Source organism: Lactuca serriola, chromosome 2 (genome assembly GCF_051521515.1).
Source record: "Lactuca serriola cultivar US96UC23 chromosome 2, Lser_US96UC23_V15, whole genome shotgun sequence".
Classification (NCBI taxonomy): domain Eukaryota; kingdom Viridiplantae; phylum Streptophyta; class Magnoliopsida; order Asterales; family Asteraceae; genus Lactuca; species Lactuca serriola.
Window position 1 is genome coordinate 208601658 of NC_136409.1, and position 72089 is coordinate 208673746.

The following is a 72089-nucleotide window of genomic DNA, read 5'->3' on the forward strand; positions in this document are numbered from 1 at the left end:
TATCTAATTAAATTAAACAATTAATTTAATCCTAATCCATATCCCTTATAGATTTCGAAAATATGGGGATAGGATAATTTCCTTATTTATCTCAATTATCCAATAAGGCAACTATTATCCAAAACAAAGAAACCCTAATCTTTATAGCATATTTTGAAATTTTCAAGGGAGGAGGCTAGGGTTTTCAAAACCCTAACCCTAATTTCGATTAGGGTTCTTTGGAGGCTAGGGTTTTCAAAAACCCTTTGATCCACAACCCTAAAAATCGAAAAAAAATGGCCTTTAGGGTTTAATAGCTATAAACCCTAATTTGCAATTCAATAATTATAACAATTCAATTTAAAACAAACAATGGCTCTGATACCACTGATGAGTTTTAGGTAAAACAAATAAACTAGAAAACAATTCCTAAGTTCACATGCAACCTACTTTGGATCTATGTTTTATCTATTGAACATACAACTTTGAATTGCAAAACAAGAACCCTAGAGGAGAGAGAATATAATCGAAATTTACAACCTAGGGTTTAGTAATTACATACCTTTCAATTGTTATAGTAAACAATTGATAATTCCCTTGATCTTGATCTTGATCTTCTTGGAAGCTTAGCACCACAAGTGTAATGCCTCTAATGGAATCACACCCAAACTAGCAAGAAGGAAAGTAGAGGAGAGAGGGGAGAGGGAGTATGCAAAATTTCGGCCCTTAGGGTTTCTTCAAAAGAAAAGAGTGACCAAAACATGAACCAGGAGGCTCCTTATATAGCTGAGGGATCTAGGGTTTAGGGGAAACCCTAGTTATCCTTTGCTTAGGGCCTAAGCAAACCCAAGGGCCTTATCCAAGCCCCTATGGACGAAATTATTAGGGTTTACCCTAAAGATTTCATCCACCCTTATCCAAAGGGTTTCTAGAGCCTTCCACTCAACTATTAGATAATTGCAAACTAGTCCCGGCACCTTATAATCAATTCTTTTAACCCCAAAATTAATTCTAATTAATTTCTGGCTAACAATTAATTAAACAAAATGATTTCTTATTAATATATTAATCTTTTAACATATTAATAAATTCATTTATATTAATTTATTAATCTTATAATAAATTAATATCTCTCCTTTCATAATTTCCTTGTCTGATTGCTAGGTTTGAGGGCAACCCAAAAGGACTGTGCTGCTATCAATTCAAGTACATACCAATTATAGTTATGGGCTTAGACACCTAATCCAACAGATAGTTGATGTGTGATGAAATAAAATGATAAGAGGCCTCAATGTTGTTGTTGTTCCAGTCATCTAGTGGAGTATAGATGACGACCACGGACCTTTCTAGACAGTCTAGTCAAACGCTGGCAGGCTCGCAACCTGTAGGTGTTTGTGAACGATATGTTCACCGGTGTACTCCATCTCCCTCATGGTTGCCTTACTGACATATATGGCTGAGGAATCCCCTTAGCATTAGTGTCCATCCCGATGATGATCCTTAGGCTTGGTCCCTTATGATAAGTGTTTAGGGACGTAAAGTGAGGATAACGAGAACGGGTAATCATGGTTATTGTTGGTTGATGAAATTAATAAATTTATTATTGGTTGATGAAAGTAATAAATTTATTATTATTTATGGGTTGAAAACCCTATATGCTCACCAGGCTCCCAAGTCTGTCTCACTCAGCTTTTTATATTACAGGTAGTGGAACAGGAGCATAGTTGGATGATGACGAGGGATTTTTGGATTATAGGCCAGTAGATGTAAATAAATGTTGTAAGCAATGGCAAATCTAGAACAAAAAGCTACATGATTCCTCATATAGAAATAGATAGGTCTTTTATATTTTTTTATTACTAGAAGGTAGGTCCTAATATAAGTTTCTATATAATTTCTTTAAAATATTAAAACTAAGGTAGGTCCTAGGACCCACCTGAAGTATATGTGGCTACGCCACTGGTTGTAAGGCCTATATATTGTGGGTTGAAAACCCTATGTGCTCACCAGGATCTCAAGCCTGACCCACTCAGCTTTATGTATTACAGGTAACGGAACAAGATCATAGTTGGATGATGACGAAGGATTCTGGATTATAGGCCAGTAGATGTAAATAATTGTTGTAAGGCCTATATCATATTGTTTATGCTTTTGGTCTGTATTGAAACATGACATCCCGATGTTTTGTAATATAATGAAAATACATTTCTTTAAGAAATGCTTTGATAAATTTTTATCATATTTTGTTTTGGGGACAAATTCCGCAACACCTTTTGAAAGATTACTCTGATTTTATTTTAAAAGCATAAACGAAATCGCTCTTTTCTGGACGTGAAAAATGGGGATGTCACAGTTTAAATCTGATCAACCTACGCCCAACGTACGTATGGGTACGCCCAGCATACGCATGGGGACTCCCCGCTCAGCGCCTCATATATGTATGACGTGCGTACACCTTGTACGCCTAGCGTACGCCTCCGCCTCTAAATCCCAACATTTCATAAGTATAACTTGAATAAAAGCAACATAATACCTAACAAATCTCGGGCGTTACATTAATGGTGATGGGTGGTGGTCGGTGGTGATGATGGTAGGTGGTGGTGCTCTTGGTGGGTGGTGGGTAGGGGTGGTTGTAGCGGGTGGTGGTGATGGATGGTGTTGTTTGGGGTTTGAGTGGTGTTGGTTAGTGAGTTTTTTAATTTGTTTTTTTTAATTATTTTTTCATTTATATTAATATTATTTGATGATTTTAATTTAAAAAATTGTGTGGTCCAAATTTTTTCTCAAATATTCTCTCTATAAGAAATGTTATCGATACAACGCTCCCCCCCCCCCCACACACACACACATATATATATATATATATATATATATATATATATATTATTGTCTATATTATATATATATATATATATATATATATATATATATATATATATATATATATACTAATTTACAACTACCAGATGAACAGTTTGCATCTGATTGGTTGTTTTTTTTTTTTTTAAAAAAATTCATTTATTTTATGTCTACTTTTTGTTATTTATCCATTTATCCAATTATTTATTTCTATAGTGGATTACAAGTGTGCCCTGTGCCATCTACGTGTTCTTCTCTTCCACCACCCGTTCCTGCTCCCGACACGATGTCCTCCACCATTTTTATTCCCTAATCACATTATTCCACTGTATCTTCTCTAAACTGCTTTGTGTCCTGCATCTCTTCCACCTTCTCGATCTTCAGCGTCTGCTTCCTTACTACATCATCTTCTACCGCCTTCCAGTTTCTTTCACACGCCAAACGCTCCTCCAAACCACCGCCTTTAGCGATTCATATTCTTTGCTTTCGACTAATACTTTAATCATGGTTGTGCTTCTCTTCCCTTTACCTGCTCTGGCTTTGCTGCACCTTAAGGATCGTCCATTATGTGGTTGCTAACATCGAAGAAGAAACCACTGAGTGTGCGGAAAGATCGATTCCTTCGCTTCTCTTCGCACACATCATAGCTTAGGGCTCGCAACCAGGCCCATGGTCGTTGCTCAAAACGCCATCGAACAGATAGGTCTATCTCTCTGTTTCATTAGGTTGACAATTTTGGTTTCTATATTTGAGTAATTTGATTTGATAGTATGTGAAGTATCGTGATTGATGATTGCTTCTTCTACGACTCCTACAGTTTGCGTCTTCCAATTTTATTTCATGCCCTAATCGTTGCTTTGCAGGTATCTCCTTCGGTGAAGCCAAAGCCTCTGGTAAAAGCCCTAACTTTCTATATTTGTGTCATATCATGATTCCTTCTTCAATTTTTATTTGTCTGTGTGTGTGTGTGTGTTTTGGTTACTGATGGGTTTTGGTCATAAGACATCCTATGTGCTCATACAAACCCTAATGCTTGGATCTAGGTTTCTCTATTGTACATGCTTTGTATCCAGAAAGACAATACCTATTGAATTTCTTAAGTCCATGTTTCTAATACATAGTGCTTTGATAATCAAGGCTTCTTGAACTTATACACCTTTGCCTTCGATAGTTCATATGTGTGTCTAAACAATTAACAAACCTCACAATTCAAATTATGGAAAGGGATACCGTAACCATAATCGAATTCGAGAATGCAATTTTACAATCATTATCTTCTTAAAATCTTTCTTAGTGAAAGCATTTCCTCACAATCATTTTCATGAAGGAGGAAATCTTATGACACTTAGATTTAAGCGGTGTATGTGTTCTTATCCATGTGAATTTGTTAAAACTAAAGTTTACGACAAATTCAAACTCATATGGACCGAGCTTTCTTAATCTTGATTTCTTGCCTTATGGTAGCACAACTGCCCACCATGTCTTCCAAGTAGTTAAGCAGCTCACCTTTTCTTATCAATGTACCTTTCATTGATTAAGGTGCTTTGCCTTTTATGCGTTCAAAATGAGAACTCATAGAACTCTCATGCATAATTAACTCGATTGGATTGGCACGGAAACAAAATAATGTCAACACGATAGGTTGTGAACCTCAACTCGTGTGCTAGTGATGATCGATAAGGTTTATTTTATTTGTTCTTGAAATCTTTCAAGATCATTAAGACTCCCACTGACTCCTTGACATATAAGATTCTCTTGTCAATAACCATTTCTTGACAAACAAATATTCACGAGTTAGTGTAGCTTTTATCAAAACTCTTCATAAATTGGTCCTAGTTGGTCTTTGTCTTATCTAAGACATCACAACTTTCCACATTTAATGAAAGTTACAAACCTTCTTAATACCTTTCACTCAATGTCACAATCTTAACTTTAAGACTTGTTATTGGAACGAAGTATGATTGACTTATTGATTTAACCATTTCTTCAATTCTTGATTCCTCTTCTTAGACATTCAATTGTACTAAGACTCACTTAGAGGATCAATTGAGATATGGTTCTTAATCATTAAGACCTATCATAAAGCATAAAAGGTACTCTCCCATCTTCTTAGAATGGAGAAACTTTTATCTTTCTACCTACTTGATTCTTCTTATTCGTTCTGCTATTGATCTAAACCCTTTAATCAATTCAAAATTACACTTAATCTTGTAAGTATAATCATATTTACTAAACCTTTAGTAAATCGTGACGAATATCATTGTTACTCTTATGGTGGACTTGATCAACATGCAACATTGTGTGCTCGATCTCTTAGCCCTTCACTTGACACTTTGTCAATGAATTAGTCTAATTTCCAAATACGAAATTTCTCATTCATCGTGCATCCAAGTTGCGTGATTCCAAATTTCTGTCCAATTGAAACTTTGGGCGATGAGAAACTCTCCCTATTTGGTAAATTCTCGACTTTCCATAAATAACATAATAAGAACCAAATCCATTATTGCTAATAATAGAACCATTTTAACATCAATTTTTTTTCATACACGCCATTGTAAGGATAAATAAATAAAATTTAAAATCAAAATTTATTTTATTGCGAAAAAATTTTGTCCTTACAATGCAACTCATTTGAAAACTTATGCTAATACATCTTTCTTAGCAATCTAATTCTAACTCTAAGTAGTAGCTCAAGAATCTAATCTTCGAGAAATGCGATCGAAATCCATTCCTTTACGGTTAGATTTTGCTCACTTCTTCCCTTAAGCTCCCTTTCTTTTCTTCGATCCTACAAAACATCAATTGTAATCTTATTACATTATGTATTAAGAATCTAGAATAGAAGCTTAAAAGAGTTAGTAAATGGATTTTACCTATATTAGAGCCATACGTTTCGACTCTCCCATCTCTTAGATCTCTTAGGTAAATGGGGCAGCTTCGTCTCCAATGCCCCTTCTCTTGGCAATAAAAGCAAATCGAATCTTTTGGAACAGGACATGGAACTGCTTCAGACATCGCCTTTCTCTTATGATCAAACTTTTCGATCATAGCATGTCTTTCATTGCCATTGTCTATATCCATAGAGGTCTTGAAGGCAGATTCACCAATCAACTTTGCTTTTCTATTGCGCCAAATCATTGCAGATTCAGCAGCAATAAGCATATAGGTGAGATCTATAAGGGTCACGTCGTAGTTCATCATATAGTACTCTCTTACGAACTCACTATATGAGTTGGGAAGTGACTGAAGAACCCAATCAACAGCCATTTCCTCACAGACAACGGATCCCAACATTCTTAACTTATCAATGTGTGACTTCATCCCTAGGACGTGTGCACACACGGACTTTCCTTCTTTATGTTTACTTGCCAAAAGGGCTTGAGTGATCTTGAACTTTTCAAGTCATTGAACTTGTGGGTTAGGGAGAATAATTAGAGGAGGAGGAGGAAGTGAAGCATGATCTCTTGTTCCTCGATCGAATCGTGGAATATCATCTTCATGTGGAATGCTTGTTCCACGGGATTTGAGAAGACCATAGTTGTCGAACTTTGACATCTACAAAACGGGAGAAAAATGAATTCAAGTTAGTTGATAGATTGAGTCCTTGGTAGATCACCCAAATGAAATTCCAAGGCTAGGACCCAGCACAATACGCTACAACCTAGAAAAGGGATGCCGTAATCTAGTTGCAGAATATTTGAAGGTAAGTGAATGACGATTCACTAATTTCCACCATGAAAAACGAAAAAGAAATTTAAGTTTTAAATCTATGAAAACTCCTAGATCCTTTGAGATACATTGAACTTTCAATGGCATGTTTATATCTCGATATGCCCCTCTTGTTTGTGACTGGGATGCCGAGGATCACAAAGCGGGTGTGAATAACCATGCAAACTACATGGTGCCCTCACATGTTACAGTCACCTATTCGATGTGTCGGTAAACCACACACGCTCCACCGAACTATGACAAACATTGAGTCACCCTTTGCTACCTTTGCTTAGACCCATTTAGTGTGCCGGTTAACCACACACGCTCCACTAATGTCTTCGCAAGGGCACAAAGTGTAATTTCATGGAATTGCATCAATTCACTTTTGCCTAAGTAACTAAGATTGGGAATTTTATGAAAACATTTAGTTACTTTTATATTTTATTATACTTATAATGGAAGGTTTTGTCCTATCCTACCCGTTCGGCTAACGACCCTCCACTAGTCAAGAGTGTGGTGGGTAAGAGTGGATACCCATTCAATCACCATTTTATAGGCAATTTCCTTAAACACCCCTTATAGACCAACTTCGTGAATGAGGCCTACTAACGGTAAGACTGACTTTTACTCATACATATATATAATGTTAGACTTTTAATGTTATATATAGTATAGGGTGTATTTTATACTTTTAAAATACTAGGTGGTCTAATTTAACAATTATACTTTTAATTCAATTAAATTGTTAACCTAAACTTTTATGGATTTATTAAACCTCTTTTAATTATATACCTTAATTAATTAATAAAACCATAAGGGTGTGATTTGAACCTTTTCAAAACTATACTAGAGTTTTAGAATTTAACATTCCTAGTTAAACTTTTAATCAACTTTTAAATTCCAAAACTTGAGGGCAAGTTTTGAAACATTTCAACACATTAGGGTTTAGAATTTAAATGTGCATTAAACTATTTAATCAAAATTTAAATTCCAAAACTTGAGGGCAAGTTTCGAAACCTTTTTCAAAACATTAGGGTTTCAACTATTTAAATTTCAAAACAACAAAACTTTTGGGGTTCAAATTTAAACTATAAAACCTAAAGGGCCAAATATGAAACTTTTCACAATAACAAGGATCAAATAACAAATAATTCAAATTAACATTTAATCACATAATTATCCATATTTGATGATTTCTTGCAAAATAATTTATCAATTTACTTAAAATAATTAATCAATTATCTTATAAGGAAACAATTATCTTATTAATTGATAAATATCTTCAATTAGATTAAAAATATAGTCAAATATATCATATAATCGGATTAATATTAATCTAACATGATAAGGTAATTATCCCAATTCAAAAACAGCAAGAAATCCCGAGATAAGCACTGTCTGACGCACCGACTCGCCGAGTCACCCTCTGGAACTCGCCGAGTAGGGCTGACTCGCCGAGTCCAAGAGTGACTCGCCGAGTCAGGTCGAACAGTGAGGCCAAAACACGATTTTCAGTTACATCAAGCATCAATACAATAGAAACCAACCAGGGCTCTGATACCACTGATGGGTTTTGGTCATAAGACATCCTATGTGCTCATACAAACCCTAATGCTTGGATCTAGGTTTCTCTATTGTACATGCTTTGAATCCAAGACTATAAACCCTAATTCTAGCATATGGAAATCCAAATTCACATGTAATTAGGTTTAAGAACATACCTTGATTTTTATATAGCAATAACAATCCAATTCCTCCTTGAATTGACCTTGGAAGGCTTAGAGTCACAAGTGTCACTCCTCTAATGGCTTACAAACACCATAAGCAAGTGGAGAAGGTATAAAGAGAGAGGAGAGAGGTAAGAATTCGTCCTTAGGACTTCTTGGGAAGGGTTAGACGAATTCCTAAGCCCTAGGGGGTTTATATAGGTGTAAAGATTAAGGTTTTAGTCCTTATCCTTATCTAGTTGCTTGTCCACCAAGCAACCATAAGATAAGTCCTAGAAACCCTTATCCTAGTCGAATTCTAAGGGATTTACACCTCAAATTCGTTCACCATATATATAAGATAATCCTTACCTTATTTTGTAACTATCACATAATTACAATTCAGCCCCTCTAGTTTAATTAATTACACTTGATCACAAAATTAAATCTTAATTAATTATTGACCAATATTAATTAAACAAATATGATTTCTCCTTTAATATATTATTCTTATAACATATTAATAAATCATAATAACCTCTCTCTCTTTATTCATTTCTCCATTCAAGTTGCTTTGGTGAAGGCAACCCAAAAGGACCATGCACCATCGGGTCAAGTACATACCAAAATAGTTATGGACTTAGACACTAATCCAACAGTTACGTCGCACCATATAAAAAAACGTTGGATTGAGCTTTATTGTGGGTTTCTTATTCCTACTCCATTTTCTTCTTTCTGCCTTTGTTAGTTTCAGCTAAAGGAAATTGGTAATTCCTTCTCAATCCTTTATATTTGAATTCGTAAGAACATGATCTTCCATCACTATGCTTTCATTCTTTATTTCTAATTTTCTATCAACACTACTTCTTTAGTAAAGAAGAATGTATATAGGTGGGCTGAATTGGTTACTTTTGTTCAGATTCAATGGATATTGAATGCAGTAAGTTGGGGGATTCTTTTTCCGGTTGGAGTAATCATCGCTAGATACCTCAGAACATTCCCGATATGGTTTCTCTTTACCAAAAATACCCTTTTTTACATGACTATGAATTGATTATTAGTCTCTTTTTCTCTATTATGATGTTTTGATACCGTCTTTGAATGAGATTTTTTTTTATCTTGATGGTGTTGACACTAAGTCTTTACAATGTGAAATTTATGGTTCTAGGTTAATGGTTTCAAGATGATGATAATCCTAAGAACATCGATGACTAAGGAAGAGGTCAGTGTCCTTGCTATTGTATACAACACTTTCTATACTTGAACATAACTTTAGCAATCATTCTTGTGAACTTAGGTGACTCAATATATCTAATTTTTGAGCATTCAGTAACATATGGAACCCCATTAAGACCTTTCAAACAACCATCAACAAATATTCTAGCATAACTGCATACATTTTATTTAAATTTTAAATTTCTTGAAGACTTCAGAAGCAATGGGTACAGTGGAGTTGACGGGGTTGATGATTATGTTAACCAATGCCTGATAACAACACCATGTTCAAGATTGTTATATGTGTTGAAACATAACAAAAAAGTATGTATTTCTAGAATGAATCTATGAATTGCAAAGTTGAGCTAGATGAGTACTCACATGGGGACAATATTAATATTTAATATCCATATCTTTTTGGGTATAAATCCATAAATATTTTTTTAACAGAGAGGAAATAATGGCATATACCATTACAACAAAATAAATTAGTTAGAAGAATTGAAGATGAATTGGATCTTACAATACTGTATGACACTCTTTTTATTACTATTGTACTCAAGGGTGTTGGATTTTGCTTTCTACATATGGATTTGCAATGATACTGTGACATTGAATCATATTTACCTTCTTGAAGAATTAAAGATGCCCGAAAGCCTCTTTGGTGTTTTCTTTGAGGTACATATTATCTCCTCTTTGTTTATTACAAATTCGAACATCACTTTCATGCTTCAACAAAGCTCTTAACTGAATTTTCAGGAGATCAACCATGCTGCTACAGGTGGGCTATGGGCAAAACTTGTAAGCAACAGAGGTAAGTGCATACAACAGTGCATTTATGTTTTTTTTTCACAAAATAAAGTGTAACACCCCAAATTTCTAATGTTCAATGAAGGGCCAAAAGTGTAAATTTAGGAAAGGGACTCGACGAGTAGGTCCGCTTACTCGCCGAGTCGGAGCGGGATTCTGTCGCGGTTTAAGTGGCCAACTCGCCGAGTCGGTGGCTTGGACTCGACGAGTTGGTGCTGAAGAGAGAAAACCCTAATCCCGGGGGTTGTGCCCTATATAAAGCACATTATAACCCACCCTCAGCCTCTTTGCCACCCTTTTGAGATCCAGAAACCCTAAATCGTGAGTGAGAGCCCTTGGAAGCAATTTTGATCCTTGATAAGTGATTTTGGGTGGAAAGGGGCTTGAAGATCAAGAGGTTTGCTGCAAGGAGGGGTGTAGATCCAGGATCTACTTCAGTTGGAGCTTATATTGGAGGTAATAATATGTTGCTTGGACTCTTTTGCATTTAGATCTACTATCATGTGAGATTTGGGGCATTTTTGGTATGATTAAGAGCTATTTCGAGTTAGAGGCTTAGATCTGAGGTTGCTACTTCAGATCTAGGCTTGTGATGGTCCATAATGTCATAAAGCTTCTGTCTAAGAGTTATTGGTGAAGCCCCTTTGTCATAAACCCAATCCCTAGAGTGTTTTGGGCTTATATCTCCTTGGTTTCACGTAACGTTTGCAACTTTATGTGAGGGTTAGGTTGTAGAAGAGTGGATCTATGGATTGAAGTCCCTGCATGACTCGAAAAGCCTCTGTATGGATTGAGAACTGAAGGGACCTGGCGAGTCACATGGGTGTACTCGACGAGTTGTATGAACATGTACATGGACTCGACGAATTGGAAGAACAACTCGACGAGTCTGTTGAAGATTGCCTTAGACTCGGCGAGTCTGCTCTTGGACTCGGCGAGTCTGATCGCAGAACCCAACCTCTTTTGGTTAAAGCTTTAGATTAGTGAGTCGGTTGGCGACTCGGTGAGTTGGACAGGATGGAATTCTGAGATCGTTCAACTCGACGAGTCTTGGGGCGACTCGGCGAGTTGAGTTGTGTTATGCGAGTTTTCTGGGAATGGGAACTCGGCGAGTCGACGGGTTGACTCGGCGAGTAGAATCAACCTGGAAGGTTGCCTTTGACTGAGGACTTTGACTTTGACCAAGAGTTGACAGGTTTGACTTCCAAGGGTATTTTGGTAATTTTGGTATTTATGGAATTGGTTCTTTAGTAGTGTTCTGTGGTGAAGTTCATGCCAGTGGTCGAAGCAACTTGGTCTTATCTCTTCAGTCGACAATTGCAGGTGAGTTATCCTCACTATATCGACAGGGTCTACGGCACCAAGGCCGACCCTTTATCGGATGGAAATCCGGGTATTGTTTGCTATGTTATTGCTTTGCTAGATCTGCATCCTGGTATTTAGGATGGTGTTATGTTAGTGACCTGGTTAAGGTCGGTACCCGATATTTAGGGTAATGTTATGTTAGTGACCTGGATAAGGTCGGTACTTGGTATTTAGGCATTTCAGGGTAATGTTATGTTAGTGACCTAGTTAAGGTCGGTACCCGATATTTAAGGTAATGCTATGTTATTGACTTGGATAAGGCTGGTACCCGCTATATAGGGTAATGTTATGCTAGTAACCGGTTAGGTCGGAATCCTGGTTAGGATGTTGATATGCTATGTGATATGTTAGATTGTTTGTCTAGTTAAGGATTTGTTATGTGATTAATTGTTTTATGTGCACATGGTTGATTGACGGGGGTTGGGTTGAGGCGGGTCCTGCTTTGTGTTGTAGGCCAACATACCCAAGGCGGACCGGATAATCCGAAGGCCCAACGAGCGGTCCGGATAGGCTGAAGGCCCCAAGAGGGCGGACCAGACGTGTCGAGGCTCGGAGAGTGGACCAGGCCGAATGAAGGCCCGGTACGGGCGGACCATTCATACTGTAGACTCGATGTACATGGCTAGACTCGGAGGGTGGACCAGGTGGACTGAAGGCCCGGTGCGGGCGGACCAGTCACATAGTAGACCCGATGTGCATGGTTGTCCATGTATTTGTTGGGTTATGTGCATTCTAACACTTCCTAAGTGTACATGCAACCCTAAATACCTTGGATCTATGTTTTCTCTATTATACATGCAAATAAGAACATCCAAGGTATTATCCTAATCTAGCATACAAAAACTATGAATGTAACAAGATAGAATACATACCTCTTGATGTAGCTTGATGTCTTCAAGCTTTAAGAGCTTAGCCCCAATAGTGTGGAAGCCTCAAGTGGAATCACAAATCACCAAGACACCTTGGAATACTTTAGAGAATATGATTACTTGGTTCTCTCTAGTGAAATTGGCTAGCCCTTCTTTAGTGTATCCACACTAGTGCCTATTTCACCAACCAAAGACATCTTTATATAGTATGGAGGATTAGGGTTAAACCCTAATACCCATGACCTTTCATTTCCTAGGATCCATGGGTTAAACACTCCATGGACTATCCATGAAAGCTTAGCCCAACCTAAATGAACTTGGCCCATTCCATATATATAAGAGTCCATATTTAATTAGTTCCTTTTGATCACTTAATTAATTATAAATTAATTCTTTATCAATACTAATTAAATAATATGATTCCATATTAATATATTAGAACTTATAATATATTAATATTAATCATAAACATACTATTCTCAAAAGATTATCCATATAAATTGTGTCGGTGAAGTGCAACCTAAATGGACCATGCCGGGTCGGGTCAAGTACATACCAAATATAGTTATGGACTTAGACATTAATCCAACAGTCTCCCACTTGGATAAGTCTAAAACTATTATTGCGTATGACTTCAAACCTAACTGGCAATCGTAGCTCTTAAAGTTGCTGTCGAACTCTGATCTTGTCAACGAACTTGTCCATTAGATAAGGGATCATATATTCCTCCATTCTAGATATCATATGGACTGAGACATGGATTATAATCATTCTCTCTGTCCATTTGTTGTTTCCCGATTTCCGATTTATGACGACTGACTAATTGAACAAATCAAATCAGTCCTGGCCCGGCCGAGCACTTCCATTTGTCATCTTCAAATCATCGAGGGGCCCACAGATATCGCTTTTATCCCGAAGGTAAAAGGAATGGATAAACTTCGACTCATATGGCTTGTTCTACTACTTGTTGAATCATACACAAAGGCACGTTTTATAGCACCGAGTTACCAAATGCGTTTTCGTGCAATCAATGTACAACCAGCTCATAGTAACAACTCATATCTCTAGGTTTGAAGAATATAATATATTATTGTCTCATGATCACTCGTGATAAAATCCATGAAGTGATTCCAATGAGCGCGGGTTGAATCCAATACTCAGAACTTATGAGCACTCATGAGTGTTGTAGCCCTTTGTCCAACACCTTAGACCTCTACAAGCCAACCCATGACAGTCTTAATTCATATCTACTTCCAACATATGACCGACTGTGGATGGTTTAAATAACTTAGTCATTCCGGAAGAATAACCTAGTTTATTCGGGAAGTCAAAACATGCAAAGTGAAACACAATAATAATTGAATCCAATATGGTATCAAATCTTTGAACATAAATAAAACACCATTTATTTATCACCATATGATTACACATTATTCATTGTATACTGTTTCAGCTATCAACTTTATTCTTGAATTTAAAACAATAGTTGTCCCATGCTCCAAGCATGTACACTATGTTTTCTTAAACACTAGTCATGCCACACACCAAGTATGCATACTATGTTTGTCTATGATCCTTACTTTGTGAACTAGATCAATTGAACATAACTTCAATGATTCTCTTTTCACACTCCCAAATCCTTACCGCAAATGCAAGAATTCCAAATTCATGCCATTTACTGAAATCTGTTAGATTCTAAACTTATATGCATTGATCCTCTCGTAATGATTATGCACAAAGTCATAAAGACTTGGCAACAATCATTACAGAGTATTCCAAAGGAGATCAACTCCTTGGAAATATCCTTCTTGCATTAAGTTTCCTTAATCTTACACAGATTGAAAATTCTAACTTTGAAACATTTCCAGATTCCATTTTGACTATCACTTCTGAACAAGAGTTGCCTCCTTACAGATTATGTCAATATGGTCCTTCCAGAATTATCACTATACTTCCAATTGTCCTTGAGTAACCAATCTTTGGTAAACCTTAGATTGTCCTCGACAATTGTTTAATCCTTTTAGTCATATCCAGTTCTAAACCTTTTCCCTTCTTAATGCCCCAGGCATTTGGAAAATTTTAGAACGGATGAATATAGCACATGTAATCGATCCTATATCCGAAGCATATGGGACACGATTCATGATGTCTTACATAAAGACTAAACCAGTCTTTTGCTAAAATATTTCCATTTCAATTTGCCAGGTTCTCATAATTCAGATTATGAAAAGGGATGCCGTAATCATAATCGAATTTTAGAACGCAAATAATGGACCCATATACAGAATTTCCTTATGTTGAGCCATTCCAACATGAAATTCATATATATCCTTGACTAAATGATTAAAACCTCACGATCTAAGCTTATAGATTTGAGATGAAGCATAATTTTCTCTCCCTTAATTATAGCAAAACAACTTTTTCCCAATTGAAACTTTTGTTTTCTATAATTAACATTGCTGACTTGCAATACTTATCATAATTATCATGCTCCCACTAACATGATGATTATTAGCATAACACTTATGCTCCCACTAGCTTTGACATGTACTCAGAAATCAGCTGGACAGTCTGAAATTTAGATTCATACACCCTTTCCGTAGATAGCTCACCTGTGAGTCTAAGCAATTTCAAGAACCATGAAAAGGGATACCGTAATCATGGTCTCAATTGCTTAGGCATTTGCCATTTCTCACAAGTCCATGTTAGTGTGCCGGTTAACCACACGCGCTCCACTAACGACTTTTGAAAATGCAAATAACACAATTGATATCTTCGTAAAATCTACTTAGTGAAAGCGTTTCCTCACCATCATTTTCATGAATCGGAGAGAAACCTTATGACACTTAGATTTATATGGTGTATGAGTTCCTACCCATATGAATTTGTCAAACCATAATCACAAGACAAAGATAATGACAAATCCAAAACCATATGGATTGAACTCAATCTTAACTTCTTGCCACCTGGCAGCTCAAGGGCCTGCCATTGCTTCCAAGTTGTTATGCAACAAACTGAGAACTCTAAGAACTCATATGCAAAGCCAACTTTAACTGGAATGGGCACAGATATGTCAACACGATAGGTTATAAACCTCAAGTCGTGTGCTAGTGAAGAACTTCAGGTTTTATTCTTGATTATTTCTTGAGACTTTCAAGACCTTTAAGACTCCCACTGTCCTCTTGACATATAAGACTCCCTTGTCAAACATCCAAGAGATAGTGCGGATTCTAATCAAGAAAAACACTTTACCCAATTGGCCTAAGTTGGTCTTTGTTTTATCCAAAACATCACAACTTACCAATTTCAAATGTACAAGAGTAGAAAACTTTTACTCTTACATTTGACAAGTGTTTTAAACCTTCTTGAAGACATGTCACTCAAATGACAATCTTGGAGTATGACTCTAAGACTTGTATTGGAACGAAGTATGACTCATCTTCTTGATTTAACCATTTCAACAATTCAAGTTCCTCTTCTTAGTCATAAGAATGCACTAAGATTTCCTTAGAGAACTAATTTTGATATGGTTTCTTAATCATTAAGATGATCACAAAACTGATACTAAAGTACTCTCCCATCTTTTCAGATATGAGAAACTTTTATCCTTCTGCCTAATTTGATTCTTCTTATTCGCCCTGCCATACATTGGAACCTTTTCCAATGTCTCAGAGTTACACTTAAGCTTGTAAGTATAATCATATTTACTGAGCTTTAGTAAACTATGACGAATAGTCTTATCAATCTTTTGTGGTGGACTTAATCAGTGCACAAGAATGTGTACTCGATCCCTTAGTCCTTTACTTGACTCACACATCCATGTGGCCGAGTAATTAGTCTTAATTTTCCAAAACTTGAAAGTTCTCATTCATCATGCTATACAACTTGCATGATTCCAAGTTCCGGTCCAATTGAAACTTGGGTGATGAGAATCTTTCCTTATTTGGTAAATCTAGACATTACCACAAATGAAAGAATCAATTTCATATTTCCACTCTTGCTTTTAATGGAATCATATAAGCAACAATTTTTCCTCAAAAGCCATTGTAAGGATATTTTAAAATAAATAAAATCAAAAAAAATTTCTTTTATTTTAAAACTTTGCGGAAAAACTTATCCTTACAATCCATATGAAAACTTGTTGTTATCTATTCCTAAGCAATATCTCATAACTCCTAAGAAGTTGCTCAAGAATCCGATCTTCAAACTATGCGATAGAAATCCATCTAAGCCATCAGATTCAGCATATTCTTTCTTTAAGTTTCTTCACTTTTCTTTGATTCTTAAAACATCACCATGTGACCCAGTCACATCATGTATCAGGAATCTCAGAATAGAAACTTAACAGAGTTAGATAGTGGTCTTTACCTGAAGTAGAGTCAAACTTATTGACTTTAACATCCTTAGGTAAATTTGGCAGCTTCGCAACCAATGCCCCTTCCCTTGGCAATATAAACATATGGACCCTTTGATAATGGTACACGAGACTATCACAGACTTAGCTTTTCTCTTTACCATTTGGTCAACCAAGTTGACTATGGCCGATCCCTTTCCATTGGGAAGAGAATGCTTTACTGGATATCCAATGTCATCATTGTCAATGTCCATAAAGTTTTAGGAAGTTGATCTTAGCAAATAGATAAGATCGTTAAGGGTCTTGTCATAGTCTGTTTCATAGGTGTCCCAAAGGAACTCACTATGTGACTTAGAAAGTGATTGAACCACCAACTTTCTCAAGACTTTGACACCCAACTCTCCCGGCTTGTCAATATGTGACTACATCTCCAAGATGTGCTCACACCTAGACCTTGCCTTGCCAATAGGGCTTGAGTGACCTTAAACTTTTCAAGAACTTGTGGGTTGGGGAGAATAATTGGAGGAGGTGAAAGAAGTATGATTTCCAAAGGACATCATCTTCATTTAGGAAACCTTGTTTCACTAGATTTGGGAAGATCATAGGTGTCTATTACAGACATCTTTTGGGAGATATTCAAGATAGTTGATTTAAAGTCCTTAATATGACACCCAATATGAAATATTAAGGCTAGGACCCAACAAACTATTTTATAACTTAGAAGAGGTATGCCGTAATCCAAGCTATAAAATATTTGAAGGTAGGTGAATGACGATTCACCAATTTCCACCAAGATAAACGAAATGAATTATTAGGTTTTAATTGGTTTTGAAACTCCTAGATCTTTGAGATTCATTGAACTTTTCAAAGGCATGTTTCAATCTCGAGTGTGCCCTTCAGGTTTTGTGACTGGGATGCCGAGGATCACAAAACAAGGTGTGAAGTAACCATGCAAATTACTTGGTACCCTTAAGTGTTTACCCCTCAATCGATGTGCCGGTTAACCACACACGCTCCACCGATACTATGATAAACATTAAGTTACCCTTTGCCTACCTTGTTAAATACGAGTTAGTGTGCCGGTTAACCACACACGCTCCACTAACCGACTTAAACAAAGTGCAAAGTGTAATTTCATGGATTAGCACCTTATTCACATTTTTCTAAGTAACTAAGATTGGGTATTATTAAGAGTTTAGTTACTTAGTATTTATCATTAATACTTTTAATGAAGGGTTAATTATAGTCTTGTCAAACCCGTTCGGCTAACGACCCTCCACCGGTCAAGCAAGCGGTGGGTGAGAGTGGACACCCATTAAGTTGCCATTTTATAGGCAACAACCTTATACCCACCTTATAGACCGGCTTCGTGAATGAGGCGTACTAGCGGTAAGACTGACTTTACTCTTACATATATATATATATATATATATATATATATATATATATATATATATATTATTAACTTATAATATTATAAAGTATAAGGGTTGAATTTTAACTTTTAAAATTCTAAGGGCTAACTTGGAATTAAAGTATTCATAAGAGAAAACTTTACAAATTCCAAAACTTGAGGGCAAGTTTTGAAACTATTCAAAACTAATTAATTCCATAACTTATGTGTTTAAAGTAGTTTTAATCCAAAAACTCTTCAAGTTCCATAACTTGAGGACAAGTTATGGAAGACTTTAAACTAATAAAAGAATTAACTTTTTCTTTATTTTATAACTTATGGAATTAATTAAGGTTACACTTTTTTTTTAATTTTATTTTATTTTATTAAATGAAGAGACTCTTGGTCCTCCATAACTTGAGGACAAGTTATGGAGTCATAAAACCATTTAATTAGAACTAGACTCTTCATTTTTGTAACCTTTGCCAATTTTTATGAGTTTTATGATTCTTAAATGTGACTTTTCATATAACTTGAGGACAAGTTACAAAAACACATTTTAGAATCAATTCTTAGATTAATTTGGATTAAAACCAACTATCACATAATTTTATTCATTAATCTAAATTCACTCATAAAACAAGGTAACACAAAAAACTTTTGGTGATCAATAACTTATTCTTAAGTTATGGAATCCTTTAAAACATTAACACCAAATTTTGTAACTCCAAAAAAAAACTTTGAATCAATTTTTTTTTAAAACCTTTTCATATCCATAACTTATGGAGGTTTCAAAAAATAAAACTCTTTAGATCAAACTTTTAAAACTAATAAAATAATCATATTATTTTATCTTTTATTAAATTTGACCTAATTCAACTCATAAAGCAAATTATTCAAATTTTACAAATAATTAGTTTTTCACAAGAACAAGTAATTATCTTAAAATTTGACAAACTTCATGTTTTTTTTTTCAACTTTGAAAATAAAATATTTGCATCAATATAACAGAAAACAACCCGTGGCTCTGATACCACTGTTGGGTTATGTGCATTCTAACACTTCCTAAGTGTACATGCAACCCTAAATACCTTGGATCTATGTTTTCTCTATTATACATGCAAATAAGAACATCCAAGGTATTATCCTAATCTAGCATACAAAAACTATGAATGTAACAAGATAGAATACATACCTCTTGATGTAGCTTGATGTCTTCAAGCTTTAAGAGCTTAGCCCCAATAGTGTGGAAGCCTCAAGTGGAATCACAAATCACCAAGACACCTTGGAATACTTTAGAGAATATGATTATTTGGTTCTCTCTAGTGAAATTGGCTAGCCCTTCTTTAGTGTATCCACACTAGTGCCTATTTCACCAACCAAAGACATCTTTATATAGTATGGAGGATTAGGGTTAAACCCTAATACCCATGACCTTTCATTTCCTAGGATCCATGGGTTAAACACTCCATGGACTATCCATGAAAGCTTAGCCCAACCTAAATGAACTTGGCCCATTCCATATATATAAGAGTCCATATTTAATTAGTTCCTTTTGATCACTTAATTAATTATAAATTAATTCTTGATCAATACTAATTAAATAATATGATTCCATATTAATATATTAGAACTTATAATATATTAATATTAATCATAAATATACTATTCTCAAAAGATTATCCATATAAATTGTGTCGGTGAAGTGCAACCCAAATGGACCATGCCGGGTCGGGTCAAGTACATACCAAATATAGTTATGGACTTAGACATTAATCCAACAGTATTGTGATATGATATGAGTATGGTTATATGTGGTTGGTATTTTGGGGGTAACTGACTAAGCTTTCGGGCTTACAGTTCAGTGTTTTGTTTCAGGTACTTCAGGAGATTGTGGCAACGCGAAGGCGTGATCGTACCGCTCCTCATGATTTATGATTTATGTGATATGGTTCTTGGGGAAATGCTCTGATGTTTAAACTGTTTTGAAAACAAATGTATGAACTTAATGGTTTTTGAATGAATTAAAATGTTTAATTTGGCTCGAATCTTATGGTCGTTACATAAAGATTGAGAGTGAGTGAGTGAGTGTATTAAGTTGCATTTCAGATGTTTGACTAATCGTCATTACACTTTCTTTAAATCACGTCAGGTTTTGAATCAGGGGGACAACATTATCCTTCCATCATTGCCCCTTGGTCAATAATTGGAGATGAGTTAATACTAAAAGTTTCAACAAATTTTTCCTCATGCTTCAAGCAAAATCCCATTGCACTTCGAATGGAAGTGGTTTGTGATGATCATGTGACAAATATTTGTCCAGATGGTGGCGTTGGTATATATAACCCTGATCATTGGGGAATTCATCTAATGAAATTTGAGATTTTGAAAGTTTTAAAGATTCTGCCCTATTTTTTATTTGTTTCATTTGCAGGTTCCAAAGATTTTGAAGAGGTGGGACATGGTTATGGGCATGAGGATTGTTGTGATTAGAATAGATGCTTCTACATCTAAGTGGTGGTAGATATTATTCAAATAGAAATTAGGTTACTGTAATGTAACTCAATAAAAAAAATTTGTTTTGTTCATTTCTTCTATAACCCCGCAAAGTGGAGATTCTTCCCTAGTTTGTATATAATTTAATTTGTTTATTGAAATGAAAAAACTAATTGCTATTGTTAATTTTTCAACACTATTCAACCGAAGGGTTACATAAGTTTTTTGGGAAAATATATAGAAAAATCTCGTTATTTTTTGAAACTTTTTGATAAAGTTATAAAAAAAAAATTTAATAGAAAAATCATGATTATTTAATGTTAATATTTTGTCCAAGTTAATGAAGAAATGTCTTTATTTTTATTTTAATAAGAAATGACATATTATTGTGTAAAATTAAATAATCAAGACTATTTTATTAAAAAAGTTTAGAACTTCATCACAAAATTTCCAAAAGTAACGAGATCTTTCTACATATTAATTTCCCTATTTTTTTTCTTTTTCTTTTTTTTTTTGGGTCAAACATCACTATATTGTATACAGATTGAACTCACGACACGTTTGAAGAAGAACTTAACAAGCTGTCACATGTTTGGTTTAGTGGTTCTCATTGCCGTTGTGTACTTACGCGACTACATGCCTCCGTGATAAAAAGATATTGTTGATGGTGTCTTCATGATTTGATAGACTTTAGAACATTGCATGTGCATATTATGCGTAGAATTTGCCTACCAGATAAATAAAGTCGATTTTCAATTGCAATTATTCTTCTATTAAAAAAAGTCATGGTATATAGTAACATAATTTTAAGAATATTCCTTCAATTCCTATATAAATTACTTATATCATATATATTAAGAAAACAAACATCTTGTGCATGTAACTTGAGTCTTTGTTTACAAAAATCATGCAAAACAGTTTCCTATTGAGTACCCCGTATGGCCATTTTACAAAAAATTTGTGTTCTCTTAATTGGCATTATATATTTATATTATATGTGAATTTTACAAATTTATTATCGTTTGTTTTTTCTACTATGCGGGTTTGGGCTTTTTAATATTGATTGCAACTTGCAAACATATCTCTCTCTCTCTCTCTCTCTCTCTCTCTCTCTCTCTCTCTCTCTCTCTCTCTATGTTCTATGATTTTTTTATTAGAAAATACAAATAAAAATTAATTAATTTGATAGCTCTATGCCTCAATCTGAAAAATACTATATTTTTATCAAATCTTATCTGTTTAGAATAATATAATATTTTCTTTAAATTTAGAAGAAATACAAATACAAATTTATGTATTTGTGATTATAAGATTGATTATATATCATGCATATATTTTAATTTTGTACTCCTAATAAAAAGCTTTAAGTTAGTGGTAATTACTAGTTGCTTTATGTTTGTTTGTTTTTTATATAGCTATTTTTATTAGTTTATACTCAGAACACATTAATATTTAGTTTCTCTCTAATTTTTATATTAATAGGATCCCACGTGTTTTTTGGACCATTCGTTGTTCCTTTCATTAATGATGCAAGTTGTGAATCAAGGATGATTATTTTATCCACCAATTTAATTCGTATGGACAGTTTTTCTTTACTTTTTATTTTATTATTTTATATGGATATAGATATAATTTACAATGATGATTTACATATATTATACAAAAAGAAAGTAATTTAAATGCGGGTGTTTATATGTCAAAAGTTTAGATGCATAAACCTTAAACGCGTGACTTAAATAGTGGACAATCTGATATCATGTAAATATGCAGTGGGTGTTGTGTGACGTTAAACCATATAAATATAACTATGGTGAAATCGTGAGTGGATAATATCTAGTTTGGTGATGTATTAATTAATTTAATTCACTTAGGGTGGAGGGAGTAATTCTCTCTCAATCCCTTCCACTAGACAAAACAATGAAGCCATTTTGTAATATTTCTCGCACATAGTCAAAGTCTACTTCAATATGTTTGTCATCTCATGAAAGAGTGAGTTTTAGCAATGTATATAGCTGCAAGATTGTCACACTTTAAGGGTACACGAGTAATATTCATGACGTGCAACTCTTCAAATACTCGACTTAACCAAGCAAGTTCTGCACAAACTCTTCGTATGGATCTGTATTCAGTTTATCTGCTGAAGAAAGTCACACAATGAGTTGTTTTATAGACTTCCAAGAGATAATAGTTCTTCCACATAAGATAAAAAAATCTACTGACTGATCTTCTAGTGATTGGACATGTTGTCCAATGACTGTCACAAAAGGCTTCCAATTTGAAATTTTTATCATTGTTAAAGAATAATCCTTGAGAAGATGTACCTTTAAGATATTGAAGAACATGTAAGGCCGCTTCACTGTGATCTTGACATGGTCTTTGATTGAATTGACGTAAATGTTGCACAGTAGAAGATAAGTCTTGCCTTGTATGGAGTATAAAATTTAATTTCCCAATTAACCGTCTATATGTTGTTGGATGAGTTAAAGGAATTCACATGTCTCGTAAAAGTGAAACTTTAGCAGGTAAAGGGGTTGAAGTTGAAGGTGACTAATCCATGGAATGCAAGGCAAGAAGTTTGTAACATCCCAAAATTCAAAACCAAAAATTTCATTTTTAATTTATTAATTATAAAATCATTTAATTGTCTGAAAACATCCATAGTATCAACTCATATCAAAACCAATGTATCAATAGTCAAAACATGTCATGATAAAACAACATCAAAGTATAACTCACAAAGATCTCATGTACGAAAAATGTAGTGTGATGCGTTGCGATCATGTCGGCTCCTTTCCCTTCGAAGAGGAAGTACCTGAAACCAAAAATGAAAACTATAAGCAAAAAGCTTAGTGAGTTCCCTCATCATACCACATATCATACAATAACATACTGTCTAGCATATCCGGGTGCTGACCTACCCCTTCGGTCTCTTTCAACCGGTAACTGCCTAGCATATCAGGGTGTTGGCCTACCCCTTCGGTCTCTTTCAACTGGTAACTACCTAGCATATTTGGGTGCTGGCCTACCCCTTTGGTCTCTTTCAACCGGTAACGGGGATTATTTCACCCCTATTACTAACACATATCATCCTAATACATAAACACATAAGTCACATACTGCTTAGCATATATGGGTGCTAGCCTACCCCTTCGGTCCTTTCAACCGGTAACAAGGTCTATTCCACCCCTTCTACCACTATCACATAATAACATAACATACTAGCACATAAATCATAACATATAGTGTCATACCAGACAATTATCACAAAGACAATCATTTATACTATAATCAACTACTAGTGGGCCAACATTGGTGCCTTCGACCCACTTCTACCGGAAGGTAACTCACCTCAAATGTTGTAAATTAGTTGAACGGTCATTGGCTCTGAAATCAACCCCACTCAAAATCCTACACATAAAATATTTCCTTTAATTACCCTTTCATACTCATGACCCCTTAAGGGCCAATTTTGGCCAAATTCAAAGTTAACATTCTGGTCAAAGTCAACATTCTAGTCAAAGTCAACATTCCGAGTTAACTCAACTCGCCGAGTTGGCTGTTCAACTCGCCGAGTTCCATAAATCATAAAACCCTAAAATCGCGATCCAACTCGTCGAGTTCTTTCATGAACTCATCGAGTTCGTCCCTATCAATAGAATCAGGACTTCTCCAATCAACCCGCCGAGTCCATCCTTGAACTCGTCGAGTTCTTCCTTTTGCAGAATCGGGATACTTCTACCCAACTCGTAAAGTTCCTCTATGAACTCGTCGAGTTATTCAGTCTGTTAAGCTTTCTTAATGTATTAAGCCATTATTCTTCGAATCTAAGTCCCATATTTTATATCTGGGTCGAATACACATCTAGGAGGGTAAAGTTTCCGACTTTACCCATTAGACCTATCCTAAAAGAAATGAGCTCTAACCCTAACTCAAAATGGCTTAGATCCGAATCCAAAAGCCTTCAAAACTTCAAGATAAGCCAAAGGGCCATTGATCTAGACTCTAGGGACAATTTGGTCACGTAAAGTTCCTATCTTTACTTGCATGCATGGTATAGTTGGTTCAAAAGGCCAAAAAGATGGTCTACATGTTGCATGGGACCTCCATGGCCATAAAGTTGGCACCTTTATGCCATGAAGTACCCTAAAGACCCTAGATCTGAAGAGTTTTCCCACATTGGACGTTCAAGTCCCAAAAACCAACATACTTGGATCAAAACATGGAGAGAACATCCTAAAACTAGATCTAAACATACTATAGACAAGATAGGAGCTTTATACCTTAAATGAACCAAAAATAAATCTCAACTTCTGGATCTACTCTCCTCCTACATGTCCTTGCTCCTTCTTCAAGTATCTTCTTCTTCAAAATCACAAAGAATGCACAAAAATGGCTCAAAACTCTCAAAAGTGAATTACGGTTTTGTGGCTAGGGTTTGGGACAATGGAGGCCGTAAATAAGGCCAACTTATGGGGGTTAAGGTGTTTAAATAGGGTGTCAAACCCTAAAAATTAGGGTTTCATTCTGCCAGTCCTACTCGTCGAATTGAGGGTTCTCAACTCGTCAAGTAGACTTCTTAACCCGCGTCCCAATCCATCTCTACTCGACAAGTTTGGGCCTCCAACTCATCGAGTTTCTATACAAAAATGAATAAATTATGAACTAAATACATACCATGAATCGGGCGTTACAAATCTCCCCCACTTATTTTAGATTTCGTCCTCGAAGTCTGCTGCATATGGAAATAGCTCTGGGTAGTGCTCCCTCATCTCATCCTCTGGCTCCCATGTCCATTCCGAGCCCTTGCGGTGCTACCACTACACCTTCACCAAATTTACCCTCTTGTTCCTCAGATCCTTCGTCTTCCTATCGAGAGTGGATACTGGTCTCTCAATGTATTCAAGGCTATCACCCACCTAAATATTCTCTAAAGGCACCACTGCGGAGTCATCTACTAAGCACTTCCATAGCGGGGAGACATGAAAGGTGTTATGGATCTGACTAAGCTTGGCTGGCAGATCCAGTCGATATGCAACTCGGCCCACACGGGCCAATACCCTGAATAGACCAATGTATCTGGGGCCCAACTTACCCCGCTTCCTGAACCAGATGACACATTTCCAAGGTGACACCTTCAGGGGGAACCTATCTCCTACCTGAAACTCCATTTCTAATCGACGTCTGTCGGCATAGCTTTTCTGCCGACTCTAGGCCGTCTGGAGTATAGTATGGACCTGTTGCATCTTCTTTGTCGTCTTGAGTACCACTTTGGTACTCCCCATGACCCTCTGTCCAACCTCACTCCAGCATATCGGGGTTCTGCACTTCCTCCCATAAAGCATCTCGAAGGGAAGACGGTCGATTTTGGCTTGGTAGCTATTATTGTAGGAAAACTCTGCCAAGGGAAGGTAGGTATCCCAGCTACCACCGAAGTCTAAAACGCACGCCCGCAACATATCCTCCAAGGTCTGGATGGTCCGCTCGCTCTGACCATCCGTCTGCGGGTGAAAATATGTGCTGAAGTGCAGACGAGTACCCAACTTATAATGAAATTTCTTCTAGAATGTGGAAGTGAACCGTACATCACGGTCAAAAATCATGGAAACCGACACCCCTTGTTGAGCTACTACCTCCCTGATGTAGATGTAAGACAGCTTCTCGGCCGAAATGCTCTCCTGAATCAGAATGAAATGGGCACTCTTGGTCAACCGGTCCACGATGACCCAAATCGAATCTACTCCCCGTGCGGTCTTGGGAAGCTTCGTGATGAAATCCATAGTAATATCCTCCCATTCCCACACAGGGATATCCAACGGCTGCATCTTGTAGTGAGGTCTCTGGTGTTCGACCTTGACCTTCCTGCAGGTCAAGCACTTTTCAGCACACCAGGCTACATCCCACTTCATGCAGGGCCACCAGTAATCAGGACGAAGATCTCTGTACATCTTCGCCGCCCTAGGATGGATGAAAAAACTGGATTTGTGCGCCTTCTTCATCAGGATTTGGCGCACACCGCCCTCTTATGGAACCCACACTCTGCGATGGAGAGTCAACAGCCCGCGGCTATCATAGTCGAAGGAGGAAATCTGACCCACAATACGCTCACTCTTCCGGTGTTCCTCCTCCATAGCCTCCTATTGGGCCTCCCGAATTTGCTCCAAAAGCGGAGTCACTACTGTCATCCTCAAGCAAATGTCTCTGATCGAGGCTGCAAATGCTTTGCGGCTAAGTGCATCGGCCACAACGTTGTCCTTCCTTGGATGGTAGAGGATCTCACAATCGTAATCCTTCACCACATATAACCATCGTCACTGTCTCATGTTCAGATTTGGCTGGTCCATCAGATACCTCAGGCTCTTGTGGTATGTGTAAATGGTACAATGGACCCCATAGAGTTACTGTTGCCAAATCTTGAGGGAAAAAACAACTACCCCCCAACTCCAAGTCGTGCGTTGAGTAATTTGCCTTGTGAGGCTTCAAATGCCTCGAGGCGTAGGTGATGACGTGCCCTCTCTGCATCAACACTATGCCTAAACCCAAGATGGATGCATCACAATACGCTACAAAATCCTCAACGCCCTCTAGCAGGGCTAAGATCGGTGCCTCGCACAACCTCTACCTCAAAGTCTCGAACGTTGCCTACTACTCAGGTCCCCAGCGAAAGACAATAGCCTTCTTCGTCATCCGGGTCAGGGGTACCACTATCTTGGAGAAATCCCAAATGAATCTCTGATAATAGCCTGCTAGCCCGAGGAAGCTCCGAATCTCATATGGAGACTTCGGAACCTCCATCCTCATCATGGTCTCCACCTTGGCCGGGTCGACCAGAATACCGTTCTGGTTGACAAGGTTCCTCAAGAACTGCACCTCGCGCAACCGGAACTCTCACTTGGAAAACTTAGCTTACAATCTCTCCCTCCTTAGGGTATCCAACACCTCTCGCAAGTGCTCCTCATGATGCTCTTGCGTCTTGGAATAAACCAAGATATCATCAATGAAAACTATTACGGACCGATCCAGCATCGGTCTGCATACGCGATTCATGAGATCCATGAACGCGGCAGGAGCATTGGTGAGCCCAAATGGCATCACCACAAAATCATAGTGGCCATATCGAATCTGAAACGCTGTCTTCTGCACATCCTTGTCTCTAAATCTCATCTGATGGTAGCCTGATTGCAAATCAATCTTGGAAAAACAAAATGCCCCCTGAAGTTGGTCGAAGATATCATCAATTCTTGGGAGTGGGTAACGGTTCTTCACCTTTACCTTGTTCAACTCTCGGTAGTCTATACACATCCGATGTGACCCATCCTTCTTCTTCACAAACAGAATCGTTGTCCCCCAAGGCGAACTACTCTGCCTGATAAATCCCTTGTCTAACAGCTCCTACAGCTATGTAGACAACTCCTACATCTTGAGAGGATCCAACCAATATGGTGCCTTGGCTATCAGAGCCGCACCCGGAACTAGGTTAATCCTGAACTCCGCCTGTCTCTCCGGAGGCACTCCATGAAACTCCTACGAGAACACATCCGAATACTCCCATACAACTGGCACATCGATCACAGTCGCCTTACCCCCTTCCCGGGTATCCATAATATAGGTGAAATAACTTGTGCAACCATGTTGAAGGTAGCACCTAACTCTCACTTCTGAACACAAGGTCGACCCACGTTGCGGTCTCTCTCCCTGAATCACCAACTCTACCCCACTCCGGGTCCTGACACGAACCAAATGCTGCTCACTGTCGATCACCGCCCCATTAGGGCTCAACCATTCCATGTCTATGATGACCTTGTTCCCACTCAAAGGAATGGGAACCAAATCCATGAGGTAGCGCTTGTCATACATCCTCAAGTTGTCTGGCGTGTAAGGAATGATTTCGAGGACAAAATCTAGTTTAAGTGGGGGAGAGTTGTAATATCTAGTTTATTAATAAATAAATAGATAAAGATTAATAAATGAATAGTAGCTCAAAACTCCATGATATTTATCGGAGTGTTGATTTCGGGGAGTCAAATGTCATGATTTGGAGTTTCGGGGGTTAAAGTGTAATTTTGGAATTTATTTTGAAAATAATTTTAGAAGCCAGTGGGTGTTTTGTATCATTCAGACTTATATTGATTAAATTCTTGGGGGCAGGGGCTAAAGAGTAACTTCTAGACTTAGGTTGAAAAGATTTTGAAGGGGAGGGGCTAGAAGTGTCAAAACTGCATGAAGATTGGATGGGCACAAGATTAACCGGTGCCATCATTTTTCCTCCCGTTGGATCATATAAACCCTAAACCTAGCAAGGACTTCATCGCCATCTTCAAGAGCTTTCTCAGCCGCCGCTTTCGTCGCCAATCCCGTCCGCCGCCTGCTGCCTCGCCATTGTAGCGCCACGACCGCAACCTGCTCTCGGAGATGTTGTGTACAACCAGAAGATTGTCGAGTTTGATGGAAGGAAGCCAAGAATGACGAAGCTCATGCTGTGAATGATGGGAAGGCCCTCGGTAAGGTTAACTGTGACTTATCTCTCCACTCATTCGTTCTTTTCGGCGATTTGACGCCGTGTGTGACGACTGTGGGTACCGACGGCCCTTGCACCGCCATTTTTGCTGGTTCCAACGACCACAACCTCCAAGTCGGTGGTTGGGAGCCTTGGTCTTGTGTTGTTTATGTGCATGGGTTGCTGCCATGAGTTGAATGCGTAAATATGGGTGTTATTTAGCTAGAAACCCACCGCCACCACCTCATGGTGGTGGTTGCCATCGTTTTCTACCGCCACCAGCCACCGAGAAGGGTGGTTGTGTGTGTGTTTCTTTGTGTATGTGAGCGTGTATTTAATGGGTGCGAAGTGGTGTATAGAATTTTGGCCGGAAGCATCATCACCACCATTGAAAATGGTGGTTGTCGCCGCCTGCCGTCATGAGCCGCCGCTGACCACCACTGCCCGAGGTGGCAGTGGGTGGTGCCCGACCTAGTAGAACCCTAATGGACCTAAAAGTTTAATGTTGGACTTGGTTGGCATGTGTTTGGGTTAGAAACCCTAATTAGGGTTAAGAAAAACCCTAATTTTAGGTTTTTTGGTTTGGAACTATTGGGACCCGCATTATGGGCCATTGGAATTGAAATTTGAATTATGCCCAATTACACTGTGTGATTAACCTAGTATATTGATGGGCTTAATGGATTAATTCCTTAATGGGTTAAGTGTTTCTAATTAACCGTAATTGTCATTTCATGTGAAAACCCTAATTATGTTGGGTTTTGAGTTGGGCCTAGATGTCTAGACTCTTGATGGGCCAACTATTAACAAGTATAATGACTAGAATACTTGGATTGGGCTTTAGGAAAAGGCCCATTGAACAGGTTTGGGCGTAATTGGGAAAATTGGGCCATAGATGGGCCATAACTGGGCCTTGATGATTATGAGCTATTGGACCATTGGATTGCCAAGTGTTCGGACCAGAATAAATGGTTGGGCCTCAAGGTAAGACCATGTCAGGGGTTTGGACCCAATTTGGAAAATTGGGCCATAGTTGGGCCTTGGTTGATTATTTGACTTTTGGGCTTTTGGAGTATGAGTTTGGGCCTTAATCTTGGACCAAGCTAGGTTAGAGGTAAAATGGTCCTTTTACCCTAAGTGGGGATTTTAGAGTTATGTATTAGAAGCCCAAATAGTTAATTGGGTTTTGTTTTGATGTTGACAGCTTGGAGATCTGTCAGGCAGTAGCCTGGGATTTATTCGCGGGACTTCAGCAGTACGAGGTGAGTTTCCTTCTGTAGGACGGGTCTAAAGCACCAAGGTCGGCCCATATATGTGATATGTTAGCAGCTGAGTGTGGGCGGGGCCCATATCTCACTATTGTCAGAGTATAGATATCAGTCAGATTGTTGGATTGCTATACTTGTTGTCTGTGTGATACTTGTATGTGTTGTTTATGTATGTGAGTGTGGGTAGGGCCCGTATCTCATTATTATTCGAGTGTGGGTGGGGGGCAAATCTCATAGTATTATTTGAGTATAGATATGTGACTGCTTGTTGGGAATAGATATACTTGTTGTCTGTGTGATACTTGTATGCATGTTAGTAGAGGAGTGTGGACGAGGCTCGAATCTCGTAGATAGCGGAGCGTGGGTGGGTCCCAAATCTCCTATACAACGGAGTATGGGCGGGGCCCGAATCTCCTAGACAACAGAGTGTGGGCGGGGCCCAAATCTCCGAGATAGCGGAGTGTTGGCGAGGCCCGAATCTCCCTGAGAGTGGGCGGGGTTCATATCTCCTAGTTGCATGTTATGTTTATGATATGTGGTAGTTTGGGGAGACTCACTAAGCTTCGTGCTTATAGTTTTCAGATTTGGTTTTAGGTACTTTGGTTTTCAAAAGAGGAGCTTGGAATGATTGTAGTGTACACACCATTTGCTCAGCCTGGGATGTTTATACTCTGATATTTTGACAGATGTTATGATACACGACTTATGATTTTCATATGATGAATGATACTTATGGTTTTATTAATGACTTTAAAATGAAATTTTTGGTCTGTATTTTTGGGATGTCTCAAGTTGGTATCAAAGCCTTGGTTTGAGGGAATCGGGCACACTCTCGGGTGTGTCTGAAATAAAATTGAGGACTTGGTATGAAAATTTTCAAAATGAAATCATTTTTATAAAAAGAATTTAGAAAAGACAAAAGAACTTTGAAAAGACAAAAGAACTTTGAAAAGAGAAAAGGGTGTGGTGCATTCAATCAGCTGAGCTCAAGTAAGTACTCACAAATTACCCATATAAGTTTATATTATGATATGTATATCAACTTGATGAGAACTGCATGCTAGATTAGGACTAAGGATTTAGGAAGGATGCCTTATGTGCCTATTATATGTGTATCAGCTTTATGAATTTCATGCTAGTACAGATTAGTCAGTATGATGGCCTGATTAGTATATGCTTGATTATGTTTACTTAACGCTCGAATGCTGCTTGCTTTGTGCTTTTAGGAGTTTTAGTTTTCTTTTACTAATTAGTAAACGAATATGTTAAGTTACATATTGCAAGGACTAAATAATTTCAGAAGGTTAGGTCTAACTCTATTTCACAGCTCTTGTTTGAGTCCAACCGTTGTAAGGTAGGATCTCTCATTTGAAGAATTATCTAGTCTGAGTGATATGTAATGGTATTTGCGAGCTAGTTAGGTGGAGATAGCAGAGACTTCTTATGCAGTTGATGGCAGAGAGTGGAATAGTGATTACCCTAGGGCAAGCCTAGGATGAGAGTAGTGCGTGAAGCATTAGTAGTAGAAGGGACTTGGTGAAGTCAAGGCAGATCTTGAGGAAAGTACGGATAGATGTGGAAGGTAGTATGGGCTCGTACTACTGAAAGTAGAGGATCTGTACTCGAATCAAGGAAGGCTGAGATGAATCCAGGGAACTTGTGGCGTGTGAGATCCCTCGGGTTATGATGAGTATTCTGATGATTGTTATGGTATATTTACGAGTATGGTGACGCTAAGTGGTAGACCAGATGGCAGGTCTGGTGTCGACGAGGGATCAGGCTCAAGCTTATGAGTCGGGCAGCTAGACGACAAGATTAGGGAGTTCATCTCCTCTAAGAGTATCCACAGTATCACCTATCAGATTCCTGTGATCTTCGGTATGATCAAGGAGGGAATTTTAGAGATTTGTGATGAGAGGTTGAGTGTATTCTTCACTGAGATATTAGTCATGATAGGGGCGCGTACGTTGATGTATCGAGAATTCAGAGCTTGGGAAGCTCCAAATTATCATGGGGGTTAGGGACCCCATTGCTAGCAGCAGATGGTTGGCAGATATCGCCAACGCTTTTCGTTCCAGCTGTTGTCTCGAAAGGATACAAGATCCGACTTACTTTCTGTCTCCTGAAGGATAGAGCACGCGATTGATAGGAAGAGGTTGGTAGTAAGTTGAGTAATGAAGCGGTTGATGCTATGTCATGGGATGTTTTTTCGACCAGATTTCGGGCGGAGTTGCCCCGACAAGTGAGGTGCAAAAGTTGGCGCAAGAGTTGTTGGATCTCCAACAGACGACTGAGACTATGGCTGGGATCACTACCAAGTCGCGGGAGAGAGCTTACTTGGTACCCCAGTATGCAACAGATGAGGAAACGAAAAAGGTAAGGTATCAGGACATATTCAAAATGATAGTAGGGAGATCGTGAGTATCTCTGGGTGTGAGACCCTCAATGATATGACTTCCACATCACGAGAACGAGATATTTGAAGTTTTTGAGCATTCTAACACTCCTATGGTGTACATGCAACCCTAGATGCCTTGGATCTATGTTTTCTCTATTATACATGCAAATTTTCAATTTTCCAAGGCATCATCCTAACTAGCATACTATGGAGTATATACACTACAAAAATCTAGTTAGGTGACTTACCTTTGTTGTAGCTTTGAAACCTTAAGCCTTTAAGAGCCTAGCACCCCAAGTGTGATGCCTCAAATGCTTCACACAACACCACCAACAATGGAGGACTTGAGAAGAGATTGTCTTGCACACAAAAAATCGGCTAGCCCTCTTGTATCTCACTTAAGTGCCGATTTGGTAGCCATGAGGTTTCTTATATAGTGTGACACAACTAGGGTTACACCATGCAAACCCTAATGTGCATGACTTCCCACATTCCTTAGGCTCCATGGGTTTTAGCCTCCATGGAGTATCCATGGGTCACCACATGGGTTTAGCCCAACATAAAGAACTATGGATCGTAAGCCCACTTTATAAGAATGAATGATTTACACTATCAATCCCCGTATATTTAATTAGTCTCTTTTGATCACAAGATTAATTCCAAACTAATTTTTTATCAATACTAATTAAATAATATGATTTCATATGAATATATTAGAAATTATAATATATTAATAAATCATAAATAACCTCTTCTCAATTGTCCATCATTCAAATTGTTCTGGTGTCATGCAACCCAAATGGACCATGCTACTCTCGGGTCAAGTGCATACAAATTATAGTTATGGGCTTAGACACTAAATCCAACAGTCTCTCACTTGGATAAGTCTAATAACTATAACTACAAGTACGACTTAAAACACCAACTAGAAATCGTAGCTCTTAAAAGCCTCTGTCGAACTGAGACACTCCATTTTAGATAAGTGATCATATAATCCTTTGTTCTTAAGATATTAGCCGGAAAAATACATGGAACAACGTCATACTTATTGTCCAACAGTTTGTTTCCCGAATTCCGATTTGTTTTAACATAGAACTTAATTGAACACATCAATTTAGTTCTGACCAGGCTCGGCACATAAGTCAAAACAAAATCATCGAGGGGCCCAAGATATTGCTTTTAGTCCTCCAAGGACTAAAAGGAACATATAAACTTCGACTCATATGCTTGTACTAACTACTCATCAAATTGTACACAACAACACGTTTTATAGCATCAAGTTACTGAAGTGGTTTCGTATTATCAATGCACAACCAACTCATAGTCAACAACTCATATCTCTTGGTTTGAAGACTTATATGATATTATCATCTCACGATCACTCGATATAAATTCCATGAAGTGATATAAGTGAGCGTGGGTTTAACCCAATACTCAGACCTTATGAGCACTCATGAATGTTGCAGCAAACTTTGCTATGTCTAATACAATTCAGACAAATCTACAAGCCAAATTCATGATAGTCTTGATTCAATACCTACTTCCAATGTATGATCAACTATGGATAGTTTGAATAATATAATTATTCTGGAAGTCAAAACATGCAAAATGAAACAATAGTAAATGATTGACACAAGATAGTACCATACTAATAAATAAAAAACACCTTTTATTTAAACATCAAATGTCAATTACATTTCAACTATTACAAGTTTCGAAATCTATCTAATCCTTAAAACTAATATCGTCCTTCAGCCCGATGCGCCTCGTATGCTGTAAGCACTTAAACCTACTCAGTCCCTTCGTGATGGGATCTGTTGGGTTCTCCTCTCACGATATCCTCTTTTCTATGAGGAGTCCTTCTTCTGTTCGATGTCTTATGAAGTGATATTTTCCGTCGATGTGCCTGGATCTTCCTTGATCCCTTGGTTCCTTGGCTAAGGCAACTGCACTCTCGCTGTCACAGAAAATCTCCATAGACTCCTTTATATCTGGTACAACTCCAACGTCTCCAATGAAGTTCTTCATCCATATATCCTCCTTCCCCGCCTCGCTTGCTTCTATGTACTCTGATTTACACGTTGAATCAACTAATTTATCCTGCTTGGAACTTTTCCAAGTTATTGCTCCTCCATTCAGGGTAAAGACCCAACCCGACTGAGAGCGGAAATTATCTCTGTCGATCTGAAAGTTGGCGTCTCTCTACCCCACCACTCTCAAATAATCACTCCCACCGAGTGTAAGGACCTAGTCCTTAGTCCTCCGCAGGTACTTGAGAATGTTCTTTACTGCAGTCTAGTGAGCCTTGCTAGGATTCTATTGATATCTGCTGACCATGCTTAAAGCAAAGGCTACATCAGGGCGAGTACAAGTCATAGCATACATGATAGATCCAACCGCGGAAGCATATGGTATTCGACTCATCTCAGTTATCTCAACCTTTGTACTCGGACTATGAGCCTTGCTCAGTTTGACATTGCTCTGGATCGGTATGTCACCTTTCTTGGAATCCTACATGCTGAATCTTTTCAACACCTTATCCAAGTTGGTACTTTGACTAAGTCTGGTTAGTCTCTTACTCCTGTCTCTCAATATCCTTATCCCCAGAATATAGGCAGCTTCTCCAAGGTCCTTCATAGCGAAACACTTCCCAAGACAGGACTTAACCTTCTGCAAGGTTGGGATGTCATTTCCGATGAGTAGTATGTTATCCACATACAATACTAAAAAACTAATTATGCTCCCACTAGCCTTGACATATACACAGGACTCATCCTCGCTCCTCGAAAAGCCAAACTCTATGACTTTCTCATCGAAACAAAGATTCCATTTGTGAGATGCTTGTTTCAATCCATAAATGGATTTCTCAAGCTTACACACTTTATTAGGGTACTCTGCATTGACAAAACCCTTTGGCTGACTCATGTAAACATCCTCAACCAATTTTCCATTAAGGAAAGTGGTTTTGACATCTATTTGCCATATTTCATAATCATGAAATGCAGCTATGGCTAGCATAACCCTAATAGACTTAATCTTCGCTATTGGTGAGAAAGTCTCATCATAATCAACTCCCGGAGTTTGAGTAAAGCCCTTCGCAACCAGCCACGCCTTATAAGTGTGTACTTTCTCATCCATGTCGTTCTTCTTCTTGAAGATCCATTTGCACCCGACTGTCTTACGACTCGGTACATTGTCAACCAAGTTCAAAACTTGATTGTCATACACGGACTGAATCTCGTTGTCCATCGCCTCTTTCCATTTAGCAGACTCGAGGCCTGCCATGGCTTCCTTGTAGTTGGTAGGTTCATCCAAATTTATTAGTGTGCTATCACTGATAAATGTATCACCCTCAGACGTTATATGAAAACCATATAACATAGGTGGAACACTAACTATACCAGAACGCCTCAGAGGTAAAGACTTGTCAATCGACTGAACAGGAGTTTCCTCCTCAGGTTGATCGCTAGTGTTTGAGGTTCCTTCATCGCTTGACTCTTGAAGTTCTTCAAGGTCAATTTGCCTCCCATTGTCTCCTTCGCCTATGAGCTCTCTATCACAAAAGACTCCTCTCCTCGCAATAAAGACAACATTGTCACTAAGTCTATGAAAGAGATAACCAAAGGATTTATGTGGGTAGCCGATGAAAATACACCGCTCACTACGAGGTTCGAGCTTGTCACGAGTCTCACGCCTCATGAAAGCCTCGCAACCCTAAACCTTGAGGTGGTCTAACGAGGGAGCTTTCCATGTCCACATCTCGTGAGGTGTTTTGGCACCCTTTTTAGTTGGGACTAGATTAAGGATATGGGAGGCAGTCTCTAAGGCATACCCCCAGAATGAGATAGGTAACAAAGCTCGAATCATCATTGAATGAACCATGTCCAACAAGGTTCGATTGTGCCTCTCAGCCACACTATTAAGTTGTGGTGTTCTAAGAGGCGTCAATTGTGAAACAATCCCACATTCCTTAAGATAGTCAAGGAACTCGATACTAAGATACTCACCACCCCGATCGGATCACAACATATTTATCTTCCTGACCATCTGATTCTCCACTTCTTGCTTAAACTTTTTGAATTTCTCAAAGGTTTCTGACTTATGCTTGATTAAGTAGACATAGCCATATCTGTTGTAATCATTAGTAAAAGCCACATAGAAGCGGTTAGCATCCCTTATGGCAATTATAAATGGCCCACACATATCAGTGTTTATGAGATCCAACAAACCTTCACCCCTTTCACAAGTACCAGTGAAGGGTGATTTAGTCATCTTTCTAAGTAAACAAGATTCGCAAGTGTCATTCGAATTTAAGTCGAATGACTCCAAAATTCCAGCCTTTTGGAGTTAGCCTATGCGCTTCTTGTTGACATGTCCAAGTCGACAGTGCCATAAGCATTCTTTATCCAATTCATTGGAAGAATCGATATGCAACACATTATTTCCTAAGTTGTCTACAACATTCATAGTTTCATACACACCATTACAAGGTAATGCTTTAAAAATAAAAAACACCATTATAATAAGCATTTATAGCACCAATTTCATTATCAAATGTAAAAGTATAACCTTGTTTGTACAAACCATGAAAGGAAATAATATTTCTCGCCATATCAGATGAGTAGCAACAATTATTCAAATCTATTTCTAACCCACTACTAAGCAATAAAGAGTAAACTACAATCTTGGTGACATGTGAAACCTTCCTATTCCCCATGATTAAGTTTATCTTCTTGTGCTCCACATCCTTATTTCCTTTTAGGCCCTACACATCAGAACAAATGTGAAATCCACAACCTGTTTCAAGAACCCAAGAGTTAGAATGTGATGAGTTTTTAGATTGAATAGTATAAATACCTGCATTGGGTGGGTTTAACCTTCCCATCCTTGATATCCTGCAAGTATCTAGGGCAACTTCACTTCTAGTTCCCTTTTTCATGATAGTAGAAACACTCTGCTTCCTTAGGATTGGAAGAAGGAGCAACAGAACCAGCCTTGGTCCCAATTGAAGAGGATCCATCAAGAGACTTTCCCTTGCGGCTCTTTGAGGGAGCCTTCCTCTTCTTCCCTTTCCCTTGTCGAATTTCCAAAACAGGGGTATTTGCGGTAGGAGTAGAAACAACAATTTTACCTTTGAGACCACTTTCGGTAGTCCTCAAAAGCCCTTGAAATTTGCTAAGTGTGACCTCCTCATTGTTCATATGATAGGTCATGCGGAACTGATCATAACATGGAGGAAAGGAGTGTGGAATGATATCTATAGCCAACTCCTCAGGAAAGTTCACATTCAACTTTAGCAATCGGTCCACAAACCTTTGACTTTTCTGCACGTGGCCCGTGATGGGTTCACCATCCTTCATCTTAGTTGTTATCATGGAAGAGATGATTTCATACCTCTCTTGACGAGCACTCTGATGGTATCTTTCTATCGGGTCCTCGTGCATCTCAAAAAGGTAGAAGTCCTCATAGGACTTTTGGATTTCAGTTGTCATGGTGGCCAACATGATACAAGACACCTTGGTGGCATCTTCTCACGAGTCCTAAATTCAGCGATCTCCCCAGGAGTAGCAGAAGACTCATCGATTTCCTTAAGTTCCTTGTCGAGGACATATTCCTTGTCCTCATAGCGAATGACCACCATGATGTTCCTAATCCAATCATTGAAGTTGGAACCATCGAAGATGACTCTCCCACACAAGTTCATGAGAGAAAAGGATCCAATAGGGTTTGAGCCAGAAGCAGTGTTGGAAGACATCTGAAAATAAATACAGACAAAGTTTAGATTAGACAAAGAGTCCTCAATATAAAACCCAAAATGAAATATTAAGGCTAGGACCCAACAAAATATTTTACAAATTAGAAGAGGGATGTTGTAATCTAACTAGCAAAATATTTAAAGGTAGGTAAATGACGATTTACCAATTTCCACCATGAAAAGCGAAATTGTTTTTAAGTTTTAATTGGATTGAAATTCCTAGATCCTTTTAGATTCATTGAACAATTCAATGGCATGTTTAAATCTCGATTATGCCCTTCAGTTTTGTGACTGGGATACCGATGATCATAAACAAGGTGTAAATAACTATGCAAAATATGCTTGGTACTCTCGACTTTATTACCCAATCAATGTGCCGGTTAACCACACACGCTCTATTGATCTTATGATAAGCATGGAGCCAACCTTCGCCACCCTTACTAATCCAAGTTGTAAAGTGTCGGTTAACCACTCACGCTCCATTAACGACTTGGCAAGGTGCAAAGTGCAATTTTCATGGATTTTTATCACACACACTCTATTGATCTTATGATAAAAATCAATATGTCGGTTAACCACTCACGCTCCATTAACGGCTTGGCAAGGTGCAAAGTGCAATTTTCATGGATTAGCATCAATTTCACATTTTCCTAAAGTAACTAAGATTGGGAATTTATAAAAGGTTTAGTTACTTTATTACTATCATTTTACTTAATGATACTTATAGTCCTATCCTACCCGTTCGGCTAACGACCCTCCACCAGTCAAGGAAGCGGCGAGTGAGAGTGGACACCCATTAAACTGTCATTTTATAGGCAGTAACGTTATACCCCCTTATCGACCGGCTTCGTGAATGAGGCCTACTAACAGTAAGACTTACTTGACCTTATATATATATATATATATATATATATATATATATATATATATATATATATATATATATATATAAACTTATAATACTATAAAGTATAAGGGTTAAATTTTAAACTTTTAAAATTCTAAGGTTTGGAAATAAAGTATGCAAAAGTGTAACTTTAAAAATTCCAAAACTTGAGGGAAAGCTTTGAAACATGTCAAAACTTTTCATTTCCATAACATATGAGTTTAATGATCTCTTAAAAGAAAAAACTTTCATCTTCCATAACATGAGGACAAGTTATGGAGTCCATTAAAAGCATTTAACCAATTATTTTAATTAACACAATAATTAAATAATTCATACATGATTCAATTAAACTCATATGAACAAGATAATTTAAATCAAACAAATTTAATGAAATTAGCCTAATCATATAAACTAATACAAAACATGAGACTTTGACAATTATCTTTGAAATTGGATAAGCACAATCATTACCACATCAAAAATAGGTTTATTTGTTCAAAAACAGTTTAGGGTAATGATTCTAGTCCAATTCTGGCTTTAAAACTCGAAATTCTGCATTCTGGAGCACCAACTCGTCGATTGCATGAACTGACTCGGCGAGTTGGTCAGTTTTTAGGGTGGACCCGACGAGTGTGTCAGTGGACTCAGCGAGTTCACTGTCCAGAAAGCAAAAAATTGATTTTTCCAAGCTTTGAAAACAAGTAGCATCAAGTATAGAGGAAAACAAACCTGGCTCGAATACCACTGAAGGGTTTTAAGCATTCTAACACTCCTATAGTGTACATGCAACCCTAGATGCCTTGAATCTATGTTTTCTCTATTATACATGCAAACTTTCAATTTTCCAAGGCATCATCCTAACTAGCATACTATGGAGTATATATGTCACACCCCCGAACCTGGACAACGGAAACGTCCGAGGGAGGATGAATTTGTGTATAGTATCATAATAATTGAATATAATGAAGCATAGCAACCAAACATCATACATTAGAAACACACACTTACATAGTTTACATATTGAACTTGTTCATCAGTTACACAAAAGTAAGAAAGTAAAATTTCTTGAAGTTGCACCACTTGATCTCCTAGTCGAACTTATTACATGTTACTGGATTCCTGAGAATACAAGTCGTTCTGAAAAGCGTCAACTAAAAAGTTGGTGAGTTCATAAGCAGTTTTGTATAAAAATGGTTTTTGTACTTGTTTAGAATAGTTTTCATAGCGCTTTCAGAAATCCGATATTTTCTAAAAAGGAAATGCTTTGAAATATTTGTGTTTGATCTTATATTAATGCATGTGTGTTAATGTTTAGAAAATAGAAAGAGAATGATTTCCAGACAACCCGGTGTTGTCTGCAATAGATAATGCTTAAATCTCAACCCCAGTGGTTGAGTACCGGTGCTTATAGATTGTCGTTTTATCAAAAAGAAGGTTTCCCATTTTATCCCAAAAAGAAAATAGAATGGTTTCCCGTAAATCTTATAACATTAATTCCTCTAAGTGAGTCGTTATAACCATACTAAATAATGACAATTTCGCCTGTCTTTGCGTCTTTAGGACGCCGATGGAATAGGATAAGGTTTTTGTCACCCTAGACTGGCCTAGTCTAACTGTAGCGAACAGCTCAGGTGTGGGGTGTCACCCCCGTATAGATCTATACACAAACTCTTGTTTTCTCTCCAGGAAACTCTGGTTATAACTACAGGCTACGATTGTACACTCAAAGGTGCCAATCGACAGGTCTCACTAGATCCTTAATCGAAAATTTACACGGAAAAGAAAGAAGAACACATATAAAACTCATTCTCAGGCCCAATAAACATGTAAGTGGACCACTAAGGCCCACTATACGTATCTATTATTTCCAGGCACAAAAGGAATATGAATGTCTACCCTGAGCCCAATAAGCCACAAAGAGTTCAATTAAGGCCCAATTATAGTAAAAATAACACTTTAGCCATCATTTTATTCAAAACTTGTGTTTTTGACTAGTTTGTGGTAAAAACAACATTTTAAACCCATTTTTGTCAAAAATATCATTTTGGCTTGATTTTTGTGAAATACACATTTTTCTGGTTTTTGGCTTTTCTGACCTAGTTGTTGAAAAATTTGTAGAAAAATCATCGTAAGTCGAAATTTGGATCCGTAAATTCTGGAAGTTTGGAAATTTTGTCTACTTTATTCAAAAATTTTCTCATACTTTTTATTGGCCTCTAACAAGTGTGAAATTTCTCACCTTCACAGGTTGGTCCGAAATTATTTCAAATCTGATAGGCAGTTTTGTAAAATTTGCCAAAAATAGTAGAAAACTCATATGAAAACGTGAGAGTAGTCATTTTAAAGGTAATAACCTGAACTTTTTGCATGTAAAACAGTTTTGAAAAATATTACCATTAAGGTGGTCAAAACAGTTCTATATTGGACTAAAACTTTTCTGTCAAGGGCTGATTTTTGAGTTTAAGTTATCTAAGTTTGTTCACAACACTTGTTTTTGCTATTTTAAGTGGATAAATCCCAAATCTACTAGTTTACAAGTATTATATGTGAGGACACATACTTTTCTCAAGGTTTATATGAAGATCCAAGTGATAAACTTCATTATCAAGTAAAGATCTAAAAGTTAAACACATAAACATGCATATATACATAGATCTAACACAAAAGCACTTGTATTCTCCCCAAAAAACATTATAAAACCGAAAACAAGGGGGTATGAACTCACCTTGGGGGTTTTTGAGATGTAGATGATGAAACTTTGAACCTAGCTTGAGTTCTTGATGAGATTTGTGTAGTTTTGGTGTTCTAAGAGTATAATCACGAAATTTAGAGTGGTTTTGAGGAATGATCTTAACATAAGAAGGAATAAACAACTTGTGTGTGAAGTAAACTTACCAAGTTATGATCTTTGATGAGAAATCTTGGATGAGCACTCTTAACCACGAGATTTTTGGAGGAAATATGAGAGAGCACTTGAAGATTAGAGAGAAAGGAGGATGGGAGTGAAGTTTGAAGTGAAGAATGAGAGTTATAGAGAGAGTGGCCGAGAGGTAGAGAGATGGAGAGAAGAGAGAGAAAAGGGTTGACTTCTATGATGTGAAGTGCTTGGTTACATGGAAGATAAATGCTTGGTTACATGATGTACATTTGTGAGGTGACATGCTTAGATAAATCACCCTTTTCTCTTTTTTTTTTGATGGGCCAACCAACCCAAGAGGGTCCTCGGCCCAAAAGAGTGGCCCAATAAGGGTAGTTTCAATTTTTGGTTCGACCCAATAAGGATTCTCGGTCCACTATAATTCTATGAAGGATTCTTGGTCCATTTAAGGGGTTTTTGGGTTAAGAATTCTTGTGTTAAAGCCTAAAGATGATTGGATTTGACTTATTGGATCGAGTTTTGGGCTTATACAAGGAGATTATATTGTTTATGGATTCACATCTTAACCTAATTTTTCCAGTTGTGACAATATACACTACAAAAATCTAGTTAGATGACTTACCATTGTTGTAGCTTTGAAACCTTAAGCCTTTAAGAGCCTAGCATCCCAAGTGTGATGCCTCAAATGCTTCACACAACACCACCAACAATGGAGGACTTGAGAAGAGATTGTCTTACACACACAAAATCGGCTAGCCCTCTTGTATCTCACTTAAGTGCCGATTTTGGTAGCCATAAGGTTTCTTCTATAGTGTGACACAACTAGGGTTACACCATGCAAACCCTAATGTGCATGACTTTCCACATTCCTTAGGCTCCATGGGTTTTAACCTCCATGGAGTATCCATGGGTCACCACATGGGTTTAGCTCAACATAAAGAACTATGGATCATAAGCCCACTTTATAAGAATGAATGATTTACACAATCAATCCCCATATATTTAATTAGTCTCTTTTAATCACAAGATTAATTCCAAACTAATTCTTGATCAATATTAATTAAATAATATGATTTCATATGAATATATTAGAACTTATAATATATTAATAAATCATAAATAACCTCTGCTCAATTGTCCATCCTTCAAATTGTTCTGGTGTCATGCAACCCAAATGAATCATGCTACTCTCGGGTCAAGTACATAGCAATTATAGTTATGGGCTTAGAACTAAATCCAAAAATATTGACTTAGAGCACATCTGGAAGAGGGAACCAAATCAGTGCTTATATTAAAGGGTCCCATGAGGAGACCCAAGATTTCAGATCAGCTTTTGAGAGGCCAGCAGGGCCAAATTCGATGCAGCACTTGCGGGAAACTGCACGGTAGAGCCTTTAGTTCCAAGGGTTTGAGCAAGTGTAACTCTGGGTTATCCTCTTTTTGTGTTTGAATTATATTTTCGAGAGACGTCATATGCCAATTGCATACCGAGAATTCTTAGCAGATAGCGAAAGATCATTTCCCTAATTTCGGGATTGGGAGAGTACATCGTCATCTTGGTTTACTCCAAGACTGAGGAGCGGCACGAGGAGCACCTGATGGGGGTGCTAGAGACTCTTATGCGGGAGAGACTTTATACAAAGTTCTCCAAATGTGAGTTCTGGTTGCACGAGGTGCCATTTCTTGGGCATCTTGTCAACCAGAAAGGTATACTAGTCGATTCGGCCAAGATAGAAGACGTGATGCAGTGGGAGATTCCGAGGTCTCCAACTGAGATTTGGAGTTTCCTAGGTCTAGCGGTTTACTACTGGAGAATTATTCGGGACTTGTCCAAGATTGCAGTTCCTTTGACCCGACTGACCAAGAAGTCGGTGACCTTTTGTTGGGGGCCTAAGCAGCAGGCAGCTTTCGAGACTCTCAGACAGCGGTTGTGCGAGACACTGATTCTCACCCTGCCAGAGAGTGTAGATGATTTCTTGGTTTACTGTGATGCTTCGAGCACGAGCATAGGTGCGGTACTGATGCAACAAGGTCACGTGATAGTAGGTCGTAGGGAATCAGGTTGGGGATTCCAGTCAAGACATGAGTTCAGTTGAGTGTTAGGTCAAGCGTTGTTAGACTGTGGGATAGCTGTATCAATATAAGTCTGAATGATACAAAACACCCCCTGACTTCTAAAATTCTTTTCAAAATAAATCCCAAAATTACACTTTATCCCCCAAAACTCCAAATCATGACATTTAACTCCCTGAAATCAACACTCCGATAAATATCATGGATTTTTGGGCTACTATTCATTTATTAATCTTTATCTATTTGTTTATTAATAAATAGGATGTTACAACTCTCCCCCACTTAAATTAGATTTTGTCCTCGAAATCATTCCTTACACGCTAGACAACTTGAACGACATGGCCTCAATCCCGAACATAACCTAGCCTTTCCAAGGCAACCAAAACCATCCCTCGCATGGTTCTAAAACCCGAAGATAAAAGAATTCCTTGCATTATGATCACATTACTCAATCTGAGCTTTGTAGTCTGGAGATGGTCTGACTCCTTGACAGACCGTCCATATTGAATCATTATTGTTGAACCCACTCCACTCATCTCTCAACTGGCTACTCAACTTCTGATAACTCGAGGTTCGTACTAGGAAATAGAATCACAGACCCAATTATCCTTGTAGATCACTTATACTTGGCCAAGGCTCAGATAATTCCATTGTGAGTGACTTAGCATAACCCAAGCAATCTGCTACCCATCCATACCTGAAATTCTAAAACACTAATACTAATACTGCCAAAACACTGAAACTACCCGAAACAGCAGGCTGCCACATGGCTGATTTCCAAAATCTACCAAGACCTCCTGGTCTCAATTTGTTCACCAGTCATCTGAAATACCGGGTTCCGGTCCGATTTCGGAGTCAAAGGACTCCCACGTAGTCGCGTCACATAATTTCCGAATGAATCCTTGTTTGTCAACAGTTTCCATTAGTTGCCTTGCCATTATGGCTCTAACGACCTCCTGATCCACCCGATCGGTTCCATACGTCAAATCCTAATGTCACCCAAGTGTTTGTTACATGGCCAATGGTAATCTTATATCACAAACGACCTTATACGGTCCATTGCTTCCATATTTCCATAACTGCAGTGGTGCTCCGACAGTCTTATCCCTGGCTCCACCGAGTCTAATCCCTCTGGGGAAATCCATAAACCAATCTGTGGATTTTCCATGCCCTTACTGCTACACCCGAACTGGTGGGTACTACTGTTCCTTACGCGATCTAACAACACTCTCATGCTATCTACCAACCTAGTGAATATTACGGCCACACCCACAGTCTTACAACACTCTAGCATTATGTACCAACCTTGTGAATGTTACGGCTACACTCGCAGACTTACAACACTCTAACACTATCTGGCTGCTAGTGAATGCTACAACTATCCCGCAGTCTAACAACACTTTCCATACTAGGTCTCCTAGACAGTGGGGTGTGGGCGGGGCCTAGTTTAATCTTAGCTCTCATTGATTCGAGTATGGATCCTCCGCTTTCAGTAGTATGGGCCCATACTACCTTCTACATCTATCCGTACTTTCCTCAAGGATTGCTTTGACCTCACCAAGTCCCTTTCACTTCTACTGTTCTCCATGCTAATCTCATCCTAGGCTTACTCTAGGGTAATCTCTGACCCACTCTCCACCATCAGTTGCATAAGAAGTCCCCGCTATCTCTCCCTAACTAGCTCACGAATACCATTACATATTACTAAGACCAGATAATTCTTCGAATGAGAAGTCCTACCCTACAACGGTTAGACTCAAACGAGAGCTGCGAAATAAGGCTAAACCTAACCTTCTGAAATATTTAGTCCTCATAATATGTAACTTAACGTATTCATTTACTAGCTAATTAAAGATAACTAGGACTCCAAAAAGCACAAAGTAAGCATAATTCGGGCATTGAGTAACCAAAACCAAGCATATCCTAATCAGGCCATCATATCACCGACTAATCAGCACTATAATGCAATTCAATAAGCACATACAACAGGCACATAAGGCATTCTCGTAGATCCTTATCCCTAATCATGTAATTCTCATACACATACATTAGGCATACAAGGCATCCTACCTAGATCCTTAGCCCTATTCAAGCATGCAATTCTTATAATCATATCATATATCGTAGCAAACGTGTATGGTATCTTGGGGAAACTTACTTGAGCTCGGCCGATAGCACACATCACACTCCTTATTCTTTCTCAAAAACCTTAATTTTAATTTTCAGAAAAATTGTATTCATTGTAAATATTTCTAAAACCCTCGATTTGAGTCCATATATCCCCCGAAGCTGTGTCCGAATCCCTCAAACCAAGGCTCTTGTACCAATTTGTAACATCCCAAAATTAAAGACCAAAAATTCATTTTTAATTTATTAATTATAAAACCATCATGATAAAACATCCATAGTATCAACTCATATCAAAACCAATGTATCAATAGTCAAAACATGTCATGATAAACATCAGAGTATAACTCCTAAATATCTCATGTGCGGAAAATGTAGTGTGATGCGCCGCGATCATGTCGGCTCCTTTCCCTTCGAAGAGGAAGTACCATAAACAAAAAATGAAAACTGCAAGCACAAAGTTTAGTGAGTTCCCCCATCATACCACATACCATACAATAACACAGTGCCTAGCATATCCAGGTGTTGGCCTACTCCTTCGGTCTCTTTCAACCGGTAACTGCCTAGCATATCAGGGTGCTGACCTACCCATTCGGTCTCTTTCAACCAGTAACTGCCAAGCATATCTGGGTGATGGCCTACCCCTTCGGTCTCTTTTTACCGGTAACAATAACTATTTCACCACTATTACTAACACATATCATCCTAGTACATAAACACATAAGTCACATACTGCCTAGCATATATGGGTGCTAGCCTACCCCTTCGGTCCTTTCGATCGGTAACGGGTTCTATTACACCCCTCCTACCACTATCAAATAATAACATAGCATACTACCACATAAAGCATAAAAGATAGTGGCATACTATACAATTATCACAAAGATAATCATATCTATTATAATCAGCTACTAGTGGGCCAACATTGGTGCCTTCGACCAACTTCTATTAGAAGTTAACTCACCTCAAATGTTGTAAAGTAGTTGAACAATCATCGGCTCTGAAATCAACCCCACTCAAACTCCTACATATAAAATATTTCCTTTTATTACCCTTTCATACTCATGACCCCTTAATGGTCAACTTCGGTCAAAGTCAAAGTCAATATTCTCGTCAAAGTCAACATTATGGCCAAAGTTAACATTCCGAGTTGACTCAACTCGCCGAGTTCCATAAATCATAAAACCCTGAAATCGTGATCCAACTCGTCGAGTTCTTTCATGAAGTTGTCGAGTTCCTCCCTATCAACAAAATCGGGACTTCTCCAATCAACCCATTGAGTCTATCCTTGAACTCGTCGAGTTCTTCCTTTTACAGAATCGGGATACTTCGACCCAACTCATCGAGTTCTTCAGTATGTTAAGCTTTCTTAATGTATTAAGACATTATTCTTTGAATCTAAGTCATTTATTCCAAATCTGGGTCGAATACACATCTAGGAGGGTAAAGTTTAAGACTTTACCAACTAAGACCTGTCCTATTAGAAATAAGCTCTAACCCTAACTCAAAATGGCTTACATCCGACTCCAAAAGCCATCAAAACTTCAAGATAAGCCAAAGGGTCATAGATGTGTACTCTAGGGACAGTTTGGTCATGTAAATTTCCTATCTTTACTTGCATGCATGGTCTACTTGGTTCAAAAGGACAAAAAAATGGTATACAAGTTGCATGGGACCTCCATGGCCATAAAGTTGGCACCTTTATGCCATGAAGTCCCCTAAATACCCTAGATCTAAAGGTTTTCCCACATTGGACGTCCAAGTCCCAAAAACCAACATACTTAGATCAAAACATGGAGAGAACATCCTAAAACTAGATCTTAACATACTATAGACAAGATAGGAGCTATATACCTTAGATGGACTAGAAATGAAGCTCAACTTCTGGATCTACTCTCCTCCTACACGTCCTTGCTCCTTCTTCAAGTATCTTCTTATTCAAAATCACAAAGAATGCACAAAAATGGCTCAAAACTCTCAAAAGTGAATTAGGGTTTCATGGCAAGGGTTTGGGACAATGGAGGATGTAAATGAGGCCAGCTTATAGGGGTTAAGGTGTTTAAATAGAGTGAAAAACCCTAAAATTTAGGGTTTCATTATGCCAGTCCTACTCGTCAAGTAGACTTCTTAACCCGCGCCCCAATCCATCTCTACTCAATGAGTTTGGGGCCTCTAACTCATCGAGTTTCTATACAAAAATGAATAAATTATGAATTAAATACATACCAAGACTGGGCATTACAAAGTTCATGAATATACTTATGTTGATGAATGACCGTTCCTCCATTGGTTTTATTGAACTCTAACCTCAGAAAATACCCAACGTTTCCCAAATCCTTTATTAGAAATGTGTCATTTAAAAACTTCTCTAGTGATGTTATTTCAACAAGATTATCATTTGTTTTCAGAATATCATCCACATATACAACAATGATAACAATTGAATTGCTATCTTTCTTTAAGACCAATGAATAATCGTTTGGAGAATGATGATAACCTCTTGATTGTAGATCATTTATCAATTTAGCATACCATTGTCTTGATGTATGTTTTAACCCATACAAGGATTTGTTGAGTTTACAAACCAACGAAGGTGAATCAATTGTTAATCCAATAGGCACTGTAACACCCATAAAATTTACGCCAAATTTAAACTTTTAATACTAACAAAAGAGTCAAATAGTAATTGTTTTTACAAAACATTTCCAATTCATTTATCATCAGAGTGTCCCGAAATAGATCATGAGGATGAGGAGCGGTACGGTCATGCCTTCGCCTTCCCTCGCTCTCCTGAAGTACCTGAAACAATAAACTGAAAAGTGTAAGCCCGAGGGCTTAGTGAGCTACCCCCAAAATACCAATACCACACTGGCAGAACCATATCCATAACGATCAATCAAACAACATACATATTGGGCCATTGGCCGGACTAGTCCGCCCTACTGGTCCTACAATCTATCTGAATCTATCCCGAGCCTTCGGCATGACTGGTCCGCCGCGTGGGCCTACAGTCTCCCTGGACCGCTCAGAGGGTGTGTTGGCCTTTAGCACAAAGTAGGACCGCCTCAACCCAACCAACAAGCAACTAACCATGTACGCATACTATCATATACTAGCATGTACACATAGCAAACATATCTATCTCATTGACCATCAATCAAAGAGTTCACTCATAGCTAGAGTATCGACCTAACCGGTCACTAACCAACCAATCCTCACGGATCATAAAAGCATAACAAACTATCTATCCTGATTCCGATCCTCTAGATCAGAATCTTATGCAGCATACCATAACTATCGATCTCTAGTATAACAACCATCCTAACAGTATAAATTCCAGCAAAGCAATAACATAACACCCATCCTAAACCAGGATGAAATCTAACAAGGCAATAACGAAGCAACCATCCTAACCCAGGATGTAAGTTGATATGTGTATTGTTATATATATTTTTATACATTATATCTTAATATTTTGGCCTTTATTATTCTCTTTTAGAACTAAAAAGTACTCACAATGCTTTAAATTATGTTTTGCAGCTATTCGTTGTCGATAAAGCACAAAAGAAAAGACTGAAGCGGAAATCGGGCTTAGAAGCTAAAAGAAAAGAAAATGCTGGAGGAGCATTTACGCCCTGCGTAATTCACACGTACGCCAAGCGTAAAGGCTAAATTAGAGTTATGCCCAGCGTAATTCTTGATTACACCCCGCGTAATGGTTGGTATCAAATAACTCTAATCGCGTATAAATCTTTAGTACGCCCAGCGTAATCCGACTTAAGCCCAGCGTACGTAAGTCGGTTACAAGGGTTAGAAAAGTCGATTATCAGCTAACCAGAAGCGGGGATTCAACTTCCAACCTAATTTAGTCGATATTAAACTTCTGTTAAGCCGTTTTGAGGGTCTAGAAGGCGGCCGGAAGGCCGTTAAGCTAACGGGAGCTAAGATCGGAAGGATTGGAGAGCGGATACATGTCGGTAATCATATGGGTTGTTAATGTGACCATGTTTAGCATTCCATTGTGTTACTATTCTGTATTTAGTTTCTGATTTAGGTGTAAAAACCTTTTACTTTGCGTTTATGATTGAATGAAACCTTGATTATTAGACTAATTGCTATATTGAATTGTTTGTTTATGTTTAATTTATCTTGCCAAGCTTGTTAAAAGATCCTTACGTGTTAATGATAATTATTTGCTGTTAATTATTAAGTAAATTAAGTTGTATGAACATCTGCTTGATTGTTTTTTGCTTATGATTTTGATGACCATCGAGATTATAAGTCTAGGAATAACGAATGTGAAACTAGGATTAACTTGGGAATAAGTAAGTTAATGTGTGAGCCTTGTTTGATGACCATCAACAAGAGGTTAAATTGAATTAGTAATTTGATTAACTATTATTACAAGTCTTGCTTGATACGAGCTGAACACTAGGAAGCATGTTAGTTTAATCAACTGATCACTGTTTAAATTGACTTGTTTGCTAAAGGATTAGTTGTAGTGAACGCGAATCTAATCATTTTAGGAATCGGTGAACATGAATAAATGAATTTGTGTATGCAATTGTCTATGTTTTTAAGGTGTAGTTAATCAAAACCAAAGTACCTGAAGAGATTTGTTTTTCTGTTAGTTAATCGAGAGTTGTTAATTAATTATTTATTTGAGAATTATTAAATTACTTCTTCTTTTCGTGTGACCTATAATCAAATATTTTAAATTAATTCACCACCGTTCCCTATGATCGACACCCGACTTACCTAAGCTATACTGTAATCTTACTAGGTACACTGCCTATGATTATTCGTCATGATTTACTAAAGGTTTAGTAAATATGATTATACTTACAAGATTAAGTGTAATTCTGAATTGATTAAAGGGTTTAGATCAATAGCAGAACGAATAAGAAGAATCAAGTAGGCAGAAAGATAAAAGTTTCTCCATTCTAAGAAGAAGGGAGAGTATCTTTTATGCTTTATGATAGGTCTTAATGATTAAGAACCATATCTCAATTGATCATCTAAATGATTTTTAGTACAATTGTATGTCTAAGAAGAGGAATCAAGAATTGAAGAAATGGTTAAATCAAGAAGTCAATCATACTTCGTTCCAAAACAAGTCTTAGAGTTAAGATTGTAACAATGAGTGACAAGTATTAAAAGGTTTATAACATTCATCAAATGTGGAAATTTGTGATGTCTTGGATAAGACAAAAACCAACTAGGACCAATTTATGAAGAGTTTGATAAAAACTACACTAACTCTTGAATATTTGTTTGTCAAGAAATGTTTATTGACAAGAGAATCTTATATGACAAGGAGTAAGTGGGAGTCTTAATGGTCTTGAAAGGTTTCAAGAACAAATCAAATAAACCTTATCGATCATCACTAGCACACGAGTTGAGGTTTTCAACCTATCGTGTTGACATTATTTTGTTTATGTGCTGTTCCAATTGAGTTAATTATGCATGTGAGTTCTATGAGTTCTCATTTTGAACGCATAAAAGGCAAAGCACCTTAATCAATGAAAGGTACATTGATAGGAAAGGGTGAGCCGCTTAACTGCTTGGAAGACATGGTGGGCAGCTGTGCTACCATAAGGCAAGAAATCAAGATTAAGAAAGATCGGTCCATATGAGTTTGAATTTGTCGTAAACCTTAGTTTCAACAAATTCACATGGATAGGAACACATACACCGCTCAAATCTAAGTGTCATAAGATTTCCTCCTTCATGAAAATGATTGTGAGGAAATGCTTTCACTAAGAAAGATTTAAGAAGATAGTGATTGTAAAATTGCATTCTCGAATTCGATTATGGTTACGGTATCCATTTCCATAGTATGAATTGTGAGGTTTGGCAATTAGTCTTAATTGTTTAGACACACATATGAACTATCGAAGGCAAAGGTGTATAAGTTCAAGAAACCTTGATAAAATATTATCAAAGCACTAAGTATTAGAAACATGAACTTAAGAAATTCAAAAAGCATTGTTTTTCTGAAAGTTAAGATGTTTATGAATACATGTCGAAGCTAGTGGGAGCATAAGTGTTATGTTTTATAATAATCATCATGATAGTGGGAGCATAAATGTTATGATTGTATGATTATTAAGGCACGTATTGCAAGTTGGCAATATTAATTATAGAAAACAAGAGTTATACCTTGCAAAGTAGTAAGGGTTATAAAGTTGTTTTGCTATAATTAAGGGAGAGAATATTATGCTTCATTTCAAATCTAAAGGATTAGGTTGAGAAATGTTAATAAATTTAGTCAAAGGTACATAGTGTGTTCTTAAAATTTCGATTATGATTACGGCATTCCTCTTCACAATTCGAATTTTGAGAACATAACAAATAAAACATTGTGCTTCGTGTCCCATACACATCGGACATAGGATCGATTGCAGATGCTTTAATGTTTGACCATTCTAAAATTTTCCAAATGTCGAGCGCATTTATAGGGAAAAGGGACTAGAATTGGTTTTGACTAAAACAATTAAACAACTATCAAAGGACAATCCAAAGTTTGACGAGGATTGGTCGCTTGTGAGTAGTTAGAAGCATGGTATGGACCATATCGACATTATCATGAATAGAAAAGATTCTATTAAGAATGAGTTGTCATATGAAACATATGGAAGTGTGTCCATATTGGGAATTGAATATTGAGAAATCTATGACTAGATTAGAAACCTTTATGCAAAAGGATGTTCAAAGAATGTACTTTGAGTGAGAGACATCACTCTATGGAATTGTCTTGTAACAATCTCCGATAGAGGACTTTGTAATATCATTGACAATAGTCTTTGTGACTTTGGTGCAGTGACATTACGAAAGGATCGTTGCATAAAATATTAGAATCTAGCATATTCTATAAGTAGCAAGAATTTGATATTCTTTCACTTATGAAAAGGATTTGGAGTTGTGAAATGAGAATGATTGGAAATGTGTTCAATGTGATCTATTTCACAAAGTAAGAACCATAGGTAAACATTGTGTGCATGCTAGGAGCATGGGACAAGTGTAATAATTCAAGTAAGAAGTTGATTACCCGAAACGACAAATAATGAGTAATCGATATGGTGATAAATAAAAGGTGTTTTATTTATGCTCAAAGGGTTGAGGCCATATGGGATTAGTATTATTCTTGTGTTTCACATTTGCATGTTTTGACTTCCAGAATAATTGAGTTTCTTAAGAATAATCGAATTATTCAAACGGGCCACAGTCGTTCATATGTTGGAAGTAGATATGAATGAAGACTGTCATGAATTGGTGTGTGGATTGTCTAAAAAAGTATTAGACATAAGCAAATGTTTGCTGCAACGTTCATGAGTGCTTATGAATATGATTTGAGCATTGGATTAAACCCACGCTCACTTGGATCACTCCATGAATTGTATCACGAGTGATTGGTGAGACGATAACATCTTATATTCTTGAAACCGAGATGTGTGAGTTGTATCTTGCGAATCGGTTGCACATTGATAATATGTAAACACACTAGTAACTTGGTGTTATAAAACATATTGTTGTGTTTGATTCGGTGAGTAAGTGCAAGCAAGCATTGTATCAAAGTTTATTTGTTCCTTTTATCCAAGGTAGGATAAAAGCGATATATTTGGGCCCCCCGATGATTTAGTGATGAAAAACGTAAATGCTCGGCCGGGCTAGGGCTAATTTGATTTGTTCAATTAGTCAGTCGTCATAAATCGGGAATCGAGATATAGTACAAAGAGAATGATTTGAAATCATATCTCATATGATATCTAGAATGGAGGAATATATGATCCCTTATCTAAGGACACGCGTATCTGATAGGATCAGAGTTGACAGCGGCTTTGGAAAGCTACGATTGCAAATCAGGATCTGAAGTCATACGTAGAATAGTTATTAGACTTATCCAAGTGGGAGACTGTTGGATTAGTGTCTAAGTCCATAACTATTTTGGTATGTACTTGACCCGATGGTGCATGGTCCTTTTGGGTTGCCTTCACCAAAACAACTTGATTGGAGAAATAAATAGAGAGAGAGTTTATTATGATTTATTAATATGTTATAAGAGTAATATATTAAAGGATAAATCATATTTGTTTAATTAATATTGGTCAATAATTAATTAAGAATTAATTTTGTGTTCAAGTGTAATTAATTAAACTAGAGGGGCTGAATTGTAATTATGTGATAGTTACAAAATAAGGTAAGGATTATCTTATTAATAGGTTGGACGAATTTAAGGTGATAAGGCCTTAGAATTCAACTAGGATAAAGGTTTTCAAGACTTATCTTATGGTTACTTGGTGGGCAAGCAACTAGATAAGGATAAGGACTAAAACCCTAATCTCTACACCTATATAAAGACCCCCCAAGGCTCATGAATTCGTCCATGCCTTCCCAAGAGGTCCTAGAGACGAATTCTTATACCTCTCCTCTCTCTTTATACCTTCTCCATTTTCTCTTGGTGTTTGTAAGCCATTAGAGGAGTGACACTTGTGACTCTAAGCCTTCCAAAGTCAATTCAAGGAGGAATTGGGATTGTTATTACTACATAACAATCAAGGTAATATCATAAACCTAATTATATGTTAATATCGATTTCCATATGCTAGAATTAGGGTTTATAGTTTTGGATTCAAAGCATGTACAATAGAGAAACCTAGATCCAAGCATTAGGGTTTGTATGAGCACATAGGATGTCTTATGACCAAAACCCATCACCTAGTTAGTCTAAGTTTGTTAGGTTATAAATATTAAAATTAGTGGGTAGTTTTGTGCACATCATAAGTCATAAAGGGCCGGCCTTGGTGTCGTAGACTCTATAGATATAGTGAGGATAACTCACCTCACAAATGTCGATAGCAATGCAAACTCCAACTATCAGATCACTTGACACCAGCTCCACCACCTATAACCATAGCACGATATACTCATAAGTTCTTACCCTTATGAGACACCCCATAACCTCTTAGAACTTCCTGATCAAGGTCAAAGTCCTCAGTCAAGGTCAACAACCCATGTTGACCTCTACGCGCCGAGTGCACTCGGCCACTCGCCGAGTTCATGGAGCACATTCCAACTCGCCGAGCCACCGGAGTGACTCGTCGAGTTCCTTCGAATCCCGATCGATCCTTAAGGGCCACCCATCGAGTTTCCCTCCTACAACTCGACGGGTACACATGCAAGTCTATCCAAGGGACTCGCCGAGTTATTCTTCAACTCGTCGAGTTTTATGGCGATCTTCATCGGACTCGCCGAGTTGTTCATCCAACTCGTCGAGCTCAATGATCATCTTCATGGGACTCGCCGAGTCACCCTTGCGACTCGCCAAGTCCATTCAGTCCCTTTTCCATACAGATTTGTTTTGAGCCATGCAGCGGCTCCAAATCACAGATCCAAGCTTCTAGGGCAAACTTATCACGTAAAGTTGCAAACTTTACGTACATGCATGGATATAAGGGCTCCAAAAGTCTATTTTAAGTTCTTAATGGAGCTTCTAGTCCAAGAGGGACTTCATCTACAACCAATACAACAACTTTATGACTCTAGCACCCAAGGAGGGTCCAGATCTGAAGTTACAACTTCAGATCTAGCCTATAGCTCAACATCCCAACTTGAAAGTCCATAAAAAGCCCTAGAACTCAACAAGAGGATATAAAAGGAAGTAAGAATGGCACTTTGATACCTTCAAAAGATGCTAGCTGAGGCAAAACCCATTTCCCCCTCCTTTCTTGCTTCAATTTCCTTTGCACTCTTAATTCCCTTCCTCCAAAATCCTCTCTTTCGAGCTTCAAAAAACTCCAAGGCACACACACACGAATTAGGGTTTATAAGGGCTATCAAAGACTGTAAGGAAGCCCAAAGGAGGATGAGGCTCCTTTAAATAGGGCGCAAACCCTGGGATTTAGGGTTTCATCTGCCAGCTCCTACTCGTCGAGTCCCAATAGTGGACTCGCCGAGTAGGTCACTAAACACGCGTTCTCACCCCGCTGCTACTCGACGAGTAGGTTGACCAACTCGTCGACTAGAGCTTAATCCATAAATTCATAATAAAGAAATACCTGAGGATCGGGGCATTACAATTATCCCCCACTTGAACTAGACTTCGTCCTCGAAGTCCGCTGAAGAAAACAATGTCGGGTAATGTTTGCGCATTTCCGCCTCCGGCTCCCACGTCCACTCGGATCCCCTCTGATGCTCCCACTGCACCTTTACTAAAGGTATTTCCTTGTTCCACAGAATCTTCTTCTTCTTTTCCAAGATAGCTACAGGCCTCTCCACATAGTTAAGGCGCTCATCGACCTGAATGTCATCCAACGATACCACTGCCTCCTGGTCCATGACGTACTTTCGCAATTGCGAAACATGAAATGTGTTGTGGATCCGGCTAAGTTCCTCCGGAAGCTCTAGCCTATAAGCCACCTTGACAACCCTGACAATAATCCTGAACAGCCCAATGAATCAGGGACCCAATTTTCCCCTCTTCCTGAAATGGATCACACCCTTCCAGGGTGAGACCTTCAGGAGAACCATGTCACCCACCTGGAATTCCAACTCAGATCGGCGTCGGTAACCATAACTCTTCTGTCGACTCTAAGCGGTCTGTAGCCGCTGTCTAATTTGCTGTATCATCTCGGTAGTTTGCATAACTACCTCCGTCCGACCCATTACCATGTGCCCAACTTCGCCCTAACAGACTGGGGTCCAACACTTCCGCCCATACAACAGCTCGAAAGGTGGGGCACCAATATTGGAGTGATAGTTGTTGTTGTAGGCGAATTCCACAAGCGGTAGGTGGGAATCCCAACTCCCACCGAAATCGATGACGCACGCCCTCAACATATCTTCGAGGGTCTGAATGGTCCGTTCACTCTGCCCATCAGTCTGCGGATGGAACGCTATACTGAAATGCAGTCTCGTACCTAGTTCCTCGTGGAACTTCTGCCAGAAACGGGAAGTAAATCGGACATCCCGATCAGAAACTATGGAAACTGGAACCCCATGGAGAGAGACGATCTCGCAGACGTATAGGTCGGCCAACTTCTACGCCGACGAACTCTCCCGAATAGCTAGGAAATGGGCACTCTTGGTCAATCGATCCACGATGACCCATATAGCGTCGAATACCTTTCGACAACTTTGTGACGAAATCCATTGTAATCCGTTCCCATTTCCACATGGGTATCTCCAGGGGCTGCAACTTACCATGCGGCCTCTGGTGCTCGGCCTCGACTATTCTGCAGGTTAAGCACCTCTCAACGTACCAAGCGATATCTCACTTCATACCAAGCCACCAATAACTCAAACTCAAATCTCGGTACATCTTGGTAGCCCCCGGGTGAATAGAAAAACGAGACTTATGAGCCTCCTCCATCACTGTCTGTCTAACTCCTCCGGTCATCGGAACCCAGACCCGACCATATCGGGTCAGTAGCCCGTGGCTATCTTGAACAAACTGGGCACTTTCGCCTTTAATCCTTTCTAATTTCCTGTTCTCCAGTTTCATACCCTCGATCTGAGCATCTCTGACCAAACCCACCAGCGGAGAATCCACCGATATCCTCATACATCTGGCCAGGGTAGAAGACCCAACTGATTTGCGACTCAGGGCGTCCACGACCACATTCGCTTTACCAGGATGGTAAAGGATCTCACAATCATAGTCCTTGATTACATCCAGCCACCTGCGCTGCCTCATATTCAAGTCCGGCTGATCCATAATGTGCCTCAAACTCTTGTGATCCGTGTATATGGTACAACGGACCCCGTACAGATAATGCCTCCAAATCTTGAGAGCGAATACCACTGCTCCCAACTCAAGATCGTGTGTGGGGTATCTCGTCTCATGCGGCTTCAACTGCCGTGATGCATAAGCTATCACCCGCCCCCTCTGCATGAGGACTGCTCCCAATCCTGCGATGGAAGCATCACAATATACCACGAAATCCTCCACTCCCTCGGGGAGTGTCAACATTGGTGCCTCGCATAACCGCTGACGGAGGGTCTCAAACGCCCTCTGCTGCTCCGGGCCCCACCGGAAGTCCACTCCCTTTCTCATTAGACGAGTGATGGGTACAGAAACCTTGGAGAAATCACGAATGAATCTCCGATAATACCCTACTAAGCCCAGAAAACTCCTGATGTCTGAGTGAGATCTTGGAGCCTCCCACTGCAGAACCACCTCCACCTTGGCCGAATCGACCAAAATCCCATCCTGGTTAACGAGATGTCCAAGGAACTGAACCTCCCGCAACCAGAACTCACACTTCGAGAACTTGGCATAAAGTCGTTCTCGTTGCAGCACCTCCAACAGCTCCCTGAGATGCTCCTCATGCTGGTCTCGGGTCTTGGAATACACCAAGATATCATCTATAAACACAATGACCGAGCGATTGAGCATCGGTATGCAGACTCGGTTCATCAGATCCATGAACATTGTTGGCGCGTTGGTGAGTCCAAACGGCATCACCATGAACTCGTAATGACCATAACGACTCCGGAACGCGGTCTTCTCCACATCTTCCTCCCTCACCCTGACCTGGTGGTAACCTGATCTCAAATCAATCTTGGAAAACCAAGATGCACCCTGCAGCTGGTCGAAGAGGTCATCTATCCTCGGGAGCGGATAACGGTTCTTTACCGTTAACTTATTCAACTCCCTATAGTCAATGCACATCCTGTGCGAACCATCCTTCTTCCTGACGAAGAGGATCGATGCTCCCCAGGGTGAGCTACTCGGACGAATAAACTGCTTACCCAACAATTCCTGCAACTGAGATGACAACTCATGCATCTCTGGTGGTGCCAAACGGTACAACGCCTTGGCGATAGGGGTCGCACCTGGCACTAGATCAATCCTAAACTCAATCTGCCTCACCGGAGGCACTCAGGGTAACTCCTCCGGAAATACATCAGCAAACTCTCTAACCACAGGGACCTCTTAAACTAAGAGCTGCTCTCTAACCCGCGTATCTACCACATATGCCAAATAACCGGCACACCCGTGCTGAATATACTGTCGAGCCCTGGCCGCCGAACAGAACCTTGATCCCGACCTGGTGCCCTCACCATATACCACCAGTTCTCCCCCACTTGGGGTCCTGCACCTCCGTCCGTACAACATCTCGAAGGGAGGGCGGTCGATACTCGCGTGATAGTTGTTGTTGTAGGAGAACTCGGCCAGGGGAAGATAGGTATCCCAGCTACCACCAAAGTCTAGCACGCACGCCCGCAGCATATCCTCCAGAGTCTGGATGGTCCGCTCGCTCTGACCATCTGTCTGCGGGTGAAAGGCAGTGCTAAAATGCAATGGGGTCTTTCACCCCATGGAAATCCGGCGCACAACTACCCCTAAAGTCCTTGAAGGACAGTGTGCGAGATCCTGACTGGCTAGATGCCATATCACTCTTGAATGCCCGAAGGCGATCCTCCATCAACTCCATGATCCCTTCCTTGATCGACCCAAAGAGAATGGGGGTCGACTCAAGGATGCCTCTGGTGATCTCTGACGCGATGAACTCGCGTAGTCCCTCATCAACTGGCTCGGAACCTGATCCCGAACCTGACCCCTCTCCTGAACCGCCATCTACCGGCCTCGATCGAAGTACCACCATTCTGCAATACATCACAACAATCATTAGTGATACTGATACTTCCTGAGGGATCACAACTACTTACAAGTTCCCTGGTCTTATCTTGGCCTTCCTTGGTTCAGGTATGGATCCTCTGCTTTCAGTAGTACGGGCCCATACTACCTTCCACATCTATCCGTACCTTCTTCAAGGAATGCCTCGACTCCACCAGATCCCTTTCACTACTGCTGATCACTGCTATACTCATCCTAGGCTTGCCCTAGGGAAATCTCTAATTCCACTCTAACCAGTCCTCAGTTGCTGCAGGCCTCCTTGTAATGCCAATTAGCCATTACCCGAATACCATCACATGTGACGAGGCTCAGATAATCCTTCGAGTACCCGACTCGTCCTTACAACGGTTGGACTCAAACAAGAGTTGCGCAGTAGGATCAAATCCGGCACTCTAAGATTATTCAACCCTGATCACATGTGACGTGACGCATTCGCCTAATGGCTAACACCCATTATTCAGAGTCCCACGTAGCACGAAGCAAGCATCATTCAGATAAGGGTAACAATCTCAATTAACTCTATCTACTTTCAGGAACTGAGCTAGCATTTAGTGCTAAGCTCATACTATCAGGCATAACCTAATCAGGTTATCCTACTTACTGTCTACTCAATATCTAGCATGCAATTCTCATACAACTGAAACACATAAAGCAGGCACATAAGGCATCACTCCTAGATCCTTAGTCCTATTCTAGCATGTTGTTCTACAAAAGCTGATAAACATAACATAAACTTTTATGGGTACTTTGGGGAATACTTACTTGAGCTCGGTCGGTCGCGCACATCACACACTTCGTTCTTTCTCAAAACTCTTTTCTCAATTTTAGAAAACATTTTCTTTTAGAAAATCTTTTAATCCCTCGATTTGAGTTCAGACACTCCCGAAGGTGTGTCCGAATCCCTCAAACCAGGGCTCTGATACTAACTTGTAACGACCCAAATTTTCACGACCAAAATTTTTGTTTAAAAACATTACTTTAGAAAATATTAATAGCTAAAAACATCGTTTGATAAACCATAACATAAAGTGAACCATGTCTGAAAACCAAAACATACAACCAATCAAAATATCAGAGTACAAATCCCAGTGAAGCTCGTAAATGCAGAAACCAGAGAGTGTGTGTGTGTGACATGTTGCTACCGCGCCGGCTCCTTTCCCCTAGCCGAGGAGGTACCTGAAACCAAAACTGAAAACTGTAAGCACAAAGCTTAGTGAGTTCCCCCATCGTACCACATACCATACAAACACATAACATACTTACTGCCAGGCTATTCTGGGGTGCCTGACTACCCGGTACGGCCGTTCTGGGGTGCCGTCCTACCCGTGTCAAGCCATTCTGGGGTGCTGACTACCCATGTCAAGCCATTATGGGGTGCTGACTACCCATGTCAAGCCATTCTGGGGTTCTGACTACCCATCGGTCCTAACAACCGATCTTCGGGGACTAGTCCCCTCTTACTACCTTTATCTCATATAACATAACAAGCCAGCATGCAATCATATCATCACGTACTGTCAGACATATCTGGGGTGTCCGACCTACCCTTCGGTCCTAACAACCGAACTCTACAACTATCACATATACATATCATGCCATCATACAACATATCAGGTAGTAGCAAACCTAGATGATATCACAAAGACAATCATCTAACATACAACTCCTGCTGGTGGGCCGGCATTGTGGCCGTAGACCCACCGCTACTGGAAGGTAACTCACCTCGAAGTAGCTGCTGATCTGATCGGGAACTGACTGCCTACTGCTGCTGCTGCTGCTCCGGAAATCCTCCGGCTGCAATTCCCACAACATACTCAATCAGACACTGCTCACTGACCTTTGGGTAAAATGACCATTTTACCCCTGACCATGCCCTAAGTCAAAGTCAGAGTCAACTTTCAGTTGACCCGACTCGCCGAGTTGGCTTTCCAACTCGCCGAGTCCCTACCCAAACGATTACCCTGAATCCCGTTCCTACTCGTCGAGTTAGGCGACGACTCGACGAGTTCTCCTTCTAAACTGATATTCAAGTCCTTCATCTTACTCGCCGAGTTGTATGAACAACTCGTCGAGTTCATCTTCATCCGATGAACACTTATGCTAAGACTCGCCGAGTTGTATGAACAACTCGCCGAGTCTGTTCTTGATCTAAGGAGATTGCCTTGAACTCGCTGAGTCAGGGCATTGACCCGCCGAGTACCTCCATAGATGAGTTCAGCTTCCGACTCATTGAGTCACACCCCGTGACTCACTGCTCACTCGACACTACGAAAAGGGGACAAACTCGGAGACTCGCGAACAGACTCGCCGAGTCATATGAACGACTCGCCGAGTCGTTGCCATGCACCCACTAAATACACAGATTTGCTCGATTCCAGTCCATGCCATTCACAGATCTGGACTTCTAGGACACGAATCACACGTAAAGTTTCCAACTTTACGTGTGGATATTCACCAATATGGATTTTAGGGCTCAAAATGCCTCAAAAGGGTAGATCTAGGGTGAACAAGCAACATGGGGCCATAAAGCTAACAGATCTGAGCTCCTGGAGCTCAATCTTGCCTAGATCTAGAGGCCAAACATCTTATTACGACATATAACGCACATACAAGCTTGGGGATTTATCCAAGAAAGACCTAAATGAAGTACTAAGCATAGAATCATGGGGAAAACGGGTTATACCTCAAAGGAACTGCTGGAAGAACACAATAATGCCTGGATGGCTTCCCTTCTTCTGGATCTACTTCCTTCCTCCTCAAAACCTTCAAAAGCACACAACAAAGCTTCAATTCTTCAAAGAACAAGCATAAACGAGGGTTGGGAGCTCTGGGGAGAGAATGGGGGTTGGCTTGGGGCGGAGGTGTTGCTTAAATAGGGTGCAAACCCCTGAAACTTAGGGTTTCATCCAACAGCTGTGACTCGCCGAGTCCAGGATATGGACTCGCCGAGTCGACAACTTAAACGTGTCCCGGGTCCCGCATCTACTCGGCGAGTCGGACCTGTGACTCGCCGAGTTCAAGGCTAAAAGAAGAGAAATACTCAAATAAGATTTACGTACCAGGAATCAGGTGCTACAATAGCTCTAGTAGGGAAGAGTAGATCCAGAAACTACACACCATTTGCTACATTTTCTAGTAATCAAGTTTCTATCTTGGCTATTAGTTCATTAGATCTCTTTATGTCCATCTTTATGAGGGTTTTGGTCCAAGAATGATAGCTTTTGAAGAATGATCGAATCAAGTGGGTATTCTTCCATATCTAGGACTTAGAGGGGCTGATATGACATAAAGGTGCAAACTTTATGCCATTGGATCCCCCATGCAAGCCATGGAGTGTCATATTGGCCTTTTTAGCCCCAAAAGGCCATGCATGTGGAAAAAGGTGGGAACTTTATGTGTCTAAGTAGTGTTAGGGGTTTAGATATGAGGTTGTAAGCTTTAGTTGGGTGTATGGATGACATAAGGACCAAGTTCTAGGTCTTAGGGAATTAGGGTTTGAGCTAAACCCTTTAAGAAGAGGTATTAATGGGTAAAGTTAGAAACTTTACCCTTAAAAGGACATTTTAAGGGTTTTTGTGAAGTATGAAGCTTGGATCTGCAGTATAGGGGCTTAATCCATTAAGATAGCCCAAACAAACTGGGGAACTCGGCGAGTCCAAAAAGGGACTCGACGAGTTGAGTCGGGTTATCTCGATCCTATGCTAGGTAGAGCTCAATGAGTCTGTGAAGGGACTCGACGAGTTGACTCGGTTGATCACGAGTCTGAATAGTTAGGAACTCGTTGAGTTAGGAGGTAACTCGACGAGTTGGGTCGACTAGGAGTTGACCTTGACTTTGACTTTGACCAAGACGTTGACTTTGACCAGGGGTAAAATGGTCATTTTACCCTAAGAAGGATTATCATATTTTGGTTAAGTGTTATTGTAAAATTGATAGTCGGGGAGTCATTGGAGCAGCCTTCAGACACGAGATTTCACAACTAGCATACGAGGTGAGTTTCCTCCAGTAGGAACGGGTCTAAGGCACCAAGGCCGGTCCGTTTAGTTAGTAGTAGTTCCGGACTACGGTCTGATGTCGGGCGGGGCCCGATGTAGGTTTATATGCTTTTTCGGATTTCGATCCGATGTCGGGGCGGTCCCGAGGAATACTTGTATGCTTGATTTCATTGTGATTCTTGCATGTGTTGTACTTGTATGTTTTCGGACTTCGGTTCGATGCCAGGGCGGTCCTGAGGAATGTTAGCATGCTTCCGGACTACGGTACGATGTCGGGGGTGGGGGTGGGGGGGAAGAATGTTTAAATGCTAATGATATATGCTTGGGTTTATGTGTATTATTTGATTGTGTGCACATGTATTCCGAGATGTGCTCGATGTCGGGCGGGGCCCGATGCCGAATAAGGTTCAATGTTGGGCGGGGCCCGATGCCGGGAAAGCCGATGTCTAACCTAACTCGATGTAGCAGGGGTGGGGCCAAAGATATGTTTATGTGATATCTGTATGGTATGTGGTAATTGGGGAGACTCATTAAGCTTCGTGCTTACAGTTTTCAGTGTTGGTTTCAGGTACTTCCACTAGCAAGGCGAAGAGATCAGGATGACTGCATGGCACACACCACAGTTTTTGGCCTGAGAGGAATTACTCTGATTTTGACATATGATTTGTTACATTCACAGATATTATGATATTTTTGAGATACATGGTTTATGACTTTTATGTGATGGATGATATTGATGGTTTTTACTAATGAATAAAAACAAAATTTTTGGGCTATATTTTTGGGATGTTGCAACTGATAGTCGTTCTCAACGTTTTAATACGTAACAGAATAAATAAAACTGAATTTCAACGCCTATATCATCTCGTGAGACGACGGTTATAGCTAGCAACTCCAGGCGGGCGGTCGAACAATATAAGTCCAATAATATAAATCTTATACCTATCGTTCTTCGTTCCTCACGGATTAACAGTTATAAAAATAGAGGGTTTCACCAAGACACACAGTCTTAGTAAACCCAACAACATAGCCCAAATGTCTTAGGAAACGAAACTAACTCATATGGCTTTAGAAACAACGTGGCATCTACAAGGAGACCCTGGAGTGTGGGATCCTAACAATGTTTCTAGACATCCTAGTCCTAAACCTCCTGTTATAAGATTGTTGAATACTTATAATCTTTTTGTTCTGGAATAATCTTTGATTGGAGTCTTTTAGTATTTGAGATTCATAAGACTTAAAGGATTTCCAAATTTTGCTGTCTCTTATGACAAAATTTGGCAGCATAACGAATGCCTTTATAAAATTTTTCAGGTTTCAACCAATGTGAAACCAACAATTTCCATGATATTTATAATTCACGTGATCAATACAATACAATATTTTGCAAATAATGACTCTCAAGTCTTTAAGTCGATCATGTTATTTATTGCAATAGAAACTCATAACTTAGTAAAAAATGAGTTATATTTCTATAATTAATATAAAAATATATTAATAAATTTTACATTCATTTTTACATAACTTATATATATTAAAAGTTTTTCGGTAACCTTAATTGTTAATCTTACGATTTTATAAATTTGACTTTTCTACCAAATATGACAATCTACTTTCATTTTATACGCGAATAATATTTTTGGTCATTTTTATATTTTTTCATGCTTCCATGAAATACTTTAACTTATAAATATAAAATCATCATTTTTGTGACTTATAATATGAACTTGTGTTATTATAGCAATTTACTTAAAATCTTGTGATTTTTCAAAATAATTATATTTATATTTCACGTAAAGTATAAATATATCCTCTTTTAACAATCTATTTTAACTTAATAGTTTATTGGTGATTTATCACATTTTTAGATTGCTATTTCATAAAGTTTTGACCAATAATAAAGTGTGATGTTATTTTGTATATAAAACTTGAAAATCATCAAAACTTTAATAGACACGCATATATTCTCCCACAAATATGAAAACCGTAAAAGATGGGCCGTAGAAACTCATCCTTGAAGTTTGAGCTCAATTTAGGTTCGTTTCATGAAGCTTGACATGAGAACCCGCAAATTAACCATTCTTGAACCCTGAAACACTTTCAGGACTATTTTCTAACATTTTACACAAAAAGGATGGTTTTTGTAATGATTTAAATTAAAAGGGTTGTTTTTAAATCTTATAAAATAGATATAAGGCTGATTTGGTTATATTCTAAACAAATGGGGTCTGATTTGTAAGTACTTGAGCAAATGGGATATGTTTTGATTGATTAAGACAACCGAAGGGCTGTTTGGTTAAATTAGTACAAAAGTGGGGGCTGATCTAAAATAACTTGAACCAATGGGCTGATGTTTATCAATTAATAGAAGTGAGGGACTGCTTTTGGTCTTATAATACAAATGAAGGGCTGAATTGGTCCAGCACGCAAACACAAACGAAATGGGGTTTCTTTATCATCTGATTGATGAAGAAATAGTGAAATACTATCGAAGGCAGCAGAAGAACGAACTCGGTGAGGAGGGGTAGAGAGGTTGATCTCCGACGACCCTTTTGTGGGTTTGATTATCGTCACCGGCAACAGCAACCAAGGGGAAGAAGAACGGAATCGAAAGTTAACATTTAGGAACGTTTAGTAGCTCCGATCGGCAGGAAAAAAGAAGAAGAAGATGGTTTTCTAGTGGCTGTCGCTGTTGTCTGCGGCGGTGAGGGAGCTGCTTCGGCGGCTCCCTTGTTGTTTCTTCCTTTAGTCGCCGGTTTTAAACACAAAATGGAAGGGGAATGGTTGGATCGACATGAAAAGGAAGCAGCAATGAGTAGGGGAGAGACCGATCTCTGGCGCACCTTCAGCTTCGATTGGTCATCGTCTTCGTCTGATCAGTAAGGAAAACGAACAGGAGCGGTTAAAAGACTGGTCGCCGATGGATAGCAAGTAGCAACAGTCTTCGATCGAGGGGGTATTTGGGTGGTGTTTCTCAGCAACTCAATGGGGTATTTGGTTGTTCGATGTCGACGTGAAACAAAAATACAGAAGAAATTCAATTCCGGTATACGGAACTCCCATAGGAGTTTCACGATTAATCATTTAATTGGATCTAATTGGACAGACTTTACAAATTTGATTTTGGACAAGATTAAAAATGTCATAAAATTAAATAAAGTAATAGACCATAATAAAAAACGGGCTCACTAACATTTTACGAGGTTCGTAGTTATCCCAAATGAAGCGGTGCATAGTTCGTTTCAGGAAAAATCAGATAAATACTGATTTTATGACTTGGAAGAGACGCAACTTTTCCATTTGATCTCTGTTTTCGACGTTCTTTATATCTACGAAAATTATGAGAACATACTCTTTTCTAATTTATCATAAATTAGTCCTAGGTATACTTGATGCAAAAGTTTATTTTAAATGTCACAACTAGAATTAATTTTTGGTGATTTTCAATTCGATCCTCAACAGTAGACGGTTTGTTGAGCAGTTTGAGACATTCTGAAAGTAATTATGAATATAATATTTTTAATATACATTATAAACATGAAATTACACACATTTGGTCCTTAATACATAGCGGTTTGCGGTGGTTTGACCGCCAAAATCTGACCAATTTTTACCAATTGTTACAAATTCCACCAGCTCAACACTCCTATCTTCAATTGTCTGACATTGAAAATCATCTTATGTTTGTTGTTGCAGTCACAACTGTCGAATACCATCTCCATTTCGGAGATCCAGTTCATAACTTATATATGCGTGGGGTTTTCAGATACGGTGGGTGGTTTGGCTGCCAAAAATTCTTTATACTTGCAACCATTTTCTTTATTCCGTTCCTCAGGGTCATCTCTCCTAATTACTTGGGGTTCCACTCGACCAACGGTCATTCTGTAGTTTCCCACCTCCGACTGTTCTTCATTCAGTTCAGGTTACACAATAGGTTCATCCCTATTATGTTGAAGTAGACGCCTTGCCTCTTCCACCTGGCGATCCAACATCGCTTGTATCATTACCAACGTGATAGGTTCAGGTGCAAGGGAAACGATTGGTGCATGCCCAACCACATGTTACTCAGGATGTTGGTTTACCGTTTGCGTTTCCTAATCCGCTGCGTGTTCTTACCATGACGTTCGATACACCAAAGCATACGTTCAGTGTACATTGACGAGAAATAAGATATGGAAAGCTATATGATAGACTTATAAATCTCCTTATTACTCCAAAAGTTATATGTCAATTCTAATATCGTAGTTAAATGTTTAGAAACCTGAACACATAAAATTTCCCTATCCGGACGGTAATAGACCATAGATCCGATCAAATAATAGTATCAAAGCATATAAAGCATCTTATAGCTATAACATAAATCATTTATCACATAAAATTAAGCAATTTAGGCATCTTTCCTAACATAAGCTAGTGCGCGTGTCTATTCAGGCATACTTCTTAAATATAGCAGACACTCATCTCAAAATCATCGCTTAGAATTCTAAGCTAAATCTAGAGATCCTACAAATTCCTAGTTCGCTTAAACTAATGCTCTGATAGCAACTGTGACGTCCCTAATTTCACAGCTAGAAAATACCTATTTATTTATGCTTATTTAAAACGAGAGTATCTTTTTTTTTTGAAGAATAATATTGTGGAATTTGTTTCCAAAAATATGATAAAGATTTTTTAAAGCATTTCCGAAGAAATGTATTTTATTCATATTAAAAATGTTAGGATGTAATCGTCAATATAGTACATAAGCATAAACGGAAATAATACATGTCTTACAAGCATCTATTATTCTACTAGCCTATAATCCATAAATCTCTCATTTAATCATCACATATGTGCTCTCGTGCCACTACCTATAATACAATAAACTGAGTGGGTCAGGCTTGGGATCCTGGTGAGCACATAGAGTTTTAAACCCACAGTAATTAAATTCTTTTAATTATATATTTTCATCAAATCATTCAACCCGATTAACCATTCTCGTTATCCTAACTTTTTGTCCCTAAGACATATAATTCAAGGGACCTATCCTAAGGATCATTTTCAGGATACACAATAATGCTTAGGGGACTCCTTAGCAATATATTGTTGGATTAGGTGTCTAAACCCATAAGTATAATTTGTATAAACTTAAATTGATGGTAGCACAGTCATTTTGGGTTGTCATCAAACCTAACAATTGAATATAATAACTTTTAGAGAGAGAGAGAGAGAGAATGATTTATTAATTTATTAAATGGTTAATAAATTAATTAGAAATCAAAATAAATAATTTGTTAATATATTATGAGAATAATATATTAGATGGAAATAGTATTATTTAATTAATAATTAATCATAAATTAATTAGAATTAATTTTGGGATTAATTGGATTAATTAAAAATAAGAGGACTAAAGGTGACAATGTTCAATAGTTGAGCATTGAGGAATTCTAGAACCTCCCATAAAGAGGGGGAACGAAATCTAGAAGCCTTCTAGGGTTTCTTTGGGCTCTAAGGGTGCCTTAGATGCCTTAGGGAGGAAGTTAAGGGATTAGGGTTATCTTGGAGATACCTGCCTTATCCAACACCTTCCTAGACTCTTATATAAACCCTAAGGACTTGATATTTCATTCATGACTCTTCCAAGAGGATTAGGGCCGAAGTTTTTCTCTACACCTCTCTCTCTCTTCAAGATCCTTGGTTGTTAGGGTTTGTGTGTGAACCATTAGAGACGTGACACTTGTGGTGCTTGCTGCGAAAGGTTTTCAAGTAAGGATTCAAGATTGTTTACAAAAACAATCTTCGAGTTTAGTATTTCTTGTTCTTATGAGTTAGTTAGTTCATAAGGAAAAGTTTTGTAGCCTAGGTTTCATTGCTTTACTTGAAAGACATAGATCAAACTAGGTTGCATGTGCCATAATTAATTGAAATTGTTTTTTGATTATTTTCCGCTTATGGCATTGATCTTGTAACCTCCATAACCCATCAGTGGTATCAAAGTCTAGGGTTTTCTTTCTTGTATTTGCACATTGGTGAAGGGAAATCTTCAGAAAAGTCCCAATATTTTGGGAAAATTTTAATAAAGTCCTAAAATTTATTTTTTGAATAGAAAAGTCTCGACTTTTTAACTTTTTGAATAAAAAAGCCCAAGAAACCAACTAATTTATTCACTTTAGTCCTTTTTGACATGTTCGGCAGGTCATCGGACCAAATCGTTAATTTTCCATTAGTTTCGTCATGTTATAGATATTCTTGAATCCACTGAACGGATGACTCATAAATTTCTTCATCCTTGGTCCAAAGCACCTGGTCTCAGAAGCGAGTTTCCGAAACCAATTGCTCATCCCTTGAAGGAGTTACAAGATCTAAATTTTATGGGAGATATTCCGAACCACACATATTCGGATACCCCTGTCTCACCATTGTCACCCCTTTTTGAGACGTCGGACCGGTTTTCATATTTGATTCCTGAGTTTCAACTAATGTTTGCCAAGTGTCCTGATTCCATGCTGTTGGATTAGTGTCTAAGTCCATAACTATTTTGGTATGTACTTGACCCGATGGTGCATGGTCCTTTTGGGTTGCCTTCACCAAAGCAACTTGATTGGAGAAATAAATAAAGAGAGAGAGGTTATTATGATTTATTAATATGTTATAAGAATAATATATTAAAGGAGAAATCATATTTGTTTAATTAATATTGGTCAATAATTAATTAAGAATTAATTTTGTGATCAAGTGTAATTAATTAAACTAGAGGGGCTGAATTGTAATTATGTGATAGTTACAAAATAAGGTAAGGATTATCTTATATATATGGTGAACGAATTTAAGGTGTAAATCCCTTAGAATTCAACTAGGATAAGGGTTTCTAGGACTTATCTTATGGTTGCTTGGTGGACAAGCAACTAGATAGTGATAAGGACTAAAACCTTAATCTTTACACCTATATAAACCCCCTAGGGCTTAGGAATTCGTCCAACCCTTCCCTAGAAGTCCTAAGGACGAATTCAATGCCTCCCCTCTCTCCTCATATCTTCTCCATTTGCTCTTGGTGTTTGTAAGCCATTAGAGGAGTGACACTTGTGACTCTAAGTCTTCCAAAGTCAATTCAAGGAGGAATTGGGATTGTTATTACTACATAACAATCAAGGTAATATCATAAACCTAATTATATGTTAATATTGATTTCCATATGCTAGAATTAGGGTTTATAGTCTTGGATTCAAAGCATGTACAATAGAGAAACCTAGATCCAAGCATTAGGGTTTGTATGAGCACATAGGATGTCTTATGACCAAAACCCATCAGTGGTATCAGAGCCATGATTGGTTTCTATTGTATTGATGCTTGATGTAACTGAAAATCGTGTTTTGGCCTCACTGTTCGACCTGACTCGGCGAGTCACTCTTGGACTCGGCGAGTCAGCCCTACTCGGCGAGTTCCAGAGGGTGACTCGGCGAGTCGGTGCGTCAGACAGTGCTTATCTCGGGATTTCTTGCTGTTTTTGCATTGGGATAATTACCTTATCATGTTAGATTAATATTAATCCGATTATATGATATATTTGACTATATTTTTAATCTAATTGAAGATATTTATCAATTAATAAGATAATTGTTTCCTTATAAGATAATTGATTAATTATTTTAAGTAAATTGATAAATTATTTTGCAAGAAATCATCAAATATGGATAATTATGTGATTAAATGTTAATTTGAATTATTTGTTATTTGATCCTTGTTGTTGTGAAAGCTTTCATATTTGGCCCTTTAGGTTTTATAGTTTAAATTTGAACCCCAAAAGTTTTGTTGTTTTGAAATTTAAATAGTT